A 72,089-nucleotide genomic window follows, 5' to 3' on the forward strand; every position below is an offset into this window, starting at 1 on the left:
CCGGCCGTGATTGGGAGTCCCATAGAGTTTTAATGATTCCAACCAAAGTGTATGTAAACTTCCGACTCCAACTGTATGTTAACATCGCCCAAGCAAGTGAAAGAGATAATAAACAAAAGGGAAATAAACCATTTAAAAAAACAACAGTAAACATTACACTCACACATTTCCAAAAGAATAAGGACATTTCAAATGTCATATTACGTCTATATACAGTGTTGTAACGATGTGCGAATAATTAATGTACAAAATGGAAAATAAATATATACAGTGGGGAGAACAACTTTTTGATACACTGCTGATTTTGCAGGTTTTCCTACTTACAAAGCATGTAGAGGTCTGTAATTTTTATCATAGGTACACTTCAACTGTGAGAGACGGAATCTTAAACAAAAATCCAGAAAATCACATTGTATGATTTTTAAGTAATTCATTTGCATTTTATTGCATGACATAAGTATTTGATCACCTACCAACCAGTAAGAATTCCGGCTCTCACAGACCTGTTAGGTTTTCTTTAAGAAGCCCTCCTGTTCTCCACTCATTACCTGTATTAACTGCACCTGTTTGAACTCATTACCTGTATAAAAGACACCTGTCCACACACTCAATCAAACAGACTCCAACCTCTCCACAATGGCCAAGACCAGAGAGCTGTGTAAGGACATCAGGGATAAAATTGTAGACCTGCACAAGGCTGGGATGGGCTACAGGACAATAGGCAAGCAGCTTGGTGAGAAGGCAACAACTGTTGGCGCAATTATTAGAAAATGGAAGAAGTTGAAGATCACGGTCAATCATCCTCGGTCTGGGGCTCCATGCAAGATCTCACCTCATGGGGCATCAATGATCATGAGGAAGGTGAGGGATCAGCCCATAACTACACGGCAGGACCTGGTCAATGACCTGAAGAGAGCTGGGACCACAGTCTCAAAGATAACCATTAGTAACACACTACGCCGTCATGGATTAAAATCCTGCAGCTCACGCAAGGTCCCCCTGCTCAAGCCAGCGCATGTCCAGGCCCGTCTGAAGTTTGCCAATGACCATCTGGATAATCCAGAGGAGGAATGGGAGAAGGTCATGTGGTCTGATGAGACAAAAATAGAGCTTTTTGGTCTAAACTCCACTCGCCGTGTTTGGAGGAAGAAGAAGGATGAGTACAACCCCAAGAACACCATCCCAACAGTGAAGCATGGAGGTGGAAACATAATTCTTTGGGGATGCTTTTCTGCAAAGGGGACAGGATGACTGCACCGATGAGGGGAGGATGGATGGGGCCATGTATCGCGAGATCTTGGCCAACAACCTCCTTCCCTCAGTAAGAGCATTGAAGATGGGTCGTGGCTGGGTCTTCCAGCATGACAACGACCCGAAACACACAGCCAGGGCAACTAAGGAGTGGCTCTGTAAGAAGCATCTCAAGGTCCTGGAGTGGACTAGCCAGTCTCCAGACCTGAACCCAATAGAAAATCTTTGGAGGGAGCTGAAAGTCCATATTGCCCAGCGACAGCCCCGAAACCTGAAGGATCTGGAGAAGGTCTGTATGGAGGAGTGGGCCAAAATCCCTGCTGCAGTGTGTGCAAACCTGGTCAAGACCTACAGGAAACGTATGATGTCTGTAATTGCAAACAAAGGTTTCTGTACCAAATATTAAGTTCTGCTTTTCTGATGTATCAAATACTTATGTCATGCAATAAAATGCAAATTAATTACTTAAAAAATCATACAATGTGATTTTCTGGATTTTTGTTTTAGATTCCGTCTCTCGCAGTTGAAGTGTACCTATGATTACAGACCTCTACATGCTGTGTAAGTAGGAAAACTTGCAAAATCAGCAGTGTATCAAATACTTGTTCTCCCCACTATATATACACTACCGTTCAACATTTTGGGGTCACTTAGAAATGTCCTTGTTTTCGAAAGAAAGCAATTTTTTTGTCCATTACAATAACATCAAATTGATCAGAAATACAGTGTAGACATTGCTAATGTTGTAAATGGCTATTGTAGCTGGAAACTGCTGATTTTTAATGGAATATCTACATAGGCGTACAGAGGCCCATTTTCAGCAACCATCAGTCCTGTGTTCCAATGGCACGTTGTGTTTGCTAATCAAAGTTTATCATTTTAAAAGGCTAAATGATAATTAGAAAACCCTTTTGCAATTATGTTAGCACAGCTGAAAACTGTTGTGCTGATTAAAGAAGCAATAAAACTGGCCTTCTTGAGACTAGTTGAGTATCTGGAGCATCAGCATCAGACTTAAACAGCGCCGGAGAAGATGGCTGCCGTTTTACAGCCCTCTAACCAATTGTACTATTATGTGTGTTTTTCCGCGTTATTTGTAATTTATTTTGTACATAATGTTTATGCCATCGTCTCTTATAACCAAAAAGAGCTTCTGGATATCAGGACAGCGATTACTCACCTCGCATTGGACGAAGACTTTTTCTTCAACGAGTCGGACGCGAAGGATATTCTACAGACACCCGGCAAGGCCCAGATCCCCGTCATTCGCCTGAGGAAGAGACGGAGATATCGTGGGACGTAGGTCGGGGGTGCCTTGTAAGGATCCGACGGCGGCGAGTAAACTGCCTCTCCCATCAATACTATTAGCCAACGTTCAATCTTTTTGAGAATAAAATTGACGATTTAAGATTACGGTTATCCTACCAACGGGACATTAAAAACTGTAATATCTTATGTTTCACGGAGTCGTGGCTGAACGACAACAATGATACCATTCAGCTAGCAGGCTAAGCACGCTACATCGGCAGGACAGAACGGCTGGCTCCGTAAGACAAAGGGTGGCGGTCTCTGTATATTTGTAAACAACAGCTGGTGTGCAAAATCAAATACTAAGGAAGTCTCGAGGTTTTGCTCGCCTGAGGTAGAGTATCTTATGATAAGCTGTAGACCACACTATTTACCAAGAGAGTTTTCAGCTATATTTTTCATAGCTGTCTATTTACCACTACAAACCAATGCTGGCATTAAGATTGCACTGAATGAGTTGTACAAGGCCATTAATCAACAGGAAAACGCTCATCCAGATGCAGCGCTCCTAGTGGCCGGGGACTTTAATGCAGGGAAACTTAAATCCGTTCTACCTAATTTCTACCAGCATGTCAAATGTGCAACCAGAGGGAAAAAAACTCTAGACCACCTTTACTCCACACACAGAGACGCATACAAAGCTCTCCTCGCCCTCCATTTGGCAAATCTGACCATAACTCTATCCTCCTGATTCCTGCTTATAAGCAAAAACTGGAAGCAGGAAGCACCAGTGATTCGGTTAATAAAAAAGTGGTCAGATGACGCAGATGCCAAGCTACAGGACTGTTTTGCTAGCACAGACTGGAACATGTTCGGGATTCTTCAGACAGCATTGAGGAGTACACCACATCAGTCACTGGCTTCATCAATAAGTGCATCGATGATGTCGTCCCCCACAGTGACCGTACGTACATACCCCAACCAGAAGCCATGGATTACAGGCAACATCCGCACTGAGCTAAAGGGTAGAGCTGCCGCTTTCAAGGAACGGGACTCTAACCCGAAGCTTATAAGAAATCCCGCTTATGACCTCCGACGAACCATCAAACAGGCAAAGAGTCAATACAGGTCTAAGATTGAATCATACTACACTGGCTCTGACGCTCGTCGGATGTGGCAGGGCTTGAAAACTATTACAGACTACAAAGGGAAGCACAGCCGCGAGCTGCCCAGTGACACAAGCCTACCAGACGAGCTAAACCACTTCTATGCTCGCTCGAGGCAAGCAACACTGAAGCATGCATGAGAGCACCAGCTGTTCCGGACGACTATGTGATCACGCTCTCCGTAGCCGATGTGATAAGACTTTTAAGCAAGTCAACATTCACAAGGCCGCTGGGCCAGACGGGATTACCAGGGCGTGTACTCCGAGCATGTGCTGACCAACTGGCAAGTGTCTTCACTGACATTTTCAACATGTCCCTGACCGAGTCTGTAATACCAACATGTTTCAAGCAGACCACCATAGTCCCCGTGCCCAAGAACTCTAAGATAACCTGCCTAAATGACTACCGACCCGTGGCACTGACGTCTGTAGCCATGAAGTGCTTTGAAAGACTGGTCATGGCTCACATCAACAGCATAATCCCAGAAACCCTAGACCCACTCCAATTTGCATACCGCCCCAACAGATCCACAGATGATGCAATCTCTATCGCACTCCACACTGCCCTTTCCCACCTGGACAAGAGGAACACCTACGTGAGAATGCTATTCATTGACTACAGCTCAGCATTCAACACCATAGTGCCCTCTAAGCTCATCACTAAGCTAAGGATCCTGGGACTAAACACCTCCCTCTGCAACTGGATCCTGGACTTCCTGACGGGCCGCCCCCAGGTGGTAAGGGTAGGTAACAACACATCTGCCACACTGATCCTCAACACGGGGGGCCCCTCAGGGGTGCGTGCTCAGTCCCCTCCTGTACTCTCTGTTCACCCATGACTGCATGGCCAGGCACGACTCCAACACCATCATTAAGTTTGCCGACGACACAACAGTGGTAGGCCTGATCACCGACAACGATGAGACAGCCTATAGGGGAGGAGGTCAGAGATCTGGCCGTGTGGTGCCAGGACAACAACCTCTCCCTCAACGTGACCAAGACAAAGGAGATGATTGTGGACTACAGGAAAAAAAGAGGACTGAGCACGCCCCATTCTCATCGAGGGGCTGTAGTGGAACAGGTTGAGAGCTTCAAGTTCCTTGGTGTCCACATCACCAACGAACTATCATCGTCCAAGCACACCAAGACAGTCGGGGAAGAGGGCACGACAAAGCCTATTCCCCCTCAGGAGACTAAAAAGATTTGGCATGGGTCCTCAGATCCTCAAAAAATTCTACAGCTGCACCATCGAGAGCATCCTGACTGGTTGCATCACCGCCTGGTATGGCAACTGCTTGGCCTCTGACCGCAAGGCACTACAGAGGGTAGTGCGTACGGCCCAGTACATCACTGGGGCAAAGCTCCCTGCCATCCAAGACCTCTATACGCAGGCGGTGTCAGAGGAAGGCCCTCAAAATTGTCAAAGACTCCAGCCACCCTAGTCATAGACTGTTCTCTCTGCTACCGCACGTGCAAGCGGTACCGGAGTGCCAAGTCTAGGTCCAAAAGACTTCTCAACAGCTTCTACCCACAAGCCATAAGACTCCTGAACAGCTAATCATGGCTACCCGGACTATTTGCACTGCCCCCCACCCCCATCCTTTTTACGCTGCTGCTACTCTGTTAAGTATTTATGCATAGTCACTTTAACTCTACCCACATGTACATATTACCTCAACTACCTCAACTAGTCGGTGCCCCGCACATTGACTCTGCACCGTTACCCCCCTGTATATATAGCCTCCCCTACTGTCACTTTATTTTACTTCTGCTCTTTGTTTTTCTCAACACTTTTTTTTTTTTGTTGTTGTTTTATTCTTACTTTTTTGTTTAAAATAAACGCACTGTTGGTTAAGGGCTGTAAGTAAGCATTTCACTGTAATGTCTGCACTTGTTGTATTCGGCGCATGTGACCAATAAAATTTGATTTGATTTGATTTGATCAGCAATTGTGGGTTTGATTACAGGCTCAAAATGGCCAGAAACATTCCATGCGAGAAATTGCCAAGAAACTGAAGATCTCGTACAACGCTGTGTACTACTCCCTTCACAGAACAGCGCAAACTGTCTCTAACCAGAATAGAAAGAGGAGTGGGAGGCCCCGGTGCACAACTGAGCAAGAGGACAAATACATTAGAGCAGGGGTGTCAAACTCATTTTAGCTCAGGGGCCACACGGAGGAAAATCTATTCCCAAGTGGGCCGGACCGGAAAAATCATGGTATATATAACTTAAAAACAACAACTTCAGATTGTTTTCTTTGTTTTAATACGATCAACATACAACATAAAGCTGGAGCCTGAGGACAGTGTGTCCAAAATAGTACAAGCACAACATCACTATTAATCATAAAACACCTCAAGTTATTTGAAAGTTCTGAGGACAAAGAACACACAAACACACAATGCCTCAGTGATTCACAGAAGTATATCACAGATCACAGAACTATATCAGGGTGTCATTTCTCAGGCAGAAATGTAGATAAAAATAATGAAATCCTGTTCCCCAAACAAGTGCAAGAACCACAGAGTCAAGAATAGGTTAAATATACAAATAAAATAAAACCAATTAAAAACAATAGCACATCAACATAAAAACATATAAACATAAATCTGAAAGCGTTGCTCAAACTCCCGTAACAGTCCAGTTATTTTATCTTTGAACCGCTTCATGTCTGCCACATGTTGGGTGGTGCACACATTTTTCAGACAGGGGAAGTGAGCTGCATCACCACCGCAAGTTGTGTCTCCCACAATGACAGCTTCAACTTGAAAGAACGTATGCTGTCATAATACTGCGTGCCAACTTTGTTGCGCCCTTGCAGCTGTTTGTTCAAGTTATTCAGGTGCTCTGTAACATCCACCATTACATTTACATTTACGTCATTTAGCAGACGCTCTTATCCAGAGCGACTTACAAATTGGTGCATTCACCCTATAGCCAGTGGGATAACCACTTCACAATCTTTTTATTTTTTTATTCATTATTATTATTATTTTTATTTTTATTTTATTTATATATATATATATAATAATTTTTTTATATTTTTTTTTGGGGGTAGAAGGGATTACTTTATCCTATCCCTCCTTAAAGAGGTGGGGTCATAAATGCAAGGTCCGGCATCCATTCTGCGGAATGAAATTCTAACACTGGTTTGCCCTTTTCTTCCATGAACTGTTCAATTTCTTCTCGTAAATCAAAGAAACGCCTCAGCACAGCACCTCGGCTTAACCATCTTACCTCAGTGTGGTATGGCAGGCCATAGATGTGGTCTTTCTCTCTGAGAAGGCTGTCAAACTGACGGTGATTCAGGCTTCTGGATCGGATGAAATTAACAGTTTGGTTGACAACCTTCATGACGTTATCCATCTTTAATGACTTGCAACACAAAGCCTCCTGGTGCAAAATACAGTGAAAAGTCAAAAAATCACGTCCTCCATTTGCAGATTGCACTTTCTCTCTGAACTTTGTCACAACGCCTGCTTTTTTCCCGATCATTGAGGGCGCACCATCTGTAGCCAGGCTGACAGCGCGGGACCAGTCCACTCCGACCCTGTCTAGCGCGCCGACGAGTGCGGTAAAAATATCAGCTGCTGTCGTTGTATCTGTCATCGGCACCAACTCCACTAACTCCTCGGTGACGGTCAATGTGTCATCAACTCCGCGGATGAAAAAATGGCCAGTTGTGCAACATCTGTAATGTCCGTGCTTTCATCAATTGCAACCGAAAACGCAATAAATGACTTTACTTTTTGCTTCAACTGGCTGTCCAAATCCACTGAAAGATCGGAAATCCTGTCTGCAACTGTGTTTCTTGTCAGGCTGATATTTGCAAAAGCCTGCCGCTTTTCAGGGCACACAATCTCCGCTGCCTTCATCATGCATGTTTTTACAAATTCACCCTCACTAAATGGTTTTGAAGCCACTGCGATTTCATTAGCAATGAGGTAGCTAGCTTTCACTGCAGCGTCACTGTGTCACGATCGTCTTCCAAAGGAGCAGACCAATACGCAGCGTGTTGAGCGAACATGATAGACTTTATTAATTAAAGTGCCAAAACCAAAACAATAGACGATTCGTAAAGTCCACAGTACAAATGACTGACAAGGAACAAAAACCCACCACACCCAAAGGAAAACATACAGATTAAATATGGCTCCCAATCAGAGACAACCAGCCCACAGCTGACACTCGTTGCCCCTGATTGGGAGTCATTATCTCAAACATAGAAATGAACCCAACAGAAATACCAACATAGAAATACACCCAATGAATAAACACACCCTGGCTCAATATACAGAGTCCCGGAGCCCGAGCGTGACAGTACCCCCCCCTAAAGGCGCGGACTGCGACCGCGCCTCAATAAGGGCCAAACAAGGGAGGGCTGGGTGGGCATACCTCCTCGACGGTGGCTCTGGCTCCGGCCTTGATCCCCACCTCCTTTCCAACCCCCCAAAGTACCCCTGGTCCTGTCTAGCCCCGTTGGCCGGAGCCGGACTGACGACACGCGCCCCTGGCTTGGTGCGTGGAGGACGAACAGGCCTTACCAGGCTGACGACGCACACCGTAGGCCTGGCGCGTGGAGCAGGGACAGGCTGGACCGGGCTGACGAAGTGCACCCCTGACTTGGTGCGGAGAGCAGGAACGGGCCGGACAGGGCTGACGACGCACACCACTGGCTTGGTGCGGGAAGCTTGGATGGGCCGGACTGGGCTGGCGACGCCGCACCACAGACTTGGTGCAGAGAGCAGGAACGGGCCGGACAGGGCTGACGCGAACGCACCACAGACTTGGTGCGGGAGCAGGAACGGGCCGGACAGGGCTGACGAAACGCACCACAGACTTGGTGCGGGGAGCAGGAACGGGCCGGACAGGGCTGACGAAACGCACCACAGACTTGGTGCGGGGAGCAGGACTGGGCCGGACAGGGCTGACGAAACGCACCACAGACTTGGTGCGGGAGCAGGAACGGGCCGGACAGGGCTGACGAAATGCACCACAGACTTGGTGCGGGGAGCAGGACTGGGCCGGACAGGGCTGACGCAACGCACCACAGACTTGGTGCGGGGAGCAGGACTGGGCCGGACAGGGGCTGACGACGCACACCGTAGACTTGGTGCGCGGAGCAGGAACAGGCCGGGCAGGGCTGTCGACGCACACCGTAGACTTGGTGCGTGGAGCAGGAACAGGCCGGGCAGGGCTGTCGACGCACACCGTAGACTTGGTGCATGGAGCAGGGACAGGCCGAACCGGGCTGGCGACGCACCCCGTAGGTTTTGTGCGTGGAGCAGGAACAGGCCGGGCTGGGCTGGCGACGCACACCGTAGGCTTTGTGCGTGGAGCAGGAACAGGCCGGGCTGGGCTGGCGACGCACACCGTAGGTTTTGTGCGTGGAGCAGGAACAGGCCGGGCTGGGCTGGCGACGCACCCCGTAGGCTTTGTGCGTAGAGCAGGAACAGGCCGGGCTGGGCTGGCGACGCACACCGTAGGCTTAGTGCGAGGAGCAGGAACCGGCCGGGCAGGGCTGGCGACGCACACCGTAGGCTTAGTGCGAGGAGCAGGAACCGGCCGGGCAGGGCTGGCGACGCACACCGTAGGCTTAGTGCGAGGAGCAGGAACCGGCCGGGCAGGGCTGGCGACGCACACCGTAGGTTTGGTGCGAGAGGTAGGAACAGGCCGGGCTGGGCTGGCGACGCACACCGTAGACCTGGTACGTGGAGCAGGAACAGGCCGGTCCGTACTGGGAACACACACCACTGGCCTTAACCGGGGATCAGGAACGGGCCGGACCGGACTGGTAACACACCTCAGTCTCTCACGCCGTGCCTCAACTACTTCCCTCCCTCTACTCGCCAATGGCTCCCGTAATCCGGTAGCCTTCTGCTGCCCAGCCGCCCAAGCCATGTGCCCCCCCCAAAAAACTTTTTGGGGTTGCCTCTCGTCCTTCCGACGATGGCCCTGCTGACGCCGTTGCTCCTCTCTCAGTCGCCTCTCCACTGTTTTACTCCATGGCCGGCGATCCATCCCATCCAGGATCTCCTCCCAAGTCCAAGACCCTTTACCATCCAAAATCTCCTCCCATGTCCAGACCCTTGGCTCCTGGACACGCTGCTTGGTCCTGGTACGGTGGGTTTTTCTGTCACGATCGTCTTCCAAAGGAGCAGACCAATACGCAGCGTGTTGAGCGAACATGATAGACTTTATTAATTAAAGTGCCAAAACCAAAACAATAGACGATTCGTAAAGTCCACAGTACAAATGACTGACAAGGAACAAAAACCCACCACACCCAAAGGAAAACATACAGATTAAATATGGCTCCCAATCAGAGACAACCAGCCCACAGCTGACACTCGTTGCCCCTGATTGGGAGTCATTATCTCAAACATAGAAATGAACCCAACAGAAATACCAACATAGAAATACACCCAATGAATAAACACACCCTGGCTCAATATACAGAGTCCCGGAGCCCGAGCGTGACACACTGATGTCTCGGCTGTGAGTAAACACAGACTGCTGTTTCTTCAGACCCGCCAACAGTTCATTCACCTTCTCTCATCTCCGCTGTCCTTGAAAGTTGTCATATTTGTCGGCATGAAGACTCACATAGTGGCGACGAAGGTTATATTCTTTCAGCACTGCAACATGCTCTGAACACACCAAACATACAGCTTTCCCATTCAATTCCGTGATTAAATAGGATGACAATTTTTCTTGGAACACTCTGCACTCTGCGTCCACTTTTCTCTTTTTTGACAGAGACATATTGGGGCAATGAGGGTGCCAAAGCACATAATGTTAAAAGTAGAAGCCGTAATAAATATTGCGGGCAAAACAAAGTAGCTCATTGGCTGCACGTGCTTGACCTACTTGCTCTGCCCCGGTATAAACAGTTTGCTTGCTTAACACAATTGCTATTGCGCCATCCAGTGGACGCAATTGGAACAGCCGTTTATTTTACTGAAAAATTGCAGCTCATTTTTATACTTAAAAAAACAAAAAAAACAAAATTATTATTTATTTTTTTTCAAAATCATCTCGCGGGCCGGATTAAACCCGTTTGCGGGCCTGATCCGGCCCGCGGGCCATACGTTTGACACCCCTGCATTAGAGTGTCTAGTTTTAGAAACAGGCGCCTCACAGGTCCTCAACTGGCAGCTTCATTAAATAGTACCCGCAAAACACCAGTCTCAACATCAACAGTGAAGAGGCGACTCCGGGATGCTGACCTAGGCAGAGTTGCAAAGAAAAAGCCATATCTCAGACTGCCCATCTTAATCTTTTATTTTTATTGGCCAGTCTGAGATATGGTTTTTTCTTTGCAACTCTGCCTAGAAGGTCAGCATCCCGGAGTCGCCTCTTCACTGTTGACGTTGAGACCGGTGTTTTGCGGGTACTATTTAATGAAGCTGCCAGTTGAGGACCTGTGAGGAAATCATGATGTAAAATATGTGTGTGGCTGTAGAGGGATAAGTGTGTTGACCTATGCCAGCCCAGGTTTAAACAAGAGCATGGGGAGCTCTGCCATATTAATACAATAAAGGTTCTTAGATCTGGTGGGAGCTCACTGTTTCCCCGAAGGAAGAGGTTGAGACTGGAATTACTTCGTGGAATTTATTTCAGACAATGTCACTTTTAAAGGTAGTCATAGATTTTTACATTTACATTTTAGTCATTTAGCAGACGCTCTTATCCAGAGCGACTTACAGTTAGTGAGTGCATACATGTTTATTTTTTATTTTTTCATAGATGACGCGGATGCGTCCGTTCTGGTCAAAGCCAACCTAACATGAGTTGGGCTATCTCAAACAAAAGGGTGCATTAACAGCATGACGTTGTTTTAATCAGTGGAGGCTGCTGAGGGTAGGACTGCTCATAATAATGGCTGGAATGAGATATTGGAATGTCATCAAACACATAGAAACCATGTGTTTGAAACGATTCCACTCATTCCGCTCCAGCCATTACTACGAGCCTGTCCTCCCCAATTAAGGTGCCACCAAACTCCTGTGGTTTTAATGTATATATCTGTGCCTTGACAATACATTGTATGACATTCTCCCTGGAGTTTTACATACTATTGAAATAAAATGTATATAAAACTAAAACATGACAAATCGTGGGATTCTTATTTTGAAATTGGAAATCTCAAGACTTATTTTGGCACGACAAAGCAAGGGACTCTTATTTTGAAGTGTTACATCCAGCTCATCGTTACAGCCTGCTGGATGCAACTTTGTGTCGGCTGTAACGTGATGCTGGATGTAAGTCTGAGCTGGATGTAACACTTCAAAATAAGAGTCCCTTGCTTGTGTTCGATGTATGTCTGTGCTGGATGTAACCCTGTGCCAGATGCTGGATGTAACTTGGATCCAGATGCTGGAAAAAACTGGATGCTGGATGTAACTATCTAGATGCTGGATGTTACTCTGGACTGGATGCTGGATTTAACTCTGGGCAAGATGCTGGATGTAATTCTGAGCTGGAAGCTGGATAATAATCCTCATAATCCTGGACTATCAGGAACACCATTTTATTACATTTGCAATCGCAACAAATAAACTGCTCAGACCCTAACCAAGGATTATCAAAAGCCGCGCTATTAATTCTCGGACAACCCAAAGATTCCTAGATGCCCTTCCAGACTCACTCCACCTACCCAAGGACATCGGAGTAAAAACATCAGTTAACCACCTCACCGAGGATCTAAATGTAACCTTGCGTAACACCCTAGATGCAGTCGCACCTCTAAAAACAAAAAAACATTTGTCACAAGAAATGATCTCCCTAGTATACAGAAAATACCCAAGCCCTGAAGCAAGCTTCCAGAAAATTGGAACGGAAATGCCGCTCCACAAACTGGAGGTCTTCTGACTAGCTTGGAAAGACAGTACCGTGCAATATCGAAGAGCCCTCACTGCTGCGCGATCAGCCTACTTTTCCAACCTAATTGAGGAGAACAAAAACAATCCAAAATACATTTTTGATACTGTCGTAAAGCTAACTAAAAATGAAAATGAAATCATGAACTTCCTTGACGAAAGATTATGATCATTAGAAAGCAAATTACGGACTCTTCTTTGAATCTGGGTATTTCTCCAATTCAGTTGGCCTGAGTTTGCACAGAACTGCCAGGACCTAGGATCAATGGTGACACTCGAGTTTTCTGATCCTGTATCTCTCGACACATTAACAAAAATAGTCATGGCCTCTAAACCTTCTAGCTGTCTACTGGACCCTATTCCAACTAAACTACTGAAAGAGCTATTCCTGTGCTTGGCCCTCCTATGTTGAACATAATAAACGGCTCCCTATCCTCCGGATGTGTACCAAACTCACTAAAAGTGGCAGTAATAAAGCCTCTCCTGAAAAAGGCAAACCTTGACCAGGAAAATGTAAAAACTAAATCGGCCTATATCAAATCTCCCATACCTCTCAAAAATGTTAGAAAAAGCTGATGCACAGCAACTTTCTGGTTTTATACTCCATCATAGTACTGAGACTGCACTCGTGAAGGTGGTAAATTACCTTTTAATGGTGTCAAACCAAGGCTCTGCATCTGTCCTCATGCTCCTAGACCTTAGTGCCTCTTTTGATACCATCGATCACCACATTGTTTTGGAGAGATTGGAAACCCTAATTGGTCTACACGGACAAGTTCTTGCATGTTTTAGCTCTTCTCTGTCGGAAAGATATAATTTAGTCTCTGTGGATGGTTTGTCCTCTGACAAATCAATGGTAAGTTTCGGTGTTCCTCAAGGTTCCATTTTAGGACCAATATTGTTTTCACTACACAGTATATTCTACCACTTGGTGATGTCATTAGGAAACACAATGTCAACTTTCACTACTATGCGGACGACACAAAGCTGTACATTTCAAAATTGCTTACCCTGGAAGCCTGTGTTTCAGACATAAGGAAGTGGATGGCTGCAAATGTTTTAATTTTACACTCAGTCAAAACAGAGATGCTAGTTCTAAGTCCCAAGAAACAAAGGGATCTGCTGTTTGATCTGACAATTCATCTTGATGGTTGTACAGTCATCTCAAATAAAACTGAAGGACCTCGGCATTACTCTGGACCCTGACAAATATATCAAGAATATTTCAAAGGCAGCTTTTTTCCCATCTTCGTAACACTGCAAAATTCAGAGACGTTTTGTCAAAACATTATGCAGAAAATGTCACGCCCTGGCTCTAGGGACTCTTTTAAGTTGAGCCAGGGTGTGTAGAGTTTATGTTTTGTGCTCGTTGTGTCTAGTCTAGTTTTTGTATATCTATGTTGGCCAGAGTGGTTCTCAATCAGAGGCAACGAGTATCAGCTGTTGCTGGTTGTCTCTGATTGGGAACCATATTTAGTCAGGTGGTTTTCCCACAGTGTTTGTGGGATCTTGTTCCGTGTTGGTTTGTGTTTTGCACCTGTGGACGTCACGTATCGATTTGTTGTTTTGTTCGTGTATCATTTAATGAATAAGTATGTTCACCTTCCACGCTGTGCCTTGGTCCTCTATATCCGACGATCGTGACAGAAGATCACACCAATACAGGACCAAGCAGCGTGCCCAGGCAGGAGAGGAGAAGCGGCGCCAACCGGGCAGTCGTCGGACAGGCGAGGGGCACCCCCAAGACATTTTTAGGGGGGGGCACATGGCAGGGACGACGGGGCCACTGGAGGCAGATAAGGGGCGAGTTGGTGGACGAGGAGAGAAGGCCACCGGGTTACGGGAGCCATTGGTGTATAGAGGGAAGGAAAATGTAGAGGCACGGCGAGAGGTACTGAAGTGTGTTGCCAGTCCGGTCCGGCCCGTTCCTGATCCCCGTGTAAGGCCAGTGGTGTGTGTTCCCAGTACGGTCCGGCCTGTTCCTGTCCATCGCGCCAAGCCTATGGTGCGCGTCGCCAGCCCGGCCCGGCCTTTGCCTGCTCCCCGCACCAAGCCAATGGTGCGCGTCGCCAGCCCGGCCCGGCCCGTTCCTGCTCCCCGCACCAAACCTGTGGTGCGCATCGCCAGCCCGGCCCGGCCTGTTCCTGCTCTCCGCACCAAGTTAGTGGTGCGCGTCACCAGCCCGGCCCGGCCTGTTCCTGCTCCCTGCACCAAGTCAATGGTGCGCGTCAGCAGCCTGGTCCGGCCTGTTCCTGCTCCCCGCACCAAACCTGTGGTGCGCATCGCCAGCCCGTGCCCGTTTCACCGGTGCCTGGTCAGGTACCGGTCAGCTGCTCCACACCGGAGCCTGAGCAATCCGCTCCACCGAAGTCCAGTCCAGCACCAGCCAGTGGGGCTAGACCAGACCAGGGGCACTACGGGGGGGTTAGTAAAGGGTGGTGGTCAAGCCCGAGCCGGAACCGCCTCCGAGGAGGAATGCCCACCCAGCCCTCCCCTGTTCGGTGATGTTTAGGCGCGGTCGCAGTCCGCGCCTTTAGGAGGGGGTACTGTCACGCCCTGGCTCTAGGGACTCTTTTAAGTTGAGCAAGGGTGTGTAGAGTTTATGTTTTGTGCTCGTTGTGTCTAGTCTAGTTTTTGTATATCTATGTTGGCCAGAGTGGTTCTCAATCAGAGGCAACGAGTATCAGCTGTTGCTGGTTGTCTCTGATTGGGAACCATATTTAGTCAGGTGGTTTTCCCACAGTGTTTGTGGGATCTTGTTCCGTGTTGGTTTGTGTTTTGCACCTGTGGACGTCACGTATCGATTTGTTGTTTTGTTCGTGTATCATTTAATAAATAAGTATGTTCACCTTCCACGCTGCGCCTTGGTCCTCTATATCCGACGATCGTGACAGAAAAGCTCATCTATGTTTTTGGGGCTTCTAGATTAGGCTACTGCAATGCTCTACTCTCCGGCTACCTGGATAAAGCACTAAATAAACTTCAGTTAATGCTAAATATGGCTGCTAAAATCTTGACTAGAACAGAAATGTTTGATCATATTACTCCAGGGCTAGCCTCTGGCTTCCTGTTAAGGCTAGGGCTGATTTCTAGGTTTTACTGCTAACCTACAAAGCATTACATGGGCTTGCTCTTACCCATCTCTCCAATTTGGTCCTGCCGTACATACCTACACGTACGCTACAGTCACAAGACACAGGCCTCCTTATTGTCCCTAGAATTTCTGAACAAACAGCTGGAGGCAGGGATTTCTCCTATAGAGCTCCTTTTTTTATGGAATGGTCTGCCTGTCCATGTGAGAGACGCAGACTCTGTGGCGCACTTTAAGTCTTTACTGAAGACTGATCTCTTCAGTGGGTCCTATGACTGAGTGGTCTGGCCAAGGGGTGCGAAGGTGAGCGGCAAGGCACTGGAGTGACGAACCCCCCTGGCTGTCTCTGCCTGGCCGGCTCCCCTTTCTCCACTGGATTCTCTGACCTCTGACCCTAATATGGGGGCTGAGTCACTGGCTTACTAGTGCTCTTCCTCGCTGTCCCTAGGAGGGGTGCCTCACGTCGTGCCAGGCTTTTTTCGTTATACTCAACTTGAGTGGGTTGAGTCACTGACGTGATCTTCCTGTCCGGTTTTGCACCCCCCTCGGGCTCGTGTGGTGGAGGAGATCTTCGTGGGCTATACTCAGCCTTGTCAGGGTAGTAAGTTGGTGGTCTGTTGATATCCATCTAGTGGTGTGGGGGCTGTGCTTTGGCAAAGTGGGTAGGGTTAAATCCTGTCTAGTTGGCCCGGTCCGATATGTGATTAACTCCCAGACAGCTGGTATCAGTAAATAGAGCACTAAGCTTCTCAGAAGCTATTAAAATTCCACAAATCTGTTGAATGCACAATGGAATGTTTCCAAAGTACTTTTCAGTGAATTGAATCGAAAGGTTAATGCGGAATGTAAAATTACTACTGAAAAGTAAGCAATGCTCATCCTGTCTGCCTGGTCATCTTTTCCCAGTCGGCGGGCGAAAAGTAAGCAGTGCTCATCCTGTCTGTCTGGTCATCTTTTCCCAGTCGGGGCAGCCCGCCCAAACAACTGCATCATCACAAAAATGCTGCTGCTGGATGACATGTTAGGCTATACCAAAATCCCTCTGGGATGAAGGTACCCCTAGGTACAGATCTAGGATCATCTTCCCCTTCCCCAAACCTAATGTAAACCATTAGTGGGGAAATTGCTAAATTGACCCAAGTTCAGCGTCTAGGGGCAACTTCACTCTACTCCTACCAACATCACATCCCATGGCAGTCATCACAACAGTAGGAAAGTTAACACCAGTGTTTAGGCTAAATTCCCCACGAACCTGGTCCCCTCACACTATCACCAACATCTAATCATCCGTATCTTGACAATCACCCATCTGACAATGACATCTTTCTGATGGCAATGAGCGTTCAAGTACAACATTTCAAACACGTCAAATATGAGTGAACTTTAACAACCCACAACTTGATTCCACATCATCACGTATCAGAACGCCCTTTACACTTAAACCTGTGTCTGAGTAGTCAGCAGAGAGAGAGAAAGGCATGTCTATGTCTGTATCCCAAAACGGCACCCTATTCCCTACGTAGCACACTCATGTTGAGCAGTAGTGGTCAAAAGTAGTGCACTGTATAGGAAATTGGGTGCCATTTGGGATGCAGATTATATATATCGCCTTTAGTTAAGGTTTTACCAGCAGTATCAATTCCCCTCTGTCTGCTTGATGTCTATTGGCCGTGTCCCAAATGGCAGCCAATCCCTACATGGTGCACTACTTTTGACCAGAGCCCTTGTAGGGAATAGATTGCCATTTGGGACATAACCATTGGTGAGGGAGAGCTACAGCTGACTGATGTTAGATCTCCCTCACACCCTGACAACCACAGACACAACCCAACGACTCTTAGGCCTCTGACCCTCTCATGGTCATCGGTGTGCGTGGTGTCTCTCTCTGGGGCCTGGTTCACAAACTGCCTCTAGATCCTACCCCCTAGGGCCTAGCCACTGTAGATCTGACATTGTTGAACAGGTATAAGCAGTGTTGAATATTCCACCTATCAGAAGGCAGGATGGGGCTACAGCGATGCTGTTTACACCTATCCAATTATTTTAGATGTAATTAAAGTACGTAGTGTTGTTTCTGGACAGGGATTCCCATTCCCATATTGTGGTAATATTGCCAATCTTATCTACTACACTGAAACACATTCATACAATGTGAGTGCACCCTGTAGGAAGGTTGAATGGGTTGTTCCTCCCTAGTGTCATCACTTGAATTCTGTTCTGTGAGATTACTTCAATTGACATTTCACACCTGTTGCTGAATAAGACCTCCAATTCCCTCACAGTTTATTACTGTCTGATGGAGCGCCAGGGCAACCTGGAGGTGCTCCCATACTCATTTTACCTCACCCCTCTCTCTACCTCCATCCCTATGACTCTGTCTCTCTCTACCTCCATCCCTACGACTCTGTCTCTCTCTACCTCCATCCCTACGACTCTGTCTCTCTCTACCTCCATCCCTACGACTCTGTCTCTCTCTGCCTCCATCCCTACAACCCTCTCTCTCTACCTCCATCCCCATGACTCGGTCTCTCTCTACCTCCATCCCCATGACTCGGTCTCTCTCTACCTCCATCCCTACGACTCGGTCTCTCTCTACCTCCATCCCTACGACTTTCTCTCTACCTCCATCCCTACGACTCTCTCTACCTCCATCCCTACGAATCGTCTCTCTCTACCTCATCCCTACGATCGGTCTCTCTCTACCTCCATCCCTACGAATCTCTCTCTCTACCCATCCTACGCTCTCTCTCTACCTCCATCCCTACGGCTCTCTCTCTTACCTCCATCCCTACGACTCTCTCTCTCTACCTCCATCCCTACGACTCTCTCTCTCTACCTCCATCCCTACGACTCTCTCTCTCTCTACCTCCATCCCTACGACTCGGTCTCTTTCACTCACTCATATATTAGACCTTCTCTGAAGAATTCTCTAAACTAAATTAGAGTTCCCTCCCTTGGTATCTATTTAATTTAAACTAGTAATATGATGGTTTGGTATCTATATCCTCTCTCCATTCTCTCATTTAGCCAGTGGATGAGCTGCGGACTGTTCTGTTTGAGATGCTGAAAAAGAAGGAAGAGAGACAAGGTAATGAGGAAACTATAAAGACAGCAACATCCTGTCTCCTTGCCTCTTCCTCAACAGGTATTGGAGCAGAAGGTCAGAGGGGAGGGACCTTGGACCTTCTGCTCCAATACGGTTGAAAAGGAAGCGAGGTAAGACCAATTGAGATAGAAATTTGAACCAGTCTGAGTTTGATTCCCCATCTGAACTTCATGCCTCTACAAGGTCCATCTCACTAATGTGGCAGTTTTTACACTTGTTTAGGATACTTTGTTGTTCCTGCCAAAACCAGCACCTAGATCTAGGTAGACACACTGCTGTGTCCATGGTTTTCTCTTTCTGCTGGCCGTACCAGGGTCACGCATGTTGAAAATGTTCAAATCAGTTTGTATTTGCTATTATTGGAAAGATTGAGTAAAGATTATTTCCACTGTAGAGATTGTGGAAAGAATCCAACCCAGAGGCTCAAATCCCAAAATAATGTATTATGGTTATTGCCATGCTGCTTCCATTGGTTGAGTCAGTTCCAATATTTTTATCATATTTGAATCATATTGTCGTCATGGCTTTTGACTGCTAAGTCATTTTTTCACCCTGGGAAAAAAGTGGCCAGACGTGCAGTGAGTAGTTGGGTTTCATATTACTGAACATCTGCTGAAAGCCCTCTGACATTGGATTTCACAACAAAGCAGATGAAGGTTTCTGACTCATATTACCAGTTACTAGTGATTAATATAATGTAATACGCATTGAGAGTGGATATGCATGGATGTGCATTACCGTGGGAAAATATATTCATAGCTGGGGTAGATCAGCTTTAATATTGCAGATAGGTTGTAACTTCCATCAATGTAATTGTCTGTATCACTTCCAATCCCCCATTTTTTTTTTTTCCTCGTATGGGCTTCCAAGTGGCGCAGCGGTCTGAGGCACTGCATCTCAGTGCTTGAGGCGTCACTACAGACCCCCTGGTTCAATTCCAGGCTGTATCACAACCGGCCGTGATTGGGAGTCCCATAGGGCGGCGCACAATTGGCCCAGCGTCGTCCGGGTTTGGCCGGTATAGGCCGTCATTGTAACTAAGAATTTGTTCTTAACTGACTTGCCTAGTTAAATAAAGGTTAAATAAAATAAAGATATACATACATTCATATACACATACATAATCACATCCTTTAAAAAAATATATTTCCCTTTATTACTTTCCAACCCCTTCCTTAATTGGAGTAAACTAGTGAACAACAATGCTTAGGCCTCTACTTCCAGCTTATACATACTATATACATTTTATGGACACAGTCAGTTTGACAATTCTATTTTGTTAGTGTTTACTCCTGAACCTTCTCAACCTCTCATTTTCATGATGTCCATCCGGTTTGCTTCTTTATGCCATATCTTTCTAACTGTGCTCTTTCACAAAAGCTCTCAACCTATAATCTATAAACTTATTATGGACACAGTATGCTTACATTATTAGTTATCTTGTTGTTGTTGGTAGTTGTTATTAGTCCCATCCTTCAGCTCCATCAACACCACCCATCTATCTCTTAACACCATCCTTATTGGATTTTTATTTGCCATATATTTTTTGTCAGGTCGTCACTAGTAACCACAGCAACGCAACAAAGTAATAAACTCCACCTATTTCTATAATGTATCTTCTTAAAATATGATGTTAAACCTAACCTTAACCACACTGCTAACCTTATACCTAACCTTACATTTGAGTTCTCCCAAATTGTTACGATATAGCCAATCTACAAGTTTGTGTCTGTGGTAACTAGTGGAAGGGCCGCACACTATTTTTATGCTCCTAATTCACAGTTTTTCAATAAAGCGGTTTGTCATAAACAGGATGTGGGCTTTCATGCCTCCCACAGTGTCCCAATGTTCCAGCGTACACGTATGTACCTGCATCAGTTGGGACAGGTTCTGACTAGAAAGGCAAAGGGGGGTACAAAGTCAGTTGCACAACTGAATGTGTTACGCCCCTGAAAAAGGGGAGAAATAATCACGAAAGTGACGCAGTTGTTTCCTCACTGAAACTTTAGTATAATCCTTTTAAAAAAATACCACATTTTACAGAACAACAGATCTACAGGAACCAGAGTTTTGTAGGGTACAAAGCTTATTCAAGTCACAACAGCATAAACTGTAATTCACTAAAACATATACAAATGTTTCAATATAACTGTCAAACACAAAGTAGCTTTAGCTCAGTAACCCATAACTACATTTATCAACCATGTCAACAAAGTATTCGAAACACATTATACAAATAACCCCAAAATATATTATTAACAGCGCACATGTTCATTCACAATTAGCATAAAATGGCAGCTACTCTCAGTACGAAGCTATTTCGCTGCAACCAAGCAGGTTTCACTCACACACGCACCTAGTACTCCCTTCAACTTAACTCTAACTTACTCAAGATGTTACTAACACATACCTTAAACTCTCTTGACATGTTAGCAAGTTATTACATTCAAATTAACTCGTTTTATATCAATAACGTACCTGAAAAAAGGGGAGAAATAATCACGAAAGTGACGCAGTTATATTTCCTCACTGAAAACTTTAGTATAATGAGGAAAAAGACCGCGATTTCCCCAGGAAGTTGGGTGGAGACCAGAGCAATCGATCTCAGGCTCATAGATTAAGAGCATTTAGTAGATCACAGATTAACACTTTTACCCTTAAATTAGGCACCACAAAATAAAGTAGTCAATATAACGTTTACACATTCCTCTTACAATATTTACCCTTTTACTCTTGACGGATTTTAACACATTTATGAATTTTATCAATCTCTATGAACTAGTACTGGATGCATGATCTTTTTAACCTTAGATATTTTAAGATCCTTACATACCATGAACTTACTAATACTTTTTAGTGTATAACAGGCTATGAATATGTCCTTTAACCTGTCACAAATGCATTCCACCAAAACGCGTCTTCCGCATTCATCCCAATTGGGAGAGCAAACCTGGTGGCCAACTACAAGAAACGTCTGACCTCTGTGATTGCCAACAAGGGTTTTGCCACCAAGTACTAAGTCATGTTTTGCAGAGGGGTCAAATACTTATTTCCCTCATTTAAAATGCAAATCAATTTATAACATTTTTGACATGCGTTTTTCTGGATTTTTTTGTTGTTATTCTGACTCTCACTGTTCAAATAAACCTACCATTAAAATGTATAGACTGATCATTTCTTTGTCAGTGGGCAAACGTACAAAATAAGCAGGGGATCAAATACTTTTTTCCCTCACTGTAGTAGTAGTAGTAGTGTCATGAATGGATTTACTACACCAGAACATTCTGATATCCTGAAGAGATGGGTGGATATATTTGAATTGGGACCAGTAAACGGCGATGCACTTCAATGGATGCCATTTAGCAGTATGTGCACACTTCTCAGCAGTTGACTATAACAACATTGTTATTATTCCTACTACTTCCAGGTCAGTCTCCCGTAGCATCGGCACAGGAGCCTGTGAGTGAGGAGGATGATGTTTTGGAGCTCGACTCTACACCAGACCCCATGGCCACACCCACAGCTGTCAAAGCCCTGATCCGTGGTGACCGAGGAGGCTCGTCTGTGGTCAAGTACAAGATCACCGCCACACCAGGGTACTCTATGACCTCTGACCTGACTGCCTATGGCCTCTTCATCCTGTTTGACCTTTCTATGATCCGGTGACCGTCAGCCAATCAAATGCGCAAAAATAATAGGTTAAATTACCAGAGTCTCACATGGCCCGTTATAAACTCAGCAAAAATAGAAACGTCCCTTTTTCAGGACCCTGTCTTTCAAAGATAATTTGTAAAAATCCAAACAACTTCACAGATCTTCATTGTAAAGGGTTTAAACACTGTTTCCCATGCTTGTTCAATGAACCATAAACGATTAATGAACATGTACCTGTGGAACGGTCGTTAAGACACTAACAGCTTACAGACGGTAGGCAATTAAGGTCACAGTTATCAAAACCTAGGACACTAAAGAGACCTTTCTACAGGGTCTGGAAAAACCACAAAAGAAAGATGCCCAGGGTCCCTGCTAATCTGCGTGAACGTGCCTTAGGCATGCTGCAAGGAGGCATGAGGACTGCCGATGTGGCCAGGGCAATAAATTGCAATGTCCGTACTGTGAGACGCCTACGACAGCGCTACAGGGAGACAGGACGGACAGCTGATCGTCGTCGCAGTGGCAGACCATGTGTAACAACACCTGAACAGGATCGGTACATCCGAACATCACACCTGCGGGACAGGTACATGATGGCAACAATAACTGCCCGAGTTACACCAGGAACGCACAATCCCTCCATCAGTGCTCAGGCTGTCTGCAATAGGCTGAGAGAGGCTGGACTGAGGGCTTGTAGGCCTGTTGTAAGGCAGGTCCTCACCAGACATCACCGGCAACAACGTCGCCTATGGGCACAAACCCACCATCGCTGGACCAGACAGGACTGGCAAAAGTACTCTTCACTGACAAGTCGCGGTTTTGTCTCACCAGGGGTGATGGTCAGATTCACGTTTATCGTCAAAGCAATGAGCGTTATGCCGAGGCCTGTACTCTGGAGCGGGATCGATTTGGAGGTGGAGGGTCCGTCATGGTCTGGGGTGGTGTGTCACAGCATCATCGGACTGAGCTTGTTGTCATTGCAGGCAATCTCAACGCTGTGCGTTACAGGGAAGACATCCTCCTCCCTCGTGGTACCCTTCCTGCAGGCTCATCCTAACATGACCCTCCAGCATGACAATGTCACCAGCCATACTGCTCGTTCTGTGCGTAATTTCCTGCAAGACAGGAATGTCAATGTTCTGCCATGGCCAGCGAAGAGCCAGGATCTCTATCCCATTGAGCACGTCTGGGACCTGTTGGATCGGAGGGTGAGGGCAAGGGCCATTCCCCCAGAAATGTCTGGGAACTTGCAGGTGCCTTGGTGGAAGAGTGGGGTAACATCTCACAGCAAGAACTGGCAAATCTGGTGCAGTCCATGAGGAGATGCACTACAGTACTTAATGCAGCTGGTGGCTGACTGTTACTTTTGATGTTGACCTATAGCCTAATCATATTTCGGAAGTACATTTCCTTGGAAAGATAACTGCCCTGTTGCTAATATTCTAACCAGGGCTCAAATTTCCCGGTGGCATCCCCCTTGAGTGGCCATAATGACCCCTAAAACATCCATGCCTTTTGCGGCCAAAGTGGCCGTTTTGCCCTTGGGCTGAATATAATAATTATAATTCCCGTGCTCAAGCGCTTCTCACTCACATGGCTCTCTCAGATATCTCAATTATTATTAGCCAATGCCCGTCACGTGATTGGGTCCTTCTCACAGGCATTTCAGCTAAGAAGTAGGCTACAAGTGAAGACAGACACATCGTGGATGCAACTGCGCGTGTCCCTCATCGAATTCCGAGGTGCATATTGAAGATGTTAGAAGAACTGCAACAAGATGAGTAGGCCTAACGGACAGCAAAAGCACTAGCCTATGTCAAATTATCCCCTATAGTGGAAAAGTTGTCCTATTCTATTGGTCAACTTGTCCTTCTGTGCAAGATAAATATTCCAAACATAGTCTGGGACAGTTGTGGGATGCGATAGATCCCAAATTAATACAACCACTAGCATCAAACTTTTAAAAGCAATGAGGCTGATGCAAAAGTTCAGAACCGTTTAGCTTAACATTTTCATAAACTATTAGGCTATGTCTTCACATTATAAGCGGCAGTAGGCTATATGCGCGAATGTTCCAAAATGCAATCAGTTAGCGGGAAACACCATTCTCAAACGTGACCGCAAATGCGATTATGCATGTAATGCTTTTAATATAATGGTGCATTTTTATGGTGGAAATGATCTTCCCCAAACTTGAAACTCACGCGCCGCCTACCTATGCCAGTTAGGCTCTACACCGATTGTAAAGCGGATTAATGTGCTTTAATTTTAAGAAGTTATTTGGCCACTTTAGTTGTGATACAAACCTTATCAAAACAAATGGGCCTATGGGCTAGGCTACATGAGGTGTGGGACTATAATTAGAAAAAGTTGCACAAAAAAAGGCCTGTGCTGTTTCTTTCCTTACTGCACACGCTGGGCATCATTCACAAGTGATAATACATAATTCCCAAGTGATAGGCTAATATTGTCACCCATTGTCATAGGATTATTCTTAATGTAATGTTGTCTTTACATAATATATATTAAATAATATATGTGTGAAATTAGTTTTGATTTAGAATGGACCATTATCATGCACCTGTCTCGGAACAGGGGCAGGGGGAAATACGTAATCTATGCACTTAAATAGCGAATGGAGAATGCTTTTCCCGTGGTTCATTTTCATGCCAGCCAGGTAGGCTATACTCCTGTTTTTAAAGCGTGAACAATGTGCCTAATATTAGGTATGTTGAGAAATAAATATAGTAGGCGTAGCCTATGGAAAGCTGATGGGATCCTCCTCTTTTTAATAGAGGCCATCAAAATTATGTTTTCCCACGCAATTGCATAGCCTATGTTGCGCAACATGAGCTCATTGGCTCTCATTAAGTTTTTGATTTTCAAAAACATTTGCATTGATGTCAGAGTGATTAGAGGCACAATAGAGTGCTGAGTTACCAGGCAGTTAGCAAGTTTGGTAGGCTACTAATGACCATCAGCAACATCAGAACTTAGAGAAGCCTAGTTACCGTAACTAAACAGTCACGTGGAATTTCACTGCGGTAATGACTAGTGGCCGCTGATGTGGTGTTAATACGGTCACTGTAACAGCCCTATTGCTAGCTCACCATAGTAGCCTGACCTATGCACACACTGTCTTTTCCTTTTCAATCATTAAATTTTTTGATTGCACTTCGACTCACGTTGGTTGAGCGCCCTCCACCATTATCAATCTTTATTTACAGACACTGTAGTAAACTACAGTCTAATTTAAGTTCACTTGATGCACCGGTACCGCTTGCCGTGCCGAAGCAGAGATGACGGTCTGGCTTGAGTGTCTGGAGTCTTTAAACAATTTTCCGGGCCTTCCTTTCACACTGCCTGATATAGAGGACCTGAATGGCAGGGAGCTCGACCCCAGTGATATGCTGGGCTGTCCGCACCACCCTCTGTAGTGCCATGCGATCGAGGGCGGTGCTGTTGCCATCCCAAGCAGTGATGCAGCCAGTCAAGATGCTCTCAATGGTACAGCTGTATACGTTTTTGAGGATTTAAGGGCCCATGCCAAACCTTTTCAACCTCCTGAGGGGGAAGAGGCACTGTCTCGCCTTCTTCACGACTGTGATTTGGACACTGAGGAACTTGAAGCTCTCGACCGCTCCACTGCAGCCCCGTGGATTGGGGCGTGCCCTCCCGCTTCCTGTAGTCCACGATCAGCTCCTTGCAGGGCCTAAAATGTTATTTTTGGTCCACCAGCCACTGTGGCAGGTAGATTTTTTAAATCTACCAGCCACTCAGATTTTTTTTACCAATCAAAATATTTTTTGCCTGCTAAAATTACACCAACAAAACACAAAAACATGGATGAACATGCTTTGTAATGTTTCTAAAACAAATGTATTACTGGTAAGTCATGTGGTATATTGTTTAATTACATTTTTTGTGACCTGAGTGTTTTAACCGACTAAAATGTAAATGTAATGTAAATGTTGACCAAAATATTACAGATGAGACAAAAATGTTTACCTGCCCCTTTAAGGGCGGGAGGTTACCTTGGTAATGTGACTCAGTCACGTTTGTGTTTGTGAGTGAGATTGAGAGTCTGACTAGTACCAGCATTGTCTTCTCTTCCCTAGCAGTTGAAACTCAAACAGTGAAAAACAACCTAGTTTGGTAACATGACTCAGTCATGTGTGTGTCTGTGAGATTGAGAGTCTGACTAGTACCAGCATTGTCTTCTCTTCCCTAGCAGTTGAAACTCAAGCAGTGAAAAACAACCTAGCTTGGTAACAAAACAAGGTAAATAGCCATAGAAACACAAGGACAAAGTCTCACTTCAGTAGACGTTCGTTTCAAGGAAATTAGACCAACTTTTATGTCTGTGCGCAGCGCTTCTAAAAATGAATCTTGAACTCAGCTCTTCACGTGTGCACAGCTCCCAGCCTGGCAGTGTTGCAGCTCGAGGTGGATAGGTTATATAGGATTCATAGTTCTTTGACTTTGTGCGATTAATTTATCAGCGATGAAACAAAACAGCAGAATTACTTTGAAAACAGCTACTGCAGCATTTGTTTTACTATAAATGTGACTACTAAACTATTTCTATTCACAAATGCGAGTGAAATGCTCACACTGTGGAGCCCTTACCATATATATATTTTTAATGGTGCACAAGACACGGGTCTGATTCGCGCATGACTAAGTGGACTAATCCATTGCGGAGGCCACGGGGATGGCGCACAGTCCATCACTCTAAGACGTGATACTGAAATTGTTTATGGTAATATTATGTAAAAATCATGGTGTAACACTAATGTATTTAATATTATTTTATAACAAATACGCTTTCTCCCACGATGGATATGGTCGCTGTCTGCGGTTCTGAAACAGAATATTCAGTGCGCCATAGAGTTGGCGCCTTTCCTCATGTTGCTATGTGCATAATAGCAAAATTAACCAGCATATTGGGATTGAGAACAATAGTCCGGAGGCAGCAGCAGCAGAGACGAGGAAACAGCCGTTGCCTTAAAAGCCCTATTCGGACGGGATTAGTTTTATTGGGGGTGGTCGGGTGATTTTTAATTATTTGCACAAGCAGAGAACACCACATCTGTCATTCTAGTCCCGTCCGAATCTGTAATGTCAGTCATTTGTACAGGGCAGGAGAGTTAACAATTCCAGCCAGAATAACCTACTGTTTTTTTTGGCAAACTCAAAGGTCCTCTGATAATACTAGTCCCGTGCGAATCAACATCCTTGTGTTTTGAGATAAATGTCTGAGTATGACAGGTGTTGCTCACGGTTTGAGCAAGAAAGCAATAACTGATTCGATAAATTGAACGAAGTGCTGCGCATAGTCTATACTGTACCCCTTGCTGTTAATAGATCACAAAGCAGCATACAACTTACATAAACGTTTGGAAATGATAAGTTAACTTTCGCATCCATAACCTTAAAATGCATCTCAAGTGCAATGTTTAGCTCACATCTGAAGGCTGGGCGTAATTTAGGACGTCTACTGCGGATCGCTAAAATATCGTAATGATTATGATCACAATTCAAATATAATGGCGACACTATACCTAATATGATTTGGTATGGTTTAGAAACTTGGGAACCTTGCTCGAGTTATCAGTGTAGCCCTGTTAACGTCTGGACTTATAATGGAAATATCTATACGGCAAAAAGTCGTAACTGTCAATTTTTTGGGAAGAAAATAATTACACAGACATTCTGGGGTAATAATTACATAACCAATGTTTTGTAGTAATAGTAGTCCCATGTGAATAGGGCTTAGCCTAGTTGTCTAAGAAAGTTGAGCGGGCAAACCCCAAAAATAATGAGGTCTATAATCAATCAATAGCCTAACGGTTAAATGTGCCTGGCTATACAAATCATCCATATATATCTACAGAAATAAGACAGATCTTGCTTCTGTTGCCTGTTTGAGTGTTTTGCAACTGCAAAATGTCAGATAAAGCAATTTTCACAGGTTTGGCTGTTTTTAATCTTTGCTATGGAGTAATAACAGCTTTACAAAAAAATGTTCGTTAGAACAGACTGGTATTACTTATACTTGCAAACATGCAGAAAAATAAGATTGTAATCTAACACCACCTGTTTGTCACACATAATATGCATGCAGCTCTCGCTCCTATACCCTCCTTTTTCTTGATCTCCTTATTGTTATTATTACTATTATTATTATGATCATTATAATAATAAGTAATGTAGTTAACATTAGTAGGCTTTGTATAGTAGCCTTGGATAACCACCATCAAGCTGTAGGCCTAAGAGCGCGTCCTGTTTAGTCTTAATACCTTAACTAACTTAGGCCAATATCTCAATATATAGGCTACTGTATCAATCATTCATTCGTTCATGCCATCACACAACATATGTGACATTAATGCTTTGAAATGTAATTAAGCATTTTAGTTTTTAAATTAAATAACAAAGGGAGCTTTGAATAATTAGCCTAAACGATAAATAAACTGCAATTCACGAATGCATTAATCTGTTTTTAGTCTGCTGTAATAAATGCTTTCTTTTTTTCTTTAGAACAGACTCTCTTGTACACTTACTTAGTGTTTACACTGTTCCAAATGGTCAGAAAATGTTATAATATTGTAATCTAACAGCAACTGTTTGGCACACATGATACTCACGCAACACTTGCTCCTAAACCCTCATTTTTCTTGAACTCCAGTAGCTTCCAAAACTATGTCAAATGTCTTCCACAGATCTGACTTCCCCTTTCCCTCCTGAGCAACCAGTAAACATTCACCCGTTTAGAGTTTCTTTTTTATGTCCTCCACATCCATTTTTCTGTTGACATTACTGTGTTCAAAGTTTGTTATAACCATTTTATTGATTATGATAGGGCAGGCCCTATTGGTCAGTAGGGAGGAGAGCGAGACAACGTGTGCCAGTCACTCGCTGTCATTGTTTTTAACAGTGTGGCCATCAGGCTCTTTCTTTAGTCATTTGTGTCTTTATTTATTTAATCAAACCATGTGCTTAAAGCATCAGACAAACTCAGTGCATATGTAGTTGGTTTCATTCAAACACATAGGGTGTGTCTGTCTATATATGGAAAAATAAGTTTAAACATTTCGACCAATCGATTGGTCGAAAGAACAGGAGGACTCTTTAAAATATATATATATATATATATATATAATGTATGTATTCGGGGACAGCCCTACCACACACCTCTCCAAAGTATGCACAGTTCCTACGTAATTTCAATGCACTTTTGACTTAAAGAAGAGTCTTCAACTATAAGGCGCTATATTGAGCTCTCTTAGCTGTGCCATTGAGGAACTAGGGTAAACGGTGTTGTAGTCGTTTTGTTTGGGACACAATCCTGCACCCCCACCATCACACAATTTATAAATCACAATCTGGTCAGGTGGGTATCCTTTGTAAGCGTGTTCTATTGCCAACATGGCTAGCTAAGTTACAAAATATGATCTTAGTGTTAGCCTTTCACAAGGCAATTCAGAGAAGCAGATCGAAATGTTGGTGCGCATTGAATAGTCACGAGTGCATTCAGATGCGTGTTCCCCATCCAAATTTCTTCATATGACAAACAGGCTCATGTTCAGATTAACCCAGGGAATGACATCATGTCATCTTGTAACTGTACATGAAGAATAGTGATCATGAACGTTGACACTGTATGTTACATGAGTTTTATGATATGGAAATGTAACGTGCACATTTGGCTTGCTTGTATGACATCAAAGCGGTATTTATTATAATCCTCAACGTCTCATCTTTCAAAATACATCGAGTCCACTTTATTTAAAGCGTTTCCCTCACTCGGACAACAATTAATTAGCAAAAGTTGCCCCATTAGTGGGAGGGATGTCGGCTACTTCTTGTCGCGCGTTCAAGTTCATAACCGCTGTCAGTCAAAACCAATACTGCGCTGTGAAGCAGAGACCTTGAGCTCTGATGTCATGTATAGCATGTTACTGTACAGCCACTGCGTTCCAATTTAGGTACTTATCAGTGTCCAAATCTGCAATTTTCAACTTATAAATGGTTACGAGTATAAAGCGCTACCACACTGAATAAGGCTTCATTTGACCACATCGTTGTGGCCAGACACTATTACTGCCATTGGCAATAGGTAGTCAGGTTGGGGCATGTTCCGTATTCCCATCAATCACCTTGTCTATGTTCTGATTGGCACCCTATTCCCTATATTAGGGCTGGCCCCGACTAACACAAATCTTGGTTGACGGAAAGTTGTCTGTTCTTTCAACTAATCGAGGGCGCCAGAGATCTAGAAAAAAACCTTAACCTGACCCAATTATTCTCCTCCAGCTCCTGCTGGCTTTCGCAGATTCTGCCATTACTCTCCTGAAGTTCCCAGTAATAGGCTTCACTAGGAGTCGGCAACCTTTCTCATGTGGAATGCCAATTTATCTTACCCTTTCTACCGATCTGCGTGCCAGTTATGGTTTTCATATGCACATTTTCATGAAACAGTTTTCATTTAATTTATAATGTCTTCATATCTCAAAATCATTGTCATGTGGCTAATCAAAATTCTATCCAAATCTAAATGAAAATGATACAAACCTAAAAAGTGACTTCTATTGCCATTGCCAACTATGTAAAAAATAGCCTACATAAAGCCAACAAATAATATTGCAGCCTAAAGGTAGAAAATATCCTGATTTTAAAAATAAATCTCCTATAAATCACATTGGCTACACATGGCCTGTCTGCAACGAACTTGAAACATTGTATAAACTATTAACTTGGGTCTGGCCCAAAGCTTGGGCTAGCGAACTTGCAACATTGTATAAAATATTCTGGGCCCTCAGTTTCCCGCACCAGTGAGCTCGGGACAGACTCAGCTGTAGGCTATTTGCACAAGGGATAAGAATCTCCAATTTGGACTCCAGACCAAAGGACAGATTTCCACCTGTCTAAAGTCCATTGCTCATGTTTCTTGGCCCAAGCAGGTCTCTTCTTTCTTTGCAGCAATTTGACCCTGAAGGCCTGATTCACACAGTCCCCTCTGAACAGTTGATGTTGAGATGTGTCTGTTACTTGAACTCTGTGAAGCATTTATTTGGGCTGCAATTTCTGAGGCTGGTAACTCTAATGAACGTATCCTCTGCAGCAGAGTTAACTCTGGGTCTTCCTTTCCTGTGGTGGTCCTCATGAGAGCCAGTTTCATCATAGCGCTTGATGGTTTTGCGACTGCACTTGAAGAAACTTTCAAAGTTCTTGAAATGTTCCATATTGACTGACCTTCATGTCTTAAAGTAATGATGGACTGTTGTTTCTCTTTGCTTATTTGAGCTGTTCTTGCCATAATATGGACTTGGTCTTTTAACAAATAGAACTATCTTCTGTATACCCAACCCTATACCTTGTTACAACACAACTGATTGGCTCAAACGCATTAAGAAGGAAATAAATTCCACAAATTAACTTTTAACAAGGCACACCTGTTAATTGAAATGCATTCCAGGTGACTACCTCATGAAGCTGGTTGAGAGAATGCCAAGAGTGTGCAAAGCTGTCATCAAGGCAAAGGGTACTTTGAAGAATCTCAAATATAAATAGTATTTAGATTTGTTTAAAACTTTTTTGGGTTACTACATGATTCCATGTGTGTTATTTCATAGTTTTGATGTCTTCACTATTATTCTACAATGTAGAAAATTAAGAAAACCCCTTGAATGAAAAGGTGTCAACTTTAAGTATTTGATACACTGCTGATTTTGCAGGTTTTCCTACTTACAAAGCATGTAGAGGTCTGTAATTTTTATCATAGGTACACTTCAACTGTGAGAGACTGAATCTAAAACAAAAATCCAGAATATCACATTGTATAATTTTTAAGTAATTAATTTGCATTTTATTGCATGACATAAGTATTTGATCACCTACCAACCAGTAAGAATTCCAGCTCTCACAGACCTGTTAGTTTTTCTTTAAGAAGCCCTCCTGTTCTCCACTCAATACCTGTATTAACTGCACCTGTTTGAACTTGTTACCTGTATAAAAGACACCTGTCCACACACTCAATCCAACAGACTCCAACCTCTCCACAATGGCCAAGACCAGAGAGCTGTGTAAGGACATCAGGGATAAAATTGTAGACCCGCACAAGGCTGGGATGGGCTACAGGACAATAGGCAAGCAGCTTGGTGAGAAGGCAACAACTTGCCGCAATTATTAGAAAATCCTGCAGCGCACGCAAGGTCCCCCTGCTCAAGCCAGCGCATGTCCAGGCCCGTCTGACGTTTGCCAATGACCATCTGGATGATCCAGAGGAGGAATGGGAGAAGGTCATGTGGTCTGATGAGACAAAAATAGAGCTTTTTGGTCTAAACTCCACTCGCCGTGTTTGGAGGAAGAAGAAGGATGAGTACAACCCTAAGAACACCATCCCAACCGTGAAGCATGGAGGTGGAAACATCATTCTTTGGGGATGCTTTTCTGCAAAGGGGACAGGACGACTGCACCGTATTGAGGGGAGGATGGATGGATGGGGCCATGCATCGCGAGATCTTGGCCAACAACCTCCTTCCCTCAGTAAGAGCATTGAAGATGGGTCGTGGCTGGGTCTTCCAACATGACAACGACCCGAAACACACAGCCAGGGCAACTAAGGAGTGGCTCTTTAAGATGCATCTCAAGGTCCTGGAGTGGCCTAGCCAGTCTCCAGACCTGAACCCAATAGAAAATCTTTGGAGGGAGCTGAAAGTCCGTATTGCCCAGCGACAGCCCCGAAACATGAAGGATCTGGAGAAGGTCTGTATGGAGGAGTGGGCCAAAATCCCTGCTGCAGTGTGTGCAAACCTGGTTAAGACCTACAGGAAACGTATGATCTCTGTAATTGCAAACAAAAGTTTCTGTACCAAATATTAAGTTCTACTTTTCTGATGTATCAAATACTTATGTCATGCAATAAAATGCAAATGAATTACTTAAATCATACAATGTGATTTTCTGGATTTTTGTTTTAGATTCCGTCTCTCACAGTTGAAGTGTACCTATGATAAAAATTACAGACCTCTACATGCTTTGTAAGTAGGAAAACCGGCAGAATCGGCAGTGTATCAAATACTTGTTCTCTCCACTGTGTGTGTGTGTGTATATATATACATATTAGTTGCTGCTTGACTAAAACAATCTCGGTCGACCAACAGCTTAACGCCCAACCAGTCGACTAATTGGGGTCAGCCCTACCCTATATAGTGCACTACTGTTGACCAGAGCTGCCATTTATGACCCATCACCATGTGTAGTTAACGTGTGCTCTGGGCTTGTAACCCATCACTATGTGTAGTTAACGTGTGCTCTGGGCTTGTAACCCATCACCATGTGTAGTTAACGTGTGCTCTGGGCTTGTAACCCATCACCATGTGTAGTTAACGTGTGCTCTGGCCTTGTAGCCCATCACCATGTGTATGTACTGTAAACTGTTCTCTTTGATCTCTCCCACCTGCAGTGGCTTCAGGAGCCAGCAGAGAGAGGCGACGTTGGCCCGCATGGTGGATGGACAGGAGCTGAGGTTCTTCACCCCCGTCAGGCGCTCGGTGAGGATCGAGAGGTCTGTGCTCCTCTACCCCGCCTCCCTTCAGGAGCACGACCACTGTGTGGCCTCCTTCAATGACCTGATGGCCCAGGAGGATGAGAGAGAGGGGGAAGGAGGGAGGGAGACGGAGAGGGGGGAGGCAGCGCCGGGCCCATCCCGAACGGCCATCTGTACGTTTACAGAGAGAACGGGGCTCTGAGAGACAAGGTCAACATCCAGCTGGTCTACGCTGAGGAAGAAGACTAAAGTACTGTCCTCCTAGTAGTGTAAAGTGGTTTCCTCCTGCTTTACCCTGATCTAATAGTACAGGATGATCTCATTCACCCTCTGGGAATGTAGCTTTCACCTGTACAGTTGTATGTCCTTCAGTAGAGTCACATTCCTTAGTAGAAAGCCGTAGTAAAACAAAAGGTTCTGAAACACACCTGGGGAGATGGGTTTGTCAATCTAGACTTTTCTGTACAGAATCCTGCAGGAAGAACCTGTCTATCCATTACTCATTTGTAACTGTCAAACCAAAAGCATCCATTTACTTTTTAGATGGAATAGTGTTTTTTAATGCAAACTGTGGTTAAGGTTTTTATTTTTTAGATTGTACAAACTAGCTTGGTTTTGTTGAAAAACAAAAAAAATGTGTTGGTATTTTAGATGCATGAATGATGTACATATTTATGTATAATAAATAATCTACTTTGGTAATTTTGGAGTGTCATTAGTTTTATAAGTAAAAGCATTTAGTTAGTCCTAACCAGACTAAGTGTCAAAATATGGAAATCAATGAAGTAGATGTGCTAATGCAAACAGAAGGAATAATGGGGGATTAGTGAGTTCTCACAAACTAACACATGCACTTTACATTCCAAGGTTAAATACAGAGCTGATACATTTAGGACACACTGAATACATCATATTCCAGATTCAGTTTTAGCCATGAATGTCATCCAAGAAGATGGATGAATCATACTTGTGTGTTGCTACCGTTTGTGTTTCTACTGTTTGACTCTAACCCAAGACAAGGCCCCAGGGGTTGTCTACATACTGTACTTTTCATGACAAACTTTGATTTCAGTATGAGGTCACCGTCCCATCCAACCACATCAAATATACTTGGGAGGCTCTCTATGGGTTCAATATGATTATGATGCAGGTTTGACGTGTTACGAGCAATACTCACCAATGTGGGCGCGGTTTAAGTAGGAATGCTGACGCTTTCCGGGCTGCGCTCAATCTTATATTTGTGGGGGGCGCGGTGAGCGTGCAGACATTGCAGACCCTGCGACCAAGAAAGCACAACAGCATTGCATCACGGACTTCTACAACTCAGCATCCACAAGAAGAGGCAACGGAGAAGGTATGTCAATTCCTCTTTCACCAACTTATTTTTTAATAAGTGTGTTTTATTCGTTTAGAATTATTTGTTTTCATTCTACAGAATGTGATATTTGCAGCATAGCATAGTCCTGTTTTGGACCCCAGGAATCCTAATAAAATCCTAATAATTTTTAGAGGTATTTTTTAAATTAATTATTTTATTCAATGGATTGGATTCATTGCCATTTTTGTAAATTAAGAAGTGTGTTACTAAATCATGTACGTTTATAAAGATTATGAAATGTAAAGGTACAATATGCAATATTTCCTGCTGTTTAGAGTTATTTTAATGAATGATATAGTTTACACATTTATTGCTGAAGAATACAACTTGGTTGGGTCGTTCCACCAATTCGGTGCCTTTTGAGAAGTGTAACTTGGTCAAATTAGGATTTAGATTTCACCTAATTTTAACATACTGTCATAAAGAGCACATGTTCAACAAAAAAAAAAAGGTGGAATGGAAGCCTGTTGTGTGCAACAGCGAGGGAAAATTGAATGCAAGCTTCGCAAAAAGAATGCTGCATACATTATTTGCTCAAGGTGTGGAAAATGCTGAACCCAATGGACTTTTTATGGTTTAATAGACCAACAATAGACCATAGAGAATGATAGACCTCTAGTGCCAAAAGGATACGTTAGCGTGGGCAGCACCATTGAGGGCTTCCACCATTTTTATGTAGTCAACTGGGTGGGACTTCCAACTTCATTGGCTTATCCCTGCTGGTGGCCCTGTTGGAGTCATGTCCAACTGGGTCATCAGGAGGAATCAGCCAATCGTGAAGAAGAAAATTAACTACTTCAAAATGGAGATTGCCTCATTGATGCTGCCCATGCTGTCACAGACACTATAATGACACATGGAGTCCTCTATCTATCTCTATGCAATAGACCCAGTGGATGCTGGTGGGCGAAGCTATAGGAGGACGGCTCATTGTAATGGCTGGATTGGAACAGAGTCAAACATGGTTTCCATATTTTTGATGTATTTTATTCCATTCCAGCCATTACAATGAGCCTGTCAGCCTATAGCTCCACTGAGACAGACATATGTTATAGCTCCACTGAGAAAGACATATGTTGAAGTGTCCTGGGGTAAGGAATGTTTTTTTAAATACTTTGGCTTATCAGTTCCTTCTCCAGGTGTTCCAGGACCCGTGTCAACACATTAATCAAGGTTATCGACTCTGGATCAGAGTAGACCATATATTAGACATTTGAAAGCGCCTATAACTGGGTTACAGCTATTGGCCTAAGCCAAATAATGAGCTAATTGGGTAACACGCTAATTTAAAGTGTTGAGAGTGTGGTTTGTAATGCTTCTGTGGTTTGGGTAATACAAGAGCTTGGTGAGAGTGTGGTTGACCTATGGTTATTTTGCATACAACCTTCCCACAACTTTCTGGAAATGGTGCAGGATGGTTGCTTGGCTTTGGCAAGTTTAAGGAACTTGACAAAAAACGTTGTTTTCTTGGTATATCAATACTTTAAGAGAACATTTCTTAAAAGTTTGAACATGGTTACATTTACAGTGCCTATAGAAAGTCTACACCCCCAAGATTTTTTATAAAACATTTTGTTGCATTACAAAGTGGGATTGAAATTGATTCCGGTGGGCTTTCCCGCTTCGACAAACAAAGGAAAGGAGTGGTGCTCAACAACAAAATGACTAATTCGAGGTAAAAAGGAGTTGGAACACTCAACAAAAACAAGGAAGAGATTGGGGTCTTTTTGCTCAGGTTAATTCATTGTACAGGATGTGAACAGGTGACTGACGTCTTCCTCAGAGTGACCTGACCATTGCGCTTAGTTCCTATTTATAGCCTAGTGGCCCATTGTGAGGCAACAATGTAAATAAATATATAATTATAATATGTTTCAAGGTAAATGGCAAATTATAGCACAACATAATAAGATAAATTGTGTGTCTCGTTAATCAACAGGCCATGTCAAAATATACATAGGTGATATTTGGGTGTCTGTGATAACAGAGACACAGAAACCCAAGAAACCAATGCAACAACATTATAAAAACGAGGACAGTGAAAAATCATCATTTAGCCCCTTTGGATCCACAGTGTCTAAGGTGTACTGCCAGAATGCCTCTCTTTGTTTTAGTTTACGTAGGATCAGTGGCGACCCGTCATTCAGGGATGGTGGAGCAGAGCCCCACCTGTTTTGAGCCCATCTTAATATTTTCTTATTATTGACCAGTCTAAGATATGGCTTTTTCTTTGCAACTCTGCCTAGAAGGTCAGGATCCCGGAGTCGCCTCTTCACTGTTGATGTTGAGACTGGTGTTTTGCGGGTACCAATTGCCATTGGGCGGGCCTGAGAGCCAAGTCTCACGCTTCTTGAGTAGCTGCATGCTGTGTGTAACGGAATCGGCTAGATTGCGCGCACGGCGAAAACAAATGCGAGGGGGCAATGTTGTGAACTCTCGTAGATTTGGATCACTTTTGAGGATCTTCCAGTGTTTCAATACTATGGATTTGACGCGACCGGAACATGGGCTGTACTCCGTGGAAAAACACATACGAGGGGGCGTTTTGTCCTGGTTTACATTTACATTACATTTTAGTCATTTAGCAGACGCTCTTATCCAGAGCGACTTACAGTTAGTGAATACATTTTTTTTTTTTATACTGGCCCCCCGTGGGAAACGAACCCACAACCCTGGCGTTGCAAACGCCATGCTCTATCAACTGAGCTACATCCCTGCCGGCCATTCCCTCCCCTACCCTATTAGTGCCAGTGGGTAGGCTTCGACGTTCGGTCTCTCTAGCACGGGTATAGGCCTGTTCAGTGACACTTATCATACCCGCGTTGCAGGGACCTGGTGCTCATATCATTAGCCTTGCGCTCTAGATCTATGTCTGGACTACAGTTACGTCGGAGTCTTAGGAATTGACCCACCGGTAAATTCTGCTTAAGGTGTACCGGGTGCTTACCGTCTGCGTGTAAAAGTGTATTCCTACTCTGCGGTTTGCGGAAGATAATAGACTCCAACTTGTTTTCTTTATTTTTGTGGATTGTCAGATCCAATAAGTATATTTTCTCCCGATTTCTCTTTGCTGTGAATTTGAGATTGGAATCAGATAAATTAATAGCCTATAATAAATGAACTCTGAGAGGAGAGCGTCAGTACGGTTCCATGCCAGTAGAATGTCGTCTATATCTTTTCCAAAGGGCAACATTCTGGAAATATGGGTTTTTCTGGACTTTATAAATGAAGGTCTCATCCCTGTGTCACATAAATCAATTCGCATAGTTAGGAGCGAATGCAGCTACCATCGCTGTACCCCGCATATGTTCGTAGAATCTGCCCTCATATTGGAAGTAATTTGGCCTTTTTCAGTGAGAGACAGAATAAAGTTAGACGGAGGTAAGATACCCTGCGGTCAAGTGTTAAGATAACGAGAGAGCGCGCATAGGCCTGCGCCATGTGGGATATTAGTATAGAGAGACTGAAGGTCAATTGTTAAATGCTTTCGGTGTCGCATCTGTAGTTATTGATGATCCCTGTTATCTCCTAAAAAGGCTGGCAATACTGGCACGAATTTAGAGATGAAGAAATCAACATACTGAGATAGGGGTTCAATAGGGCTACTGTTACCTGAGGTTTATCCATACTTTTATACATTTTCGGTAAGCCACTGGACAGGCTGGGTGTGGCGTAATGAGAAGGTCCTTCTCCGTTTCCGTTATCCAACCCTCTAAAAGAGCGTTATCAATGAAACTTTCTATATCCTTTTTTATTCTGTCTGTGGGGTTGGAACGGAGAGGGACATAGCACTTAGCACGTGTCAGAGACTTGAGCATAGACCTCACTATCATATTGTTCCCTGCTTAATACCACAATAGACCTTCCCTTATAAAATGTTTTTATCACAATATTTGGAATGTCTTTCAGTTATTTCAAAGCATTTTGTTCATCATTACTGAGATCAGCTGCTTGTTTAAGGGTTTTGCGGGCCAGTTTAGCAAAATCATGTTCTATCAGCCTACTATAGGTGAGAACAGGGGACTATTAGCACAGAATATTTGAACAAAATGTAATTAGCGAACAAATTTGAAAGTGTCAACTTTTAGTGCAAAAAGTTCCACCCTACTAGAAGGGGAGAAATTCGATTTTTTTGTAATTGATCTACACAAAATACTCCATAATGTCAAAGTGAAAAGAAAATTCTACATTATTTTTTTAAATATATTTTTTACAAATGAATATAAATGGAATAACTAAAATATATTCGTTGCATAATTCGCCCCCTTCGTTTAGGCAAGCCTAAATGAGTCCAGAAGTAAAATTTGGCTTAACAAATCACATAATAAGTTATAAGGACTCACGCTGTGTGAAATATTAGGGGTTATAATATATATAATAATATGCCATTTAGCAGACGCTTTTATCCAAAGCGACTTACAGTCATGTGTGCATACATTTTTACGTATGGGTGGTCCTGGGGATCGAACCCACTACCCTGGCGTTACAAGCGCCATGCTCTACCAATTGAGCTACAGAGGACCACATGATGGTTTGACATGCTTTTTGATTGACTACACCTCTGTCCCCCATATATACAACATCTGTAAGGTCAAGTATTGAATTTCAAGCACAGATTCAACTACAAAGACCAGGGAGCTTTTCAATAGCCTCATATTTATTTTTATTTTTTATTTAACCTTTATTTAACCAGGTAGGCCAGTTGATAACAAGTTCTCATTTACAACTGCGACCTGGCCAAGATAAAGCAAAGCAGTGCGATAAAAACAACAACAACACAGAGTTACACATGGGATAAACAAAACGTACAGTCAATAACACAATAGAAAATCTATATACAGTGTGTGCAAATGTAGTAAGTTATGGAGGTAAGGCAATAAATAGGCTATAGTGCAAAATAATTACAATTTAGTATTACCACTGGAGTAATATATATGCAGAAGATTATGTGCAAATAGAGATACTGGGGTGCAAATGAGCAAAATAAATAACAATATGGGGATGAGGTAGTTGGGTGGGCTAATTACAGATGGGCTGTGTACAGGTGCAGTGATTGGTAGATTGGTAACAATAACAAATCAGACATTGAATAAATCTTTAAGCAAGGTCACGTTCATAATTATGCTGTGGATGATGTATTAAACCACCCAGACACATCAAATATGCAGTACTCCTTCTGAACTGAGCTGCAGGACAGGAAGGAAACTGCTTAGGGATGTCACCATGGTGATTTTAAAATGGCTACAGAGTTCAAAAGAAATGTGATGGAGCTAAGCACAGGTAAAATCCTAGAGGAAAGCCTGCTTCAGTCTGCTTTACACCAGACACTGGGAGAGGAATTCACCTTTCAGCAGGACAATAACCTACAACACAAAGCCAAATCTACACCTGGGTTGCTTACAAAGAAGACAGTGAATGTTCCTGGGTGGCCAAGTTACAGTTTTGACTTAAATCTGCTTGAAAATCTGTGGTAAGACTTGAAAATTGCTGTCTAGCCATGATCCCCAATACCTTGACAGAATTTTTTAGAAGAATTTTGGAAAGAATAATGGGGAAACATTTAAGCGCTAATGCCAAGAAATTGGTGTTTGGAGTATACATTGGCACTGGTGTTGTTAGACCCGAGACAAGTCGAGGGCCGGCAAACCGTGCCAATATATCCTCCAAACACGGGCTTCGAGGCATTATCACTTTTATACAACGGGTTACCAACATATTCAAATAATGATTGCCATATTTTCATTAAACGTTATTTTGATGAATTTATTAATACTATTTCATCCTTCCACAATATATAGTCCCGAAACAAATCTAGGGGTTGCTACCCAAGCCGGCTGGTCGTTCATTCTATCAGTTCAGTTGCCAGAGACGCGACCCAGTCGTTCGTTCTAAATGTTCTATTGCCACACTGGCTGGCAATGTTCTTATCCATTGCTTACTATCTAGCCAACTACGGCAAATTTACAGTCACGTCAAACAGTGCAGACAGAATAACAACAGTAGCTGCATTTGTTTAAGCTGTTTTCTAGTGACATGTATTTGGATACATCCATAACAATTAGGCAATGAGGCACGATTTCGCCTGGCATAGAACATTTTCACACTCGTCAGGACACTGTTGTTCAGAGGAGCTAGCCAACAACACAGCTAACACAATCACTTCAAACTGAAGCTGGAAAGACTGCAAACTAGCTGCACTTAAGTTTTGTTTGATCTTTTTTCAATTGACATTTCTTTGTATATATCCATAAAAATAAGGCCAGCTGATTCATGATTTCGACTGGCTGAGAAACGCTACCTGTCTGTCTGTCTCGTCTGGACACGTTCATTACTATGGGACAGTTGGAGATCGAATTTGAATATTGAAACAATGTTGAAAAAATCGGTCACTCACGCTTAGGTCACTCATTTTGCCCATTCTAACGTTCAATCGAACAGTAACTGAATTCCTCGATGCCTGTCTGCCTGCTTTATATAGCAAGCCGCTGCCATATGATTCACTGTCTGTAGGAACTATTCATTTTTGTGAACCTAATAAACTGGTGAGTGTTTATAAAACACAGCAGAAAACACACGTCTGACTGCACTGGGCCTTTAAGTTATGCCTGACACACACACAGACACAAACACACATGCATAGATATTATTAATGTATTGTTTGTTGTTCTACAGATCTACCATGTCAGGAGAAGAAATAATCACCACCTACATGCACATGGAAGTAAGAGGGAAGATAGCGTTAGTTGGAAAGCCCCTCTCCTTAAACCAACCAGTCATCTATGTCAGGGATATGCAGGAGACCGAGAAAGTCAAACATAAAGGTAGGAGGATGGATTAAAGTGGTGCTGTTTGCTGCATTGTGGGATAATTGTGATTTCTGCAGAAGACCCATAAAGAATACTGTATCTCGCCCCTTTAAAGCATGGGTGTCAAATTCAATTCCTGGAGGGCAGAGAGTCAGCTGTTTTTTTTTTCCTCCCTTGTAGCTGATTGATCATTGATTAGTTAGGAACTCCCCTCATCTGGTTTTCTAGGTCTTAATTGAACACAAATTGAAAGGAGAAAAAACTGCAGACACATGGCCCTCCAGGAATTTAGTTGACACACCTGAAAGGTACATTCTAAGTGAATTCATTACTTAGTTAATTGATCGTTTTTATGGCAACAAGCAAAATACAAATACTGTTGGAAAGATGTGCAAATCTTTATCACATCCAGGAAGTAAACATTGTTATTTCACTTTTCAGTGACCGTCTACAAAATGCAAAGGGATTCGAATTCAGTTGCATTGGCGTTCTGTTTCCTGTATGAGAATCAGCCATTTTTCTTTGTTGTCGAGGGGAATGAAGTGAAGGTAAATATATTTCAGAAGCTATGCATTTGAAAATACGTTTGTTGTTGCAGTCTCTTTTGGACTACAAGAATTTACCCACTCCTTAGAAGTCAGGGACGGCGTTATAGGCGGGGCCTGGCCCGCCCTACCGTACCTCCTTGCCCGTCCAAATAAAATACTGACAGAAAGATGCATCAGTCTCAGATAAAGCATCCGAGCGAGCGAAACGGCACCCCTCTGTCTCCGTATAGACCATGTATCCATGATGCTGGCTGGTGAAAAGTATTTCGGTGGGGCATGTGCCATACTTTTTTTTCCTGAACTGCATCGCGATATATTTTAACACAAACTGCAGGACAGCAGTGCTCAGTGAAACATTCAGTAATTATTTAATGCCAATATTAAAAAGTTGAGGCATTCTTACACAAAAACATATTACACAAACCCAAGCCTTTCATTTGCATTTAAAGTGAACTTTTCACCATTGGTAGTAAACAGGCAACGCAACAGGCATGCTGTCAGAACAGAGTGGAAAGTGGACAATAACATGAAATTATTATAAAGTTTATAGGAAATCTTACACTGTATGAAAGGATGTATAATATAGAAATGGATATCAAGTGGATGAACTCAAACCTTTGACTGGAAGAATAGCATACAGTATTTTATGATCATACTAAATGTGACTAATTGTTAATGTGCTCCAGAACTGCAACAATTAATTGATACAAAACAACATATATACAGTAATATTAGCAAAGACACTATTAAGACTTTCTAGAGTACCATATATAACTGGATTTTTTATGCTAAGGTCAACTATATACAAAGAAACATGCGGCCAGAGCTGCTCTGTGTGTGTGTGTCTGTCATCTTATTTGTACAGGAATTTTGCCCGTCTGTCCTTCTGAGTGGCAAACCTCTCAATGACCCTTTGATTAAAGTCAGGAATGTCCCTGACAAGTTTCTTCTCCATGGAGAGCATGGCCAGAGCGTTCAGGCGATCCTGTGTCATGCTGTTTCTCAGGAAGGTCTTGATCCTTTTCAGTGTAGAGAAGCACCTTTCTGACTCAGCAGTTGTCATGGGTGTGGTGATGAGGATCTTGAGGAGGCTGGCAGTCTCTGTGAAAGTGCTCTGAAGGTTGTTCTCCATGAAGAACTGGTACAGGGGCACTGCACCACTACAAGCCTTGAACTCACTGTTCTCATAGATGAGGGACAGTTTGGTTTTGAGCTTGGCCTTGTTCAACATGGGGTACGCCTCCACGGTTGTTTCAAGCGCTGTATCGGGGAACTTCACACTGTGTTGTGGGAACAACTCTCCGTGCAATAGTGTTGCGCTGATGAGGTGCTGGGTGAAGGGAGAACCTCTCTTTGGCATGACTCAGGATGGTATCACATACCTGTAAAAGATACATCATCAGCTTTAATTTGCAATTAAGCTATTTTGATGCAAGTGATCCTGACTGACACATGCCTATGTCCAACTCAAGTATATGATTACCAAGGTGCTGATTGTTCAGGGTTTTGGCTACATACTACCAGGCCTGAAAAAAGTTCTAGGTGGGAAACACTGACAATTACATCACAACTTACCTCTATAGCCAACCTCTGTTGTTCTCCTGGTCCCAGCATCCTCCGTCGCTTGATGGGCTGTTGCTGCTCGTCAGATGCGCTGTCCCCACACAAAGAGGGAATTGAGGCCCTGGGTCCAAAAAATAAAGTTTAATTTGATAACTTGCAATCAGACTTCTTAACTCACTGTAATTCCCCCTCAACACACAACCAGTGACTTATATATATATATATAGACAGACAGACAGACAGACAGACAGACAGTGTGTATATACACACAAACTATGTCTAGTAACTGCTTTTAACCTGTGATGTACATAATTAACTGATGTTATTACGTTTTAAAGCCTTTTTCTATTACATTTGTGAGAGGGATGCAACATAATTTTGTTCTGCTGTTCACTTAGCAATAAAGTTAATATTCAATAACAACTAGGCCTCTTCTAGAAATTGACCTGGTGGACACCTGAATAATTATTACAAACTGTGTAGTACTTTCCTGCATTATTATCAACGTCTGATTGTGTCTTCTCTTTCCTTTTAAAATACTAAAACAAATATAATTGTGACGGCTCTATGATAATCACTCACACAAGCACCAACTGGCAGTGGGTGGAAACGTCAGTCGTCTCGTCAGCTTGAATGGCGATAAAATCAGCACTCTTTACTTCCTCCAGGATGTAATCCTTAAGCATTGACAGCATACAGTCCAACAGCTCGTTCTGTATCGTCTTTGACGTGCCCTTAAAAACGGTAGCTGTCTTCAGGTGCTCCTCCAGCACACTGTCGAGGGAGGCAACAAAATCCACTAAGCCCCGGAAAATGCCGGGGTTGTCTGAGGAGTCAGTCTCCTCGTGCCCACGCAAGGCCAACTCAAAAGCCCCACAGAACTTCACACAATCGATAATTTTGGATAGAATGTGCCTGTTTTTATCCACCTCCTCATTGTGTTTCCTCACCGCAATCCTGTGGCCGTCATCCAGCTGCGTAGCAATGTTCACCCTTCCTAATACAGCTAGCTTTACAGAGTTGTCCATGTGTGCCCTGGTGTTCTCATGTTTCTTTACCTTCTCTGACAGGTGCTTCATATCCCCTCACTCCGGTACCTGTCCATGCTGAATCTGACCCCGTCGTTTTTAAAAAGCAAGCACGGAAAGCAAAATAAAGCATTAGCATCAGTGCACCCAGCTAGCCAAGCCTTCCTGGTGTACCAGCTACGGGAGAAGCCGCGCATATACTGCTTCCCTTTCTCGCTAGCCTGCTGTCTGATTGAGAGGTCAGGTTGATCTGGGCCCAGCTCTTTCACCCGAACTTTCTCTGACAAAGTTCTCCTCTCAAACGGATCTTGGAGGAGAGATTTCACCGAGTTAGGGTTGGGTCTTGGAGGAGTAACGCTTTGCGTTCGCCATTGTTGTCTAGTAAAAATGGCGTCACTGGACCCGGTCCTTATTTTATCAGGGGGCGAGCTTGGGGCGGTAAAATAATCGCCCTCCTTGGATTCGATTTAAGATCGCTTATTGACTACATTTTATGTCATACATTCATATCTTAAATTAGCAATTGGCTTAACTGCTACGTAGACCCGCCTCCTCGGGGCACTTTCTGTATCGCCCAGAGCTGACGAGGCGTTTGACAGGCAGAGGAAAGGTTGCGAATATGATTTTCTATCATATCTTACACATATTACTGTGTGCATTCCATATTTCAAACACACAAATATTGACATACTGATGTTTTTATTATTATTATTATTATTATTTTTTATTTTTTTATTTTTAAAATAATTTTATTTAAGGGGGCGGCGCCCTAGCGCCCTCTATCGGCCAGCCGCCACTGCATGTATCTGATGCTGTCAGGACAACAGGAGTATGGCATGTCATACTTTTTCTGGCCAGACTGCATCAGATACATGGGTTACACATAGTAAGACAGAGGGGCGCTGTTTCGCTCACTAGTTTCAGCAGAGAGGAAGAGGAGAAGCGAGATGGCTCACTCTTGCCAAAATATGTCCTGAAGAAGCTCAATGCGTTTATATGGGCATAATATGCAGACCTAAGCTTGTCGCCTGTTTTCCCGCCTTTGGGACAATGACTCGCGTTGTTAGGGCGGAAGCATGAGCATCTCGTCATTATTTACAGATCTCTGGTTTCTGCTAAGCGAAATAGAATGGAGAGTTGGCGGGTACCAGGGTGCACCGTTTGGGTGCTGGCTTCCCCTAAAGTTGATGTTTTGCCTAAATTAAATAATTACTCCCGTCTAAATAAAATCATTCAAAATACTTTACCAGAGAGCTTGACTTAGCCATATGGATCATTAGCTTCTTTTTTTATTTTTTTATTGCTGTGAATTGTTTCATATCACAGGTGTGTAGGCCTATGCCTGTTTGGGAAGCAAGCAATTTGGGCAGCGCACATGGCAAATGCTGCTTATTGAGTTGTGGCTGTCAGTGAAAAGCATCTAAAATGTGTGAACATAATGTGTCTTGAGTATAATTAAAAATGTTGAAACAAGAAGGGGAGGGGTGTGTGGCGAAGATCTGGGCGTGGGCGTCTCTCTCCGGAATGCATGCACTCAGCTCTCCAGAATGTGCTCCAATGTCTCTGGCCAATTCTTGCACAGTCATTGTTTAATTGTGTGAACTGTTTGCCATTTGAGTTTTCTTATTTGATCAATTCCCCATTATATATGTAACCAGTAGGCCAAGTAAATGGATCCTTAATCCCAGTCATTTGGTTACATTCATTTCTGTTAATGCATGTATTAGTCATTTACAGTTCTAAATATATATATATGTATGTATATGTGTATGTATGTATTATTATTATTATTATGTATGTATATATGTGTGTGTGTGTGTGTGTGTGTGTGTGTGTATATATATGTATATGTGTGTGTAACCAGTAGGCATATCTGCTACACTTGTGAGAAACAAGTATTGTTTTATTTCATAACCATAATTTAGGAGTTTTACAAAAAATAATAATCGTCTTTTGTTTGGAGTGCTCCATGTGAGCAGTGAGCATGTGTGTGGTTTCTCTGTCCCTCTTAACATCGAGGGACCTGCTGAGTTGATACAATGTTCCACTTCACTAGCCATAGCTCAAATCAAGACAGATTAGAAAGGGAGGCAGATTAGAGTAGAGATTTTCATGCGATTGAAAGAACCTGAATTTTCATCAGTATATTTTCTACAGTTTTTATTTTTGTCGGCTTTAGGCCTATGTATTTGACTTAGTTGATGATGGAAGGTATAGAAATACTGCTGCATTGGCCTATAGGCTATCGCTAAGTTCCTTGCACTAATTTATTTAGATGCCAATGGATCACAGTGTAACGGATTCAGCCGAGGCTGCTCCTCCTCCTTGCTCGGGCAGGCTTCGGCGTTCGTCGTCCCCAGATTACTAGCTGCTGCCGATCGATGTTTCGGTGTTTGTCTTGTTCTGTCTGGAGTGGTTACACCTGTATGCTATTATGTTTGATTGTAGTCCCTATATTTACCCATGTCTCTCGTTTGGTAATTGTGTGTTATTGTTTTGTGTCTCGTATGGTCGGCATTGCTGTTGTCGTATGCGTGTATTTGTTTTCCTCCCTGTTAGGAGGTTTTGTTTTGTATGTTCTTCACTGACTAGTATAGTACGTCTGCCAGTAGCTCTGTGTCCTGCGCTTGACTTCGCTGACCGCATACACGTCGCCCTTGACACCTATCATTTGTGTCCATATGGCAAAGGCTGGTGCTCTTGCATTAGTTTAATTTTAACTTTTAGATTCGTATCATTTAAATTCATATTTTTATGACTAACCACCTGACAACAATTTTGAGAAACTAAAACGTTATTATTGAAATGAAACTGTTCCACAAAAATGCGTTTATAAAAATAATCATAACTGGCACACCGATAGGTAGAAATGGTAGGATAAATTGTAAACTTCCCCAAACTTGAAACTCACCAGCTGCCTATGATCTTTATTATAACGCCTATTAACAAAGAAATGGGCCCACCCATCTAATGCCTGTCCAACTGACTCGTTCTGGCACCAGCACTACATAGAAGCCTTTGGTAGCACCAGCATATCTAATCTATATTTCAGACGCATTGATACTACCTATTGGATTTAAGTCACGGGACACTTTCAAGCACTTAAAGTTGGTCCGTTTGAGATATTACAACAACAAAGAAGTTACTGCAAACAACAAACACTGTTTTATCCCCTCAGACATCGTTGAAGGTGCAGTAGTTAAGGTGGTGGGGTGGCCGGTGGCGCTGTTTCCCCTTACTGCGGATTCCATCTTTAATCGAGGCTAAGCGATAATTTAATGCGTGTAACTATTTTGACACGGCAGGAACGTGGCAGAAGTAGAGCTTGACAAGTCGTTTGGAGCTAAAACTAAATGATCACATCCACATCACTAAAAGGAAAGAAAGGTCACATGGCAAACAAACAAAAACTGCCCCCGGAATAGAAAATGCTATTTTTGAATAATCTCACTCCTGTGTGCTTGTCATATGCCACTTGAATTATCGGTCCCCAGGATAAGAGTTTGCTGGTGGACAAGTGCATAAGCCTGTTTCTGTAGCATGAGACAGCTTGATATACAGGGCCTTACGCCCAATCCATCTCTTGAGTGACAGAGTCTTTGGTGTAACTTGACCGGGGAATGAACCCCCACCCTAGAGGGGAAGACACTCTTACCACAAGGCCACTTAGGTTTTTGAGGTTTTTGTACTTATGCCTTCTTTATATCCACAGCTAGAAGAAAACCGACGTGAAGACAGCCTGTTCAGATAATAGATATCTGTTCCAGTGGAATAAGAAGAGCGGGGAGTGGGGCATCCTGAACTCTGTGGCAGAACCTCAAAAGTACCTCAGTATCGTCGGCAACAAGGTCACCGTCGGCACACTGAATCAGGTGGTTGAATTTCGGCTGAATCAGTACATTTTGACAGTGTAGCTCAATGGCTTGTCGGCTTCCGCGGTCAGAAGAATACTTCAAATACTTGTTTTAGTGAATTATCCCTTTTTAAATAGGATGATAAGCATCTTGGATTATACAGGCCACTATCATTTCCATGCTTACGTGTATTTTTGTTGAGCAAAACTTTTGGTGGAAGGTACTACACTGCTTACAGACCCCGCGCGTCATCAAGATGCAGTACATCAACTTTCCTTCAAGGCTTATTTGGTGGGGAAACTGTGAAGCAAGCTGTAGCCTATTTCCTTTTTTCGGGGGTTAATATTTAATATATATGATATCTTTATTATTTTGGCAATTGGTGAGTGTAATGTTTACTGTTAATTTTTTATTGTTTGTTTCACTTGGTTTGGCAATGTTAACCTATGTTTCCCAGGGAGGGAGGGAGGGAGGGAGGGAGGGAGGGGAGAGAGGGAGAGCAGATTACACAGATCCACAAAGAATTTCAATTGGGTGAAATTGAATCCAATTTTGATAAACTCCCATATCTATTAGGTGAAATACCACAGTGCGCCATCACAGCAGCAAGATTTGTGACCTGTTGCCACAAGAAAAGGGCAACCAGTGAAGAACAAACACCATTGTAAATACAACCCATATGAATGTGCATTTATTTTCCCATTTGTACTTTAACTATTTGCACATTGTTACAACACTGTATATTAACAGTTGAAGTCGGAAGTTTACATACACCTTAGCCAAATACCTTTAAACTCAGTTGTTCACAATTCCTGACATTTAATCCCAGTAAAAAATTCCCTGTTTTAGGTCAGTTAGGATCACCACTTTATTTTAAGAATGTGAAATGTCAGAATAATAGTAGAGAGAATGATTTATTTCAGCTTTTATTTATTTCATCACATTCCCAGTGGGTCAGAAGTTTACATACACTCAATTAGTATTTGGTTGCATTGCCTTTAAATTGTTTAACTTGGGTCAAACGTTTCGGGTAGCCTTCCACAAGCTTCCCACAATAAGTTGGATGAATTTTGGCCCATTCCTCCTGACAGAGCTGGTGTAACTGAGTCAGGTTTGTAGGCCTCCTTGCTCGCACGCGCCTTTTCAGTTCTGCCAACACATTTTGTTTATAGGATTGAGGTCAGGGCTTTGTGATGGCCACTCCAATACCTTGACTTTGTTGTCCTTAAGCCATTTTGCCACAACTTTGGAAGTATGCTTGGGGTCATTGTCCATTTGGAAGACCCATTTGCGACCAAGCTTTAGCTTCCTGACTGATGTCTTGAGATGTTGCGTCAATATATCCACATAATTTTCCTTCCTCATGATGCCATCTATTTTGTGACGTGCACCAGTCCCTCCTGCAGCAAAGCACCCCCACAGCATGATGCTGCCACCCCCTTGCTTCACAGTTGGGATGGTGTTCTTCGGCTTGCAAGGTACCCCCTTTTTCCTCCAAACATAACGATGGTCATTATGGCCAAACAATTCTATTTTTGTTTCATCAGACCAGAGGACATTTCTCCAAAAAGTACGATCTTTGTCCCCATGTGCAGTTGCAAACCGTAGTCTGGCTTTTTTATGGCAGTTTTGGAGCAGTGGCTTCTTCCTTGCTGAGCGGCCTTTCAGGTTATGTCGATATAGGACTCGTTTTACTGTGGATATAGATACTTTTGTACCTGTTTCCTCCAGCATCTTCACGAGGTCCTTTGCTGTTGTTCTGGGATTGATTTGCATTTTTCGCACCAAGCAAAGAGGCACTGAGGTTGAAGTTAGGCCTTGAAATACATCCACAGGTACACCTCCAATTGACTCAAATGATGTCAATTAGCCTATCAGAAGCTTCTAAAGCCATGACATCATTTTCTGGAATTTACCAAGCTGTTTAAATGCACAGTCAACTTAGTGTATGTAAACTTTCTGACCCACTGGAATTGTGATACAGTGAATTATAAGTGAAATAATCTGTCTGTAAACAATTGTTGGAAAAATTACTTGTGTCATGCACAAAGTAGATGTCCTAACCGACTTGCCAAAACTATAGTTTGTTAACAAGAAATTTGTGGAGTGGTTGAAAAATGAGTTTAAATGACTCCAACCTAAGTGTATGTAAACTTCCGACTTCAACTGTACATAAAATGACATTTGAAATGTCTTTATTCTTTTGGAACTTCTGAGTGTAATGTTTACTGTTAATTTTGATTGTTAATTTAACTTTTGTTTATTATCTACTTCACTTGCTTTGGCAATGTTAACATACGTTTCCCATGCCAATAAAGCCCTTAAATTGAATTGAAATTGAAATTGAATTGAGAGAGAGAGAGAGAGAATGTCACCACAGCAGTTCAGGAAGAAAAAAAAGAGAGAGACAATGAATCTGAGACCCCTTTTATAGCATCTGAGTTGTTAACCAATAGCATTACTGTAAAGTTAACCTCCAATCAGATATCAGACATACAGGATGTAAAGACAACAAAACCTCTACTACCCAGAAGTGAGACAATGGGGGTTGGAGAGATAATGAGGGGTTCCTAAGACAACACAGAGGAAACCTTGCACACAGTTGATAACATGCTCTACCAACTGAGCTACATCCCCTGCCGGCCATTCCCTCCCTTACCCTGGACGACGCTGGGCCAATTGTGCACCGCCCCATGGGTCTCCCGGTCACGGCCGGCTACGACAGAGCCTGGATTCGAACCAGGATCTCTAGTGGGACAGCTAGCACTGCGATGCAGTGCCTTAGACCACTGCGCCACTCGGTTGATAACAGTCACTTTGGGAGAGGGGCTTCCCTACACCTGTTTCTGTTTTATGAGTCTTTAATTAAAGAATGTGAAACAATGTTGTGTCTGTTTGCTGCATTTCATTAAAGCATGCTAAGCTGTTCTTTATATGGCCTTAAAAATAAATGTATCCATATGGACAGAATATTATATATAGGCTATAGCATACCGAACTTTGATCAGTTCTAAAAAAAATAAACAGTTAATTCTGAAAAAAAGAATGTATCTGGTAAAAGGCAGACAGTTGGACGATTCAATAAAAAAAACCACTCAAATCAAATTTGTAATGTGCTGAATACAACAGGTGTAGACCGTGAAATGCTTACTTATGAGCATATTTCCCAACAATGCAGAGCTAAGAAGTAAGAAAAGGTGAAAATTAAAATAGAAAATAGTAACACTATAGATAACTATAGTGTTACTATATACAAGGAGTACTGGTACCGAGTCAATGTGCAGGGGTATGAGGTAGTTCAGGTAATATGTACAATTAGGTAGGGGTAAAAGTGACTAGGCAATCAGGATAGATAATAAACAGAGTAGCAGCAGCGTACGTGAAGAGTACAGAGTCTCTTCAGTGAATTTCAGAAAATGTTTAATAGTGAAACATTAATTAAAGTTATACTTTTTAGATGAAACTATACTAAATATATTATTTGGTGACATGTATACTAAATATATACAGTGGGGGAAAAAAGTATTTAGTCAGCCACCAATTGTGCAAGTTCTCCCACTTAAAAAGATGAGAGAGGCCTGTACTTTTCATCATAGGTACACGTCAACTATGACAGACAAAATGAGAAGAAAAAATCCAGAAAATCACATTGTAGGATTTTTAATGAATTTATTTGCAAATGATGGTGGAAAATAAGTATTTGGTCACCTACAAACAAGCAAGATTTCTGGCTCTCACAGACCTGTAACTTCTTCTTTAAGAGGCTCCTCTGTCCTCCACTCGTTACCTGTATTAATGGCACCTGTTTGAACTTGTTATCAGTATAAAAGACACCTGTCCACAACCTCAAACAGTCACACTCCAAACTCCACTATGGCCAAGACCAAAGAGCTGTCAAAGGACACCAGAAACAACATTGTAGACCTGCACCAGGCTAGGAAGACTGCATCTGCAATAGGTGAGCAGCTTGGTTTGAATAAATCAACTGTGGGAGCAATTATTAGGAAATGGAAGACATACAAGACCACTGATAATCTCCACGCAAGATCTCACCCCGTGGGGTCAAAATGATCACAAGAACGGTGAGCAAAAATCCCAGAACCACATGGGGGGACCTAGTGAATGACCTGCAGAGAGCTGGGACCAAAGTAACAAAGCCTACCATCAGTAACACACTACGCCGCCAGGGACTCAAATCCTGCAGTGCCAGACGTGTCCCCCTGCTTAAGCCAGTACATGTCCAGGCCCGTCTGAAGTTTGCTAGAGTGCATTTGGATGATCCAGAAGAGGATTCGGAGAATGTCATATGGTCAGATGAAACCAAAATATAACTTTTTGGTAAAAACTAAACTCGTCGTGTTTGGAGGACAAAGAATGCTGAGTTGCATCCAAAGAACACCATACCTACTGTGAAGCATGGGGGTGGAAACATCATGCTTTGGGGCTGTTTTTCTGGAAAGGGACCAGGACGACTGATCTGTGTAAAGGAAAGAATGAATGGGGCCATGTATCGTGAGATTTTGAGTGAAAACCTCCTTCCATCAGCAAGGGCATTGAAGATGAAACGTGGCTGGGTCTTTCAGCATGACAATGATCCCAAACACACCGCCCGGGCAACGAAGGAGTGGCTTCGTAAGAAGCATTTCAAGGTCCTGGAGTGGCCTTGCCAGTCTCCAGATCTCAACCCCATAGAACATCTTTGGAGGGAGTTGAAAGTCTGTGTTGCCCAGCGACAGCCCCAAAACATCACTGCTCTAGAGGAGATCTGCATGGAGGAATGGGCCAAAATACCAGCAACAGTGTGTGAAAACCTTGTGAAGACTTACAGAAAACGTTTGACCTGTGTCATTGCCAACAAAGGGTATATAACAAAGTATTGAGAAACTTTTGTTATTGACCAAATACTTATTTTCCACCATAATTTGCAAATGAATCCATTAAAAACGGCAGGTAGCTTAGTGGGTAAGAGCGTTGTGCCATTAACCGAAAGGTCGCTGGTTCTAATCCTCGAGCCGACTAGGTGAAAAGTCTGTCGATTTAACCTTAAGCAAGGCACTTAACCCTAGTCGCTCTGGATAAGAGCGTCTTCTAAATGACTAAAATGTAAAATGTAAAAATCCTACAATGTGATTTTCAGGAAAAAAAATTCTCATTTTGTCTGTCATAGTTGACGTGTACCTATGATGAAAATTACAGGCTTCTCTCATCTTTTTAAGTGGGAGAACTTGCACAATTGGTGGCTGACTAAATACTTTTTTTCCCCACTGTACATGTCACCAAATAATTGTTGGAAAATGGAAGCAAATGGAACGAAACGGGATGAACATACCTGAATTTGTCCAATAGAAACTCTCGTTTGCATCTGTCTGGACTAATGATTTCACCCTAGATCAGCTAGATGCAGGCAAGAGTGTGCAAGGCATCATTGAATGTGTCACTGTCTGTCACCTTGATTACTCAAATTTTTCTCTCAACCTGCCAGGTTGTAGCAACCTCATGATGGGTATAGGGAAAATTCGAGATTAATGTAGTAGCCTAAACCTATTGATGTTACATTGAGCTGGTTGAAAGGAATATGAATGACAGTCATCCAATATGCTGTAATAGAAATAAGGCAATGCTCATAAAACAAGAAAATCGTCCTCCCTAATCTTAAACGGCACCGACCACCACTGGTGTGTGTTTGTGTGTGTTTGAGTGTCAGTGTAAGTATGTGTGAGTGTGTGGATAGAGTCAGCGCAAAACAGGGTCAATGCAATTAGTCCAGGTAGCCATTTGATTAACTGTTCAGCAGCTTCCTCTCCCCCAGTCCACTTTAAGTTTTCTTCCTCATTTCCCATGGGCTTCACCCGAGTACCCCCTAGTGGCAGGAATACAACTGTATTAAGCCCCTTACAACACCACCCTGCAATGTTGTCCCTAACATTTCACCGGCCTCAAAACAGAGGAAGTAAGTACTGGTCGAGAACACATGAGAAAACTGGACTAACACCCATATATCTATATCGACATGCCCAGTCTACCTTTATGGGCAAACCCCCACTAAACATTATCACACTGTGATTAGTAAAGCATCTCTAGTTCGTATCCTGATAAGATCTTGGCTGCCCTTCAGTGTTATAGGTTAGGATGTCTCTGGTGACTCCAATGAATCAGTGTCCACTTCATCATGGGTCTTCCTGAGGACAGGCTGGTACTCCTTCACAGTGAGGTTTCTATCAGTCTGACCCTGTTCCTCACCATTATCTGATACTAGCTGTGTGCTAGTCTGTCTGCTCTCTTCATCCCTACGTGGTCTGTTGATGAATACTGGATAAGAATCCTCATCTGAGCTCTCAGACTCAGCGCTCTCAGCATTTTGCTGCTTTTGCTGGGGTGGTTCCTTTCTCCACAGACCTCTACTCGGTGCTTGAACTGGTTCCTCAAATGGTAGGGAATTACATGACATGAGCATATTGCAATGCAGAACCTGGGCCCTGCCTGTACCCCTCTCAGGGTTGACCTCATAGACAGGGCTGTCATCACCTTTCTTGGTTACCACCACATGTATTTGGTCCTCCCAGTGTGAATTTAGCTTTCCCGGTCCCCCACGTTCTGACATGTTCCTCACCAGTACACGATCCCCTGAGACCAGAACTGAACTCATTTTCTTCCGTTCGTAGTAGGCTTTTCCCTTTGCCATTGATTTCTCCATGTTTCTTATGGCGATGTCATAGGTTTCCGCCATCTGTTGTTGCCACTTCTTAGCATAATCCCAGTATGATTTTTCCTGTTCCTTTATCTGTAACCCAAAGACAAGGTCAACAGGTAGCAGTGGAGGCCGTCTGAATAGCAGGAAATATGGTGAAAACCCAGTAGCATCACTGGTGGTACAATTATATGCATGAATGACCTTGTTTAGATAATCACCCCCAGTTGAATGACCTTGTTTAGATAATCATCCCAGTTGAATGACCTTGTTTAGATAATCACCCTCGTTGGCCTTTTTCCTCTTCATCTAGTGTGTCCAACATTGACAACAGCGTAGGTTAAATCTCTCCACCAGATTCCCCTGTGGATGATATGGAGAGGTTCTGGATTTGGCTAATCCCGTACACTTCTACAAGGCTCTGAATAACTGATTTTCAAACTCTCTTCCCTGATTGTGATGGATTTTTGACACAAAGCCAAACTTTGGGAAAAGTATTCGAAAATATTTTATGCTGCAGTTTTCCCTGACTTATTTCTGGTAGGCTTGTGCAAATGTTGTAAAGTTATCTAAAATAACTAAAATGTACTCGTAGCACCCTCTGCTGTTCTTCTAATGCACGTGGTCAATTGAAATCATCTCAAAATGAGCTGTAGCCCGTACATGTTGCAATGGGGCCCTAGTTATTACACTGGGTTTCTTTTGTTTGATACACTTACACACTTTAGTGATAAAGTGTTCAATGCCATGTTGCATGCACGGACAATAAAGTGTTCTCGTGCTAAATTCAACACTCTTTCTGCTCCTAGATGGGCCATTTCAGTGTGGAAGTACTTGGAAATTAGTGTTCTGTAGTGACTTGGTAATAATCCCTCTGGTGAGACATGGAGCCTGTTCCACTCTTGCAGTAACTGTTTTCCTTTGTAATAATCCCTCTGGTGAGACATGGAGCCTGTTCCACTCTTGCAGTAACTGTTTTCCTTTGTAATAATCCCTCAGGTGAGACATGGAGCCTGTTCCACTCTTGCAGTAACTGTTGTCCTTTGTAATAATCCCTCTGGTGGTGAGACATGGAGCCTGACTTTTGAACGGTAATCATGGTAGCATGTAGAATGTAGAAGTGTTCAGAAACATCTTATATTCTTATTTACTATAAAACTGACTCCAAAATGGCACAATACATTATTTACCATCCATTTCTATTGGGCAAAACATAATCTGAAACACAACCAAAACAAACTGCAAATGCATCCAACAAGTTTGTAGAGTCACAAGCTTGATGTAGTCATTGTGTGCTATGAATATGGGACCAAATACTAAACCTGTTTCTGAACACTTCTACATTAATGTGGATGCTACCATGATTACGGATAACCATTAATTAATTGTGAATAATGATGAGTGAGCAAGTGTGGTATCGCGTCGAATGCTGGTGGGTGTTGCCGTCGATCAAAGAATCCCCTTAGGCTGTATCGTGTTTTTAGAGACTTTTATTAATACCACGAGGTTACAGCGTAAGTTAACAGACACCGCGGAGATCTGGAGAAGCAGTCCCAAATGAATCTTAATGCTTTCTGACTCTCCACCGTTCTTCCCCCCTTTATATAGCCTTCCAAGAGTTGAATGGCTCCCTCTACTGTTCAATCCCCGTATCTTACAACCCACTTCCTGTCTGTCATATGTGGAGTCACACTAAAACCTTCCCTCTTGATACCAAAAATCAACATTCTTTCAGTTCCATTTAAAAAAACATTTAACACCATCGTATTGTCAATACACTACATTCCCCCCTTTCGAGACAACCTAAACGTCTCGAAACTAAACAGAATAGGATTATAACAAGTAACAATTTACCTTTTGAGTATCTTTAACATTAAACCAAAAACATTCTTCTCTAGAGTGTAAATACCTTTCTATGAAATAACTGTTTATGAAGTGGGAATACATTACTATGACATATGAAGAAATCTCTATGGAGTGTAAGAGCGAAAAACTGTCCGGCAGCCATCTTTTCAGATATCCATCCATCAATCAAGACAGTAAAATTCTCTCACGGTCCCTCTGCCCCAGGCAACCACCGTCGGTACTCCAGATAACGTCATTAACCATGTAAATGCATTTTGAAACTATGATGCCATTAAATATCTATGTCAGCCCCTGCAAACAAAATCCTATCCAAAAACATCCATTGTACGGCTGGTCAACCCATCGGATCGTACAGTGGAACTCTCCCTTCCTAGCCTCTCTGTCCCTAAACATTCACGAAATAAACAAAAACATCTAAGATCCTCACATATATTCAATAACATCAAACATCATTCTACAAAAATTAATCCCTAAGAATATGACACAATTATGTATTACACATGTCTATATTTAATTGCAGATACTGGAACGTAGATCACTACACTTCATCTCCCTGTAGTCCCGACTTCCAATGGATTTGTTGATGGAATCGGCCACACCCTCCTTGTTTCATCTCCTCCAGTCATATTCTCCCTTCCCATGTTCCCCCACATGCTTCTGGAAGAAAAGAAAAAACCCAACAGTATCTTTTGCAAAACAACATTTTTGAAATTAAACATCAATATCCACTAACAATCTAAAAATGATATATAAATGATGCATGAATCACATAAACCCATTCCCCCCTTGATTCATAAATCATACTAAAAATCACACTAATATTGACAAAATGTAAAAATGATCAAATAATCAAAAAGGATATTTATCCATCAGTAGTCCATCTAGATCCCCTCGTCCATCTTCGTCCAGATCAGGAACAATCAACAACGGCATCTGAGTGTTGTCTCCAGGCACCACTTCTCCAACCTATCTCAATATCATAACTTTCTCAAAGGTCAGTAACATATTACACAGTGCCTTAAAATGTACCCCATCACTGCCCCCTACTGGCCTAACTAATCTTGATGATCTTCCCAAATGTTACACCATACCATGAATGAAGTCCCCCCTTCTCCCTTAGACTTACCCTTCAATGATAGGCTTGAAGACTATGACATGTAGCCATGTCACCCTTTTAACCCTAGATTTAGCTGTGTCCGGTGCTATCCCTCTTATAATAGTAGAAACCTCATATGGAAGCTTCAACGTTGACATGTAACAAAATCCTGTCCATCCCTAATGTAAGAATATAGATGCTTTATCATCACAAACCCTCCAAATATCTCTAAAATTCCCCATAGTCACACTGTCAGTCAAAAGCTAATCTTTTAACCATCAAAGTCCTGCTCTTCTTACTACCTGGTATATAAAAAATAACCTATATTCCCATAAACATACCCCTACCTCATATGTTTTATTAGAACAACAACAACTTTTATCCCTCAATGGTTACACCTCAAACGCTTCAAACGAGTTTGCGGTTACCTGACTTTACTTTCCATCTAACAATTCCCATAGGGTAATCCATTTACCCAAGAACACTTAAACCCTACTGTTCTGACAACTACATTATTTTATCGGTCAATGACTGTTGCTGATACCACAGCTATGACAAAGCATAACACTGACCCATACCCGCTAGAGGCTGCGCAACCGTCCAACACGTCTTGGGCTGGCATCCCCAACAGACATCAACCCTCAAGATTCCCCACTGATTCTTACAGAATTATTTACTGGAACCAAATATTCCTACCTGCCTATCTATCTCTAATTTTCACAACAGAAGAACAAGCGGCACTGCAGATACCTCTTCCCGTCTGTCATCAAAATCAAAGACCTCATCCTGTAGCTCCATGATGAATCTATATTCTCCATTTCAGATTAATCTATATTGTTTCTATTAATATCTGCTCTCCTATTTTAATCCTATTCGATTATTCCCTGTTGGAGTGACTACTGTAATAAACTTATCCTTAACTCCCTCTATGACTGTAGAACTTCTACAGATTTCAAATCTTCCATTATAAGCGTCACTTTACGAATTACATAGCCCTTTAACCAATAATTCTTAAGCGGAACAAATTTCTATGCTTTCACTAGATAAGTACACATATTCTCCCTGATCTTTATCTCTCTCACTCTGTGAAAGAAACGTCATCATCCTAAATGGCATATTATAATTATTATTCTCCTAACCCTAATAACAGTATTTTCCCCCTATAATTGATGCTGAACCCTTATAATCAAATGCGCTATATTTATGGCTTTAATAACTATCAATGTTGAAAGAGTTAAATTACTTCTCACTGTTGTTTTAATAGACTCACGTGGTGATGTCATTATTGTTACTACCTCATCCCTAGTTTTCCCAAAGCTCTGAACTCTTTACTTGTACTTCCATCCATCACCACTAGTGTCACTTTTTCCCCCTTTCAGTTCTACCTCTAAACTTTAAACCTTTTGATTATAACAAAAGGTACCCACAATTACCTTGACCTTCCTATTCTAAAGTGTCATTCATTACTGTTCTCTCTCTCTCTCTTACTACTAACTTTAAAACTTAGCTTACTGTCTCAGAGTTCCTTCAACCCTAATCTACTCCTAACTTATTTTAATCTAATCTTTTCTCTCATAACATTTAAAACCTTTTCCCCTGATTTTCACAAAATCCCCTACCACCAAATGTTTAGACTATGTGATTGGGAAAGTTCCCCACCTGCTTCTGACTCCTTTACACAGACTTGGCAAAACCGACTAAACACCTTTTAGCCTAACCTCAAATCTCTTGGTGTAAGGATGTAACCCAGAATAACAGTCACTCTATTAAGTTTATTTTCCCAGACAGATTGTCTAACAGGCAATCTAATGCATTATCATCCTTCCTATGATATTATCTTTTTAAGCAAATGATTCCCAAACACCCTCTAATATTAGTATGTCTATTTTAATGTCTCTTTGAGTTCTATAGCATAGCTCAATTGATTCCCGAAGAGTAAACTGTTTTACTACTTCAAATCCCTATCCTAACCTAATTAGTTAGATGTTTAACCGCTTTAGGCTGAACCCAGATAAGTTTTTCCCCTATTCACTATCACTTCTAATGGTCGGTTGTTTTTACTTCAATTGTTGGCTATTTTCTCTTCTTCTCCAATTCTGTGTCTGTCCAGACCTTGGCTGTGGATATAACACCTGGTACCCCCTTGGCTGGTACAATTGCATTTGATACTGTTCAGTTGAAGCTGTAACCGTGATTGTTGATTTGGTTCACTCTGATTCTTCATAACCAAAACTTCTCTTCTCCACCAGTTGTATGATTGAGTTTTCAGAGTTTCTTCGTCTTGTTCTTTCTCGTTGTTGACATATCAGTATTCTTCAAAAGGTTCTCTTCCAAGTTCTGTTCTTGAAATATCATCTTCTTACTAGTGGCCTTTCCTTTGGCCTCACTGTATTATTCTTCTCCTTCAATTCTTGAGGTCTTCATCCAGTCGTGTTACTTCTTCCACTTCTCCATTTCTTCTTTGCTCTTGTACTTCAACTTTCATCAGAGATCAAATCTCTAGTATCCATTTCTTCTTTCCTCTCTTGCCACTTCCCTCTGATCACAGAGTCACCTCCACCCATGACCTCTCAACAATCACTCTCATCTTCATCCTCCTCATCTCCTTCACGTTCCAGACATCTCATTTTCTTCCGTCTTCTGGATTCATCTTCATCGTTGTTTCTGCGGGTACCCTATCTATTATTTGTCTATATTTCTGATGCAATAATCACTCCTGGATGATCATTGTAAGCTGAGAATAAACATCCCTAAGCTCTACTTTTTAAACCTATCTTATCGCTGACATATTTTATCAATTTCTGTTTGAGAATGAAGGGCAACTTTTGTTTCACTTGCCAGATACCCTAACAACACTTTAATTAAAGGATTACCCCTATTTCAACCCGTGTAATGACTTTCATAGTCCTGATATCTTTTTCCCCATTGTAACAACCCTTTTATATTCCTTTATTGTGAACTATCTTATTTTAGACTATATAGCCTATGTAGGCTTCCCCCCTGTAATTCTTAATATAAATCTAACAACTCCAAATAAATCCAAATAAGTCAATTAAAAATCATGAATAATTAAAACCAATTTTTATTCCTATATCCTATGTCCCCAATTTATCCATTAGTGTTGACTATATTACCCCAACCCATCAAATGCAAGTAAATTAGTCAACTTCAAAGCAATCCCAAAAACAAAGCCTCTAACCCTATCCTTACTCCAATTCCCATCAAACCCCAGTGATACACAGAGCATCCAAAATGCAATTTTTAATGAAATAGTATTTGCCAAGCCTATGTAAAATCGTCATAACATCACATATCTTGTAACAGTAACCTTTTTTATGACTTGATCTTCTGCCGCGTCACGTGATCACTTCCTGTATCTCCTCGCTCCCCCTCTCTCCTGTCTCTCATGACAAGGGACAAAGACACAAGAACAGCTTTTAGTAGTTAATGCCATCACTGAGTATTTCCAACCATTCAATATTCATCCGTTCTACATTCGCTCTAAGACTTTAACTCAGGACTAATTATAGATCGCCCAAAAACCTTGATTTTAAACCGTCATTTAATTATCTAATTCACTCTATTATAATCCGTTACCATATATTTAATTTATAAATTCAATAGGTACCCAAACAAGTTTCATCTTAACCCACCGCCGTTTAAACTTATAAGATTCGTGTTAAAATCTCTTTATGCGTATTTGTTCCTCTGTCTCCCCCTGCAGTTTAACCAATGTGTTGTTTTGCAGAATCCCACGCATGCGCAAATATCATTTATTACATAGATCGCTCCAAAACATTTCATTTAATTTTAATCGTCTTTTAATTTAATTAATTATACTCCGTCAACATATATTTGATTTATAACTTTACTACATCTCGCCAAATAGTTTCCCGTTCAAATAAAAGTCACTCTAACGATTTTAAAAGATTCGTGTCCACCTTTCCTTCTCGGTAGCTATTAAACCCCTGCAAGGAAACCCCAAAGCCACCACTTTGTTTTGTAGGCTCAGCGCGACCGCATGTCGTAGTCTTAGCCCTGTAAAATCAAGCGCGTGCGCACATCCACTTTACCCCATGCTTACCATACCATAGAACGCCAGCGTTCTACTTCAGTTTCTCTATTTTACACCTATAACCAGACAATAACACATAACATAACTAACATTTGCGTAGAACTCTGAATTCCACCCAAATGCAAACAAATTTAAGAGGCTTGAATCCATCGCAATGGACCTCCAAGGATACGTTAGCATGTAGCACACAACACAATTAGCATTAGCATTTACCTTAGCCACTATGTAGAATGTAGCATGATTCACACTTTAGCATTAACAAAATTAGCCTTAGCAACGATGCACCACGTGGCCTGAACCAATCAAGCATTAGCCACGAGGTACAACGTGGCCCAAAACAATCCAGCATTAGCCTTAGCCTCTAGCTAACTGCGGCCTACTACACAATCACACACCCTGCACTGGCCTATTTATTTTTTAACCTATTTCTCCTACCGTTTTTGTTGCCGAGAATTGACGACAATTACACCGAGAAATCAGACCTAATCAAACACCCCGTCGGACGAGAGTCAAATCATAATCACAATCAGATAAATTCCACCAACCCGAGTTTTCTTCAAAAACTCACCGAATATACATTCTATCGTACACACGGGTTTGCCAGCCCATTATCTAAAATGGCCCCCTCGGGGTCTTGAAGCGGTCCAGTGCCCTAACATTACCAATGGAATCTGCCCTTTCAATACTTAAATCCTACCGTTTAATGCTCTAAATTTCCAATTACCTGCCGTTTACCAATGGAATATATTTTAGAATATTTTTAAAGACCCATAATCGACCGGAACACCCCACATCAACAACAATCCAAGTATTTTTAATCTGTACACCTTTAATGCCCTCTCCCCAATCAACGAAATCACTAATGCCCAAATTTTGTGAGTAATCTCACCTTTAAAGCCGGCTTGGACAGTAGTCACCTCGCGTCTCAGGCAGAAAGCAGAACAATGCAATCAGAATCTCGGTAGGACCTCCATTTGTGGTATCGCGTCGAATGCTGGTGGGTGTTGCCGTCGATCAAAGAATCCCCTTAGGCTGTATCGTGTTTTTAGAGACTTTTATTAATACCACGAGGTTACAGCGTAAGTTAACAGACACCGCGGAGATCTGGAGAAGCAGTCCCAAATGAATCTTAATGCTTTCTGACTCTCCACCGTTCTTCCCCCCTTTATATAGCCTTCCAAGAGTTGAATGGCTCCCTCTACTGTTCAATCCCCGTATCTTACAACCCACTTCCTGTCTGTCATATGTGGAGTCACACTAAAACCTTCCCTCTTGATACCAAAAATCAACATTCTTTCAGTTCCATTTAAAAAAACATTTAACACCATCGTATTGTCAATACACTACACAAGTTACAGATGCACAAAGATAATGCCCCCAAAACATGCTAACCTCGCACCATTACAATAACAGGTTAGCAGTTTTTTTTTTTTTTTTTGGGGGGGGTATGATCTTTGTTCCTCTGTAACTTTCTCAGTCATCATTATTCACGATTCATTCATGATTAGCCATAATCATGGTAGCATCCACATTAATGTAGATGTGTTCAGAAACATATTATATTCTTCTTTACAATAAAAGTGACTCCAAAATGACACAATACATTGTTCATCATTCAGTTCCTATTGGGGCAAAACATAATCTGAAAAAACTACCAAAACAAACTGCAAATGCATCCAACAATGCATCCAACAAGTGTATTCTTACAGTAACTGTTTGACTTGGCATGACACTCTTGTTGACATTCTGTTGGTTTTGGCTTAGTCCTTTGTCTTTTCAGTTCCAAGATTCTCGATACAGCTGCATCCTTTAACTGAACCTGCATGAGATCGTGTGGAGACAGTCGGTCTGTAACTTTTCCCCCCCACCTTGACAGCTCCTCTTGTACTGATGGCCTTAGCGTGATCGCGGATATCCAAGTTACACAGTCATGCTGGTGTGCCTAAACATGATTGATTTTACCGTATCAGGTGAGTGTTTCTCTGTGCATTCTTCCATGTAATGTTCAGCATGCAAAGGAGAACGTGACAGAAAGTCTGCGTCAGTGTTTACCTTTCCAGGACGATACTTCAGTGTGAGATTGAAGTCAGACAGCTCCGCCACCCAGCGATGACAGGTGGCATTCAGTCTTGCTGTAGTTAGTACATACAGTGGCTTGCGAAAGTATTCACCCCCCTTGGCATTTTTCCTATTTTGTTGCCTTACAACCTAGACTTAAAATTGATTGGGGGGTTTGTATCATTTGATTTACACAACATGCATACCACCTTGAAGATGCAAAATGTTTTTTCTTGTGAAATAAGACAAAAAAACAGAACTTGAGCATGCATAACTATTCACACTTTTTTAAATGTTTTATTTCACCTTTATTTAACCAGGTAAGCCAGTTGAGAACAAGTTCTCATTTACAACTGCGACCTGGCCAAGATAAAGCAAAGCAGTGTGAAAAAAACAACAACACAGAGTTACATATGGGGTAAAAAAACATTAAGTCAAAAAATACAACAGAAAATATATATACAGTGTGTGCAAATGTAGCAAGTTATGGAGGTAAGACAATAAATAGGCTATAGTGCAAAATAATTACAATTAGTATTAACACTGGAATGCTAGATGTGCAAGAGATTATGTGCAAATAGAGATACTGGGGTGCAAAAGAGCAAAATAAATAACAATATAGGGATGAGGTAGTTGGGTGGGCTAATTTCAGATGGGCTGTGTACAGGTGCAGTGATCGGTAAGGTGCTCTGACAACTGATGCTTAAAGTTAATGAGGGAGATAAGAGTCTCCAGCTTCAGAGATTTTTGCAATTCGTTCCAGTCATTGGCAGCAGAGAACTGGAAGGAATGGCGGCCAAAGGAGGTGTTGGCTTTGGGGATGACCAGTGAGATATACCTGCTGTAGCGCAGACTACGGGTGGGTGCTGCTATGGTGACCAATGAGCTAAGATAAGACGGGGATTTGCCTAGCAGTGATTTATAGATGGCCTGGAGCCAGTGGGTTTGACAACGAACATGTAGTGAGGACCAGCCAACAAGAGCGTACAGGTCACAGTGGTGGGTAGTGTATGGGGCTTTGGAGACAAAACGGATGGCACTGTGATAGACTACATCCAATTTGCTGAGTAGAGTGTTGGAGGCTATTTTGTATATGACATCGCCGAAGTCAAGGATCGGTAGGATAGTCAGTTTTACGAGGGCATGTTTGGCAGCATGAGTGAAGGAGGCTTTGTTGCGAAATAGGAAGCTGATTCTAGATTTAACTTTGGATTGGAGATTCTAAAATGTGAGTCTGGAAGGAGAGTTTACAGTCTAACCAGACACCTAGGTATTTGTAGTTGTCCACATACTCTAGGTCAGACCCGTCGAGAGTAGGGATTCTAGTCGGGTGGGCGGGTGCCAGCAGCGTTCGATTGAAGATTATGCATTTAGTTTTACTAGTGTTTAAGAGCAGTTGGAGGCTACTGAAGGAGTGTTGTATGGCATTGAAGCTCGTTTGGAGGTTTGTTAACACAGTGTCCAATGAAGGGCCAGATGTATACAAAATGGTGTCGTCTGCGTAGAGGTGGATCTGAGAGTCACCAGCAGCAAGAGCGACATCATTGATATACACAGAGAAAAGAGTCGGCCCAAGAATTGAACCCTGTGGCACCCCCATAGAGACTGCCATAGGTCCAGACAACAGGCCCTCCGATTTGACACATTGAACTCTATCTGAGAAGTAGTTGGTGAACCAGGCGAGGCAGTCATTTGAGAAACCAAGGCTATTTAGTCTGCCAATAAGAATGCGGTGGTTGACAGAGTCGAAAGCCTTGGACAGGTCGATGAAGACGGCTGCACAGTAATGTCTATTATCGATCGCGGTTATAATATCGTTTAGGACCTTGAGCGTGGCTGAAGTGCACCCATGACCAGCTCGGAAACCGGATTGCATAGCGGAGAAGGTACGTTGGGATTCGAAATGGTCGGTGATCTGTTTGTTAACTTGGCTTTCAAATACTTTCGAAAGGCAGGGCAGGATGGATATAGGTCTGTAACAGTTTGGATCTAGAGTGTCACCCCCTTTGAAGAGGGGGATGACCGCGGCAGCTTTCCAATCGCTGGGGATCTCAGACGTTACGAAAGAGAGGTTGAACAGGCTACTAATAGGGGTTGCGATAATTTTGGCGGCTAGTTTTAGAAAGAAAGGGTCCAGATTGTCTAGCCCAGCTGATTTGTAGGGGTCCAGATTTTGCAGCTCTTTCAGAACATCAGCTGTCTGAATTTGTGTGAAGGAGAAGTGGGGTGGGGGGGGGCATGGGCAAGTTGCAGCGGAGGGTGCAGAGTTGGTGGCCGGGGTAGTGGTAGCCAGGTGGAAAGCATGGCCAGCCGGAGCAAAATGCTTGTTGAAATTCTCGATTATTGTAGATTTATCGGTAGTGATTGTTTCCTAGCCTCAGTGCAGTGGGCAGCTGGGAGGAAGTGCTCTTATTCTCCATGGACTTTACAGTGTCCCAAAACTTTTTGGAGTTAGTGCTACAGGATGCAAATTTCTGTTTGAAAAAGTTAGCCTTTGCTTTCCTGACTGCTTGTGTATATTGGTTCCTAACTTCCCTGAAAAGTTGCATATCGCGGAGGCTATTTGATGCTAATGCAGTACGCCACAGGATGTTTTTGTGCTGGTCAAGGGCAGTCAAGTCTGAGGAGAACCAGGGGCTGTATCTGTTCTTAGTTCTGTATTTTTTGAATGGGGCATGTTTATTTAAGATTGAGAGGAAATTACTTTTAAAGAACAACCAGGCATCCTCTACTGACGGAATGAGATCTATATCCATCCAGGATACCTGGGCCAAGTCAATTAGGAAGGCCTGCTCGCTAAAGTGTTTTAGGGAGCGTTTGACCGCGGACCCGTTACGGACGCAGGCAATAAGGCAGTGATCGCTGAGATCCTGGTTGAAGACAGCGGAGGTGTATTTAGAGGGTAAGTTAGTCAGGATGATATCTATGAGGGTACCCATGTTTACGGATTTAGGGTTGTACCTGGTAGGTTCGTTGATAATTTGTGTGAGATTGAGGGCATCTAGTTTGGATTGTAGGATGGCCGGGGTGTTAAGCATATCCCAATTTAGGTCACCAAGCAGTATGAACTCTGAGGATAAATGGGGGGCAATCAATTCACATATGGTGTCCAGGGCACAGCTGGGGGCTGAGGGGGGTCTGTAGCAAGTGGCAACAGTGAGAGACTTATTTCTGGAAAGGTGGATTTTTAGAAGTAGAAGCTCAAACTGTTTGGGCACAGACCTGGATAGTATGATAGAGCTCTGCAGGCTATCTCTACAGTAGATTGCAACTCCACCCCCTTTGGCAGTTCTATCTAGACGGAAAATGTTATAGTTGGGGATGGAAATTGCAGAATTTTAGGTGGCCTTCCTAAGCCAGGATTCAGACACTGCTAGAACATCAGGGTTGGCGGAGTGTGCTAACGCAGTGATAATCAGATTAGGAAGTAGACTTCTGATATTAACATGCAAGAAACCAAGGCTTTTGCAGGTGGACTTTATTTAACTAATTATGTTACTTCTGAAAGTAATTGGTTGTGCCAGATCTTATTTAGGGGCTTCATAGCAAAGGGGGTGAATACATATGCACGCACCACTTTTCCGTTATTTATTTTTTTGAATTTTTTGAAACAAGTTATTTTTTTCATTTCACTTTTTTGTGTGTGTCCATTACATGAAATCCAAATAAAAATTAATTTAAATTACAGGTTGTAATGCAAAATAGGAAAAACGCCAAGGGGGATGAATACCTTTGCAAGGCACTGTATGTCAAGGGGTTATTATCACTGTACACTGTCACAGAGGGAGCATAAAATATAATCTCGGAACCGCTCAGTCACTGCCCATTTGAGGGCCAAGAATTCTAGTTTCCCTGAGTGAAGGTGATAGTTTCTCTCTGCTTGTGTCAGGGTGCGGGAGCCATGTCCAATGACTCTCGGTTGACCACTTTGTCATTGGTATAACACACCTCCCAATCCCTCTTCGGAGGCATCAACGTGCAAGATAAAAGGGTCCTTGAAATCTGGGTAAGCAAGCACAGGTTGATTAGTCAACACACTCAGCAAGTGTTCTAATGCTCTCTGGTGAGCATCCTCCCATATAACTTTCTGGTGGGGAGGAGCCTGTCCTGACTGCATAGCTATCTTGGTCCTTCGCTTCCCGGATGCTGGGGTCTCTAACTTCACTGCTAGTAAGTCATAGAGACATTTTGCATGTTGTGAGAAGTTCTGTACCTAACCCCTGTAGTACCTTAGAAACCCAAGTAGTTTCCTCAGCCCTCTCACATTTGCTGGTGGCCTGTTTACCAGTTCTTGCACTGCTACAATTTCTTTAACATCCATTCTGTAACCCTCAGAAAAAATTATTTTTCCTAAATAACGGACCTCATTCTTGAATAGGTCATACTTATCAGCCCTGAATGCTGCCCGAGTACCTGATGGATATCTTTCACGTTGTTCAAATGACTGACTAAAAATAAGCACATCATCCAAATACGGTATACAGATTCTATCTCTTATACCCTCTAAACTTTCCTTAATGCTTTGTTGGAAGCCAAAGGGAATTCTGTTCCATTCATTTAAGGCCCAAGGAATGCTGAAGGCAGTGTATTTTCTGGACTCCTCTCCCACAAAGCCTTGGTGGTATGCCTTTCCTTGATCTAAAACTGTACACCATGAGTTTCCTCCCAAACCATCAAGCATTTCCTGTATACGAATGTATATTTTCCCTCCAGATAACTCCTCATCTTAAGCCCTGCGCTCACAGCTCTGATTACTGCTTCTATGATTTCTCATTCACTGTGTCCTTTTCTCAGTCCATTTTCAATCTGATGTTGTAGGCTGCTGAAGCTGAGCTTATCTTTCTGATTCTGATCTCCTATCTGTCCATGGATTGTAAAGTCTTTATGACTGGGCATACTCACTCCACTCTCTCTCTGTGGTGTGTGCCTTTCTGGCGCTGGGCCCACCTCTCTGCTGGGCTCAGAAGCCCCTCCCTCTTTTCGTCCTGCTGCCCGTCCTGTCTCTCCGCTGGGTTCGCTGTCCACTTGCATCGTTGGAGCCGACTGGCTGGGACTTGTAAGTAGACTTGTCGCAGCATCCTCCGAGTCCGATATTCCTTTGATTTCGTCTTTCAGTTGAATCAGCCAAGACATTCCCTCATCCTCTGATTCCATTAAATCCTCCTTCTCACAGTAATCTTCAATCAGTTTGCGCCGCAATGTGCGATGGCTCTTTCCTTTTACTTCAGAGTTATCTACACCTCCTATTCCACAATGTACACACAGGTGCCGTAAATTGTCCTCAGTTAAAGTCCATAAACTCTGTTTGATTTCCTCCAACAACGTTTCCCTCTCTCGACTCATATTGTCCTACTCACGGGGCAACAATGACAATGCAGGCAATGGCAAGATGGCTTAAATCTGTTCAGTGGATAGCCCGCTAACATTAGCTAGCTAGCTACTCTCCCAATGTCTCTCACTCGTTGTCTGTTCAAGGAATTTGGGCCGGTGCTCACATGAAAATACATTTCAGCTGAACCTGTTACCCTTTCTATAAGCTTATAATATAAACTCCAACGCAAAAGGTACTGTTTACTTGAATTTTAATCATGTCAGCACAATGTAACAGCAGTTTACAGCATTTTTTGTTCGTTTTTCTTTCTCTCCCCAAGTCCACTTAAAAATGTCTTCTTCATTTCCCATGAGCTTCACCCGAGTACCCCCTAGTGGCTGGAATACAACTGTATTAAGCCACTTACATTGGCGCTCGGGCCTTCCTCTGACACCGCCTGTTATAGAGGTCCTGGATGGCAGGGAACTCGGCCCCAGTAAAAAAAATTGATCTTGTAAAAGGCTGACATTTGGACATGCGCACCATTCATTCATTGACATCAGTGAGGAGAGACACAGCCTAATTGTTGGATGTGCATTGGGTCTAACAACAATAGATCTACTATAATGTAATATTTATTCGTCATGACATTTCATAACCTGATTACCATAAGTTTGTTTGTTGTCATTCTAAACGACCTGAATAATGGAAAGGAAAATACTGTTGGCTGTTGCGTAACAGCCTACACATTGGCTCACCATGGACTAGGTGTCCAATCCGATGCACAAAAACATATGAAAACACTAAATCATTACCTTGATTTTTTTCTTACTAAAACCTGCTATAAATAAAGCAGACAATAGCACTTTTAATCACTTGACTGTCATTCAGAAATGATTTACTGGATCAGCTGATGATGTTTGAAGATTGGGTTATCAGATTACAGTACGGGGCCTGACTAAACAGCTTGCCACCAAATGCACATCCAACAAGTAGGCTGTTAGCCTATGCATAAATATTGAAGAACCATGTAAATAATGAATTAAGTTAATGAGACTCTTTCGGTTAGCCTAGGCTATAGAAGCGTTACATTTTGCAGTCGCATAGGCCTACATCATTTGAACATTCATCGCTGATAAATGTTTGTTTAGAGCTCCATCAGATGGCCCATCAGGTTTCAATGGGCTTCTTATTGTTTTCAGATGATTCATTTTTTTGAATCTTCTAGAACATTCACACCTAGCTAAACACAATACCTCATAATGACAAAGTGATAACATGTTTTTAGAAATACTATTACATTTATTGAAAATGAAAAACAGGATGTTTTTCACTGCTCGACTGTAGTAATCTATCTATTTAAAAGGGTCAGAGTTTAATATTGTTTAATAATTGTAAAATGTATGCTTACATAAATTGTTGTCCAAAAGGTTTTGAAGAAAATAAAATGTTAAATCATGTTAAAATTATCTGGGGTTTCATTTATCTTATATACAGTGTATTAAATACAATCAGAAGTCTCATCCCAAACTATGGCCCCTCTCTCTCTCACTCTCTCTCTTTCTCATCTCTCTTTGGTCTCTTTGCCTGTTTCTTTCTGACTGCCAAACTATCTCTCTCTCAATTCAATTCAATTTCAATTTAAGGGACTTCATTGGTATGGGTAAAATACAGTTGAAGTCGGAAGTTTACATACACCATAGCCAAATACATTTAAACTCAGTTGTTCACAAGTCCTGACATTTAATCCTAGTAAAAATTCCCTGTCTTAGGTCAGTTAGGATCACCACTTTATTTTAAGAATGTGAAATTCAGAATAATAGTAGAGAGAATTATTTATTTCAGCTTTTATTTATTTCATCAC

At 42.7% G+C, this 72,089-nt stretch overlaps 1 protein-coding gene and 1 long non-coding RNA gene across 2 annotated transcripts; both read left to right on the forward strand.

Annotated features, from left to right (window-relative positions):
* Positions 1-18,667: 18,667 nt before the first annotated feature.
* Positions 18,668-34,593, forward strand: LOC121562637 (cytoskeleton-associated protein 2-like; the record flags this gene model as incomplete). The annotated part of the gene is made up of 3 exons (XM_045219389.1): positions 18,668-18,728; positions 22,174-22,342; positions 33,871-34,593. Coding segments are annotated over 3 exons (516 nt in total), but the record flags the coding sequence as incomplete, so codon positions are not given.
* A 620-nt stretch (positions 34,594-35,213) lies between these two features.
* Positions 35,214-42,680, forward strand: LOC121562636. Its single transcript, XR_005999594.2, has 3 exons — positions 35,214-35,308; positions 42,005-42,153; positions 42,580-42,680. It is a non-coding gene; the product is annotated as an uncharacterized LOC121562636 (long non-coding RNA).
* The last annotated feature ends 29,409 nt before the right edge of the window (positions 42,681-72,089 follow it).

This window comes from Coregonus clupeaformis, unplaced genomic scaffold (genome assembly GCF_020615455.1).
Source record: "Coregonus clupeaformis isolate EN_2021a unplaced genomic scaffold, ASM2061545v1 scaf2341, whole genome shotgun sequence".
Classification (NCBI taxonomy): domain Eukaryota; kingdom Metazoa; phylum Chordata; class Actinopteri; order Salmoniformes; family Salmonidae; genus Coregonus; species Coregonus clupeaformis.